We start from the raw sequence: 72,089 nt of genomic DNA on the forward strand, positions 1-72,089 counted from the left end.
AGGATGATAAAATTGCTTTTTACATTGATTTTCAAATAATCCCAATATTCTTTCTGGGACTTTAAAACATTTCTTTATGGCAACAATATGGTACATTAAGGAATCAAATGTTTTATTAAGTCACACTAATTCAATTCAGCAAATATACATTAAAAAATTACTATGTGCAAGGCACTGTGTAAGCAAGACATACTGAGGACACAAAACTGAAAATGAAACAGGCCCTACCCACAAGGAACCTATACCCTGTTGGAGGGAAGCACCATGTAAGACAGACAAATAAAAAACATATACAGAAGAAATACAATGGAATGAGGGGTGCTAATCAGCTCCACTATGTTAAATTGTGGAATTTATTTTTTTCACAGTTTCTTTTTTAATTTTAATGTAGTTTGATTTCATTAAATTTTTCCCAATTATATTTTTAAAGTTTGAACTTTTTTTTTTAATTTTGAGTACCAAATTCCCGCCCATCTGTCCCCCTTATAGGATATTGATTACATATGTGAAATTATGCAAAATATATTTCCATATTGGTCAAATCATAGAATTTAAAAGGAAATATATTTGCACTGATCACAATGAAACCTTTGGTGAGATTACATGACTATCATAATTTAGAGTTTTGGTAGTATTGCTTGGCTAGAATTCCAGCATATTTGGTGACAATAATACTAGCTAGCATTTATGTAGCACTTGAATGTCTGCAAAATGTCTTACAAACATGAATTCATTTTACCCACACAACATCCATGGAAGGATGCTATCATTCCCACTTTACAGATAAGGAAACTGAGGCAGGCAGAGGTTAAGTGACTTGCACCAGGCCACACAACTAAAAAGTATGTGAGGAAAGATTTGAACTCAGGTTTCTTGACTCCAGATCTAGCAGTCCTTCCAGTGAACCACCTCAGTACCTAGGTACAGTCTACAAAAGATTTCATCCCTCATGATTAAATCACAGGCGGTCTAAATGTAAAGGTGACTTCCTTAGAATTGAGAATTGAGGCTCTTCTCTCCCTTGTTGCTTTTCAGCATTTCCCATTCCAAATTACACAAAGAGAAACATCAAATTCCCTGATTACCTGTCAAATCTGAGACAGATGCTGATGGATTTTATGAAGATATTCAATAGCTGTGCTGTTTCTTCTCATCTTTATAATAAAATAAGTCAATGAAATGGCATAAGGAGGAAGTATTGCAGCTACAAATCAATTGCATCTTTATACTTCACTAACATATATACTCATTCTCACTTAACAGAGAAGAAATCAGAAGTACGTGGAGCTTTAACTGGAATGCGCCAGTAGGACAGAAACCTCTGAACACACTTCAAGGGTGTTCGTGCCACTGTTATGAATTGCTAAATGAATCCCTTGCTCTGGGCAATGGCCAGTGCAAACCAAGGCAGATGCAGTCAACAAAATGGACTGCATCTCCCCTGACGGCAGTACTATATTGGAATGACAAAGTACGCATCATAAAACCTTAGACCATCATGTTAGCATATGGGCAACATATTTCAAGTAATTCAAAGCCCAAAGAAAAAAGTGTAATACTGAACACCATCTTCTTTGTTCAAAAATACAAATTAGCAAAAAGAAAATTCTGTGAGGAAATTAATGGATGCCATAAATGCGTCTCAAATGCTAAAATATCCACTTTTTCCACAGCATAGGAGAGAACCACTTCCAGCAGTGAATGCTGCTGGATAGTATTTTAGTGGCTGTTATTTTTATTGCTTTTAAAAATGTGGTTTTAATTGCTGTACAGATCTCCTTAAGCAGAAGTTATGGTAATATATAGGAGAAAGCTGAGAACTCTAAGGATCACAGACATGACACAAAAGGAGGAGGTACCCTTTTTCCATAGTTAAAGCATGGTGAGATGGACAGAGTGATGGGCTTGGAATGAGGAAACCTTGGGTTCAAACACTATCTCAGCACTGACTAGCTCTGTAATACTGAACAAAATCCCTTAACCTCAATATATCCCAGGAATCTCACTAGGAGTTACGGACCAAGTCATAAATGGATGGCCACTATTACTTTGATGAGTGAAAACAAAGAGGGACCTAAGTGGCACTCTGACTCTCCATAGTTAAACACCCTGTTTTCTCATCTTTCTTACCATGGAATCCTTTTTAACCTCCTTATCACATTGGTGAGTTCCTTCTGGAAGCTCCATTTTGGATGTGGGCATGACCTGGTCATGTTTCATTATCCATCCCACCTGTGCTTCTAAGTCTTAGAACTTTGCCACCATCCTCCCTATTGGGTACCTCCCCTCACCACCCCACTCCCACTCTCTAGCTGCCTTTTATGCATCGCCTTTCCCTGTTAGAATAGAAGCTTCTTAAAAGCAGGGACTATCTTTTTTTCCCCTTGTATTGTATCCCCAGCACTTAGCACAGTGTCTGGAACATAGTAAGAGCTTAATAAAGGCTAGTTGCCTGCCTGCAAAGTGCTAATTCAAATTTTGCCTCAAACACGTACTAGGTGTTTGACCATGGGCAAGTCACTTTCTTTCCTATGACTCAACAAAATGAGACCTTATTTTACTTGGCCTTTACTAGGGCCTTGATGGTCTCTAAGGTTCCTTCCAGTTTTAAATCTATGATCTTATAATACTATGATGTTATGACTATAGTTGGCAATTGAAGGACTATGTGAATAGTTATCAAAGACAGATCTTCATATAGGTCATTATTCTGTTTTGGTTTATTTTGGTATAAAGCAGAGCACAAGACTATATGTCAGAAGTTAAGGCTTCTGTTCCCAGCTCTGCCACTAACTGTGAACTTGGCTAAGTCACTTAACTCTATATCTCTCTATCCTCATCTCTAATTAGATTAAATCTCTATAGTGAATTTCAGCTTTAAATCCAATAATAATTTCTATGAAAACTTCTCCGAGTTGCAGTTTCATCATCTATAAAACTGATAAGATACTTGTATCAGCAATCTTTCAGAGTTGTTATACAGAAAATACTTTGTAAAGTTTAAAGCACTTTTCTCCCTTGGTTTCCATGACACTGCTCTATCTTGGTCCTCTTCCTACCTATCTTATTACTCCTCAGGCTCTATTGCTAGATCATCATCTTCCTTCCAACCCACTAAATGTGGGTATTCTCCAAGACCCTTTTCTTCTTACTCTACACTTTTATACTTGGTAATCTCATAAGCCCTCAAGGGTTCAACTATCATCTCTAAATGATGACTCCCAAATCTAAACGTCCAAACCTCACCTCTCTCCTGAACTCTAACCCAACTATCAACTACCTGCTAGATAATTCCCATCTCAAACTAAATATGTCTAAAACATACCACATTGTATTTTCACCAAAATCCAAGATTGTTCCAAACTTCCTTGTCCAACTATTGTCCTTTATAAAACTGACACAGGGAAGTTTGGAGTAAGGTCAAGGTTTGGTGAAAATATAGTACATTATGTTTTAGACTTGTTGAGGTTGAGATGCCACAATCCTTCCAATTACAGTTCAAAATCAGATTACAAATTTGGAATCATTTTACTATTACCATTATGAAGGTAAGTTGAAGTAATGTATGTGAAAATCTTTTAGCAACAAAGATCTAGAACTGAAAAGGACCTCAGAGTCTTTCGGTCTAGTCCAATCTCCTCATTTCACGGACATGGAAGCAAAGGCCCAAGAAGTTAATTTTCCGAAAGTTATATAAGTAGTAAACATCCGAGAAGAGATCTGAATCCAGGCTCTCTCATTCCACCCACTACATCACACTGCCTCCCAAATTTTATACAAATATAAGGTAGTATAGATGTATCAGTGCTTGCAGTATGGCAATGTGGATTTATTTCTCAGGTGGATTGAGCATTTCTTTAAGTGCACATGCATGCACTACATTTATGTCTCCTCAAAAACAGTTATTCCCTCTTAGTAATTCTATTGAGGTTGACTATTGCTGTTTTTGTAGAAACAAAGGGGTACTGACAGAGCAGATGGCCCATATGGGTCTTAAACACTGCCAAAGTGGTCCACAAACTAAAAATTTTGAGAATTATTGGTAAATATGCAGTCAAACACACGGGCCTTCACCTAGTCAAAACTGTTTTGTTGCATGACTGATTTGGCTGGGATACATCTGAGCAGATCCAGGAGACTGGCAACCACAGGAGACCCAATTCAGCCATGTTGCAATCCAATGAGCCATTTATGAAGCCATTTGTAGAAATAAGCTCACAAAATCTACTTTAACAATTTTTCAACCTCTCTAATCCTCCATGTTCCTTTTCTCCAGTTTCAAAGAATGAAGGGGGTTCATTCATTTGCTAAAACTAACCTCTACTTGTGCCTGTGACCCACTGCCTACCATTTCTCCTAAGATTTCAAGGACCATTCACTCTGTGTCTTGGTTTTTTCCCCACTATCTACAAACCTGTTCAAATCTCTCTGTACAGTGTCTCCCCATTTCCCCAAAACATAGCCTTTTTCTTCATGAATGAACATTTTAGAACAGCATCCTTTGGGGTTTTTGCTTTTTGCCCCCATCTTTTCACTATGTAACATTATTTTCCCATCTTCTACTGTTCCATAGTTTAAGAAGCTTTAGCCATGTTTGCTGTAAGAAATAATGAAGGGGACAGTTTCAGAGAAACCTAACGAGTCTCATCTGAAATGGTTCAGTATGAAGTAAGCAAAGTCAGGAAAACAATACATACTCTAACAACAACTATGTGAAAGTGAACAGCTGTGAAAGACTTGAGAACTCTGGTCACTGGAATAACCAACTATGATTCCAGAGGAAGGGAGGGAGGGAGGAAGGGAGAGAGAGGGAGGAAGGAAGGGAGGAAGGAAGAGAAAGCAATCCACCTTCCAACAGAGAAGTGACGAAACGATGTACATTTATTACAAAAGTTTTATTTTTATTTCTTTTTTTACAATAGAGGAGGAGATGGGAGGGAAAAAACCAGGTTTGCTCATTTTTAATGTAGTTAAAAAATAACAACAACAAAAAAAGAAACCTTTTTATTCTCCCCCAGACTCCTAGGTGGTTTATCCATATGTTAGAGATGCTTAATAAATGCTTGTTAAGTGAAATAAGCAGAACCAGGAAAACAAGATATACAATGACCACAAAAAAAGCAAATGTAAAGAACGACGAAACCGTCAAAACTTAATGCTTCCCAATTATAACGACAAAGCTTAGCCAAAAAGGAGACATGAAAAACACCTAAACCATGCTTCCTTGGAGAGACCAGAGACTTTGAGAGTAGAGTTCTGCACATGAAGTGATACGTTGGTTTCTAACATTTTGGCAGGTTTTCCTTAACTTTTTTTTTATTTCTTTCCTTTTTTTTTTCATTCTTTATTACAAGAGATGATCCTGGAGGGGCAGAAAGGGAGAATGATTCACTGGGAAAAGAAGGCAATGTGAACACAAATATCAATATAATTTTTAAAAGAATGCTAACTATTATTGTTAATAGAGCACAAAGCAAGGATTATTTCTTTTTTCTTTTTCTTTTTTTTTTGTTGTGGTAACTGCAACATCTAAAACAATACCTGGTACACAGAAGGAATTTAATAAAATGATTATTGATTGATTGACTTGAATGAACACACAAAATCTCCACTATTCCCGTCACCACATCAAACTAAATCAAGTACATAACATAACAAAATAAATTAATTGGGGGTGGGGACTAATTATTCCCACTACAAATAGACTGAGAGTTCCTTTCAGTAATGAGCCTTACCACATTTAAATCATTAATTACTAGACAAAGAAAACTAGTGGCCAGGAACTCTAAAGCTAAAGAATTAAGAAATAGCTTCCACTTTGAAGCACAATCAGAAATTAACAGAAATTTTCTCTGAAAGTTTAATACAAGATTTATTAAAAAATTAATTTTCACACTTTTTTAGCAGCACATTTCTTTATAAAAGTCAGACAACTCAAATCCTATGTGCTAATCAGAGCAAGAAATACATCTTTAGTTTCTTACTTATGTATTCCTTTATTCTGTCTCCCAAGTTAAACAGAAGAAAATTAAGAAGAATGTTCCAACATGGAAAAAAAGAGGAATAGGGCAGAAAGCTTTGAAAATACTTCAGAAGTTTTTGCTGTGTATTTGTGAATTGCTAATTGATTGCTACTGATAATACATTAAACGTTGATGCTACATTAAAATGATTTGTCCATCACTGGTGACTTTAAAAAAAAAAACACAAAACACTTTTATTGTTCAATAATTTACACTAGGCCCTCACAAGGCCCCAATGAGCTCTGGAACTGCTTCCTGCTTCCCAAGTTCTGGATGCTGTTTAGGTGACTTAGGTATTCAGAACCACAGGCCAAGGCCCCACCAATATATTTCTGTCCTAGACCATACATTTTTGGTTGTTGTTAGACCAGTGATTTCGTTGATATGGAGAACTCTGAGTGAAGAAACCCCTTCCACTAAAGTAGATTGCAGCTTGCTCTGCAATATCATCTTAGAATGGCCTGGAGCACAGAGAGGTTAAATGACTTACACATACAGGCCTCACACAGCCAGTATGTGACAGAAGCAGGACCTGAGCCCAAGTCTCTCTGATGCTGAGGCTGGGTTAACTACTGTACCACATATAGACCCTATGTATGATATGAATTTTCAGTGCTAAGAAGGCATTTAATTAAAATGGAATAGGAAGATAAAAAAACAAAGAGGAATGAATCAGTTGTTTTCTATACCTTATACAAAATAACTGCCATCTCTCACATCTGCAGGAGAAATAAACAAATTTCCCTTTAATTCCTCTCTTTCCACCACACCATGCTGAGAGGACACCTGAGACTTGGGGTACTAGTGGTGAAATTTGAGTCCACTGTTGTCTACTTAAAGAGTTTCTTTCCACTCAATTTCAGTAACACAGGTTAGAGCCCTCTGACATCTCATAGCCAATAGTTATCAATAAAAGCTCTCACCCTTCAGGAATCATATCACCATGGATCCCAGGAGCCCAGGCTTCTCTTCCTGTGTGTCCCATTGTTCCATTGCCCCAATGCCATCTCCTCCTGCCCTCAGCACCCAGGTTTCTCAGTCTTCATTTACCCAGAGTGCTCTCACAACAAAGGACTATCTCCTTCCAAATCCACGCCCTACACACAACTTCTCTTCTCTTCTCCAAAGCCTCAGTCTCCTGCTTTCTCCACTCCCGGGGAAACTGTCTCCTCATTTTAAGCTGGAGCTCTCTGTGGAAACTGTGAGTGGCAAAAGCTGAGCTGGAATTAAAGGCAGAGGAGACTTCTGCTTGGGTTACAATCACAATTAAAAGAGTGGTTCCCAGGGTGTAGGATCTTCTTTAAGGGAGCCACAAATAAGAAAAGTCTCTCCAGCCAAGAAACAATGGTAGTAAACCAAGAATGGGAGCCAGTTTACTGCTTCAGTTATTTGCACCAGCTTATGATTGAACCTATCCTAATGTTAATTCATTTTCTTAAAGATAGAACCAAGAACTAAACTTAATGAAATTACAAGTTTCCACAGAGCAGTATGTTTTGGAAAGCAGAGTTGATGGGGTGGGTAGGTGAGGGAATCAGGTCCCGGAGACTGATGAAAAATAAATTCCAGATATCTGAAAGAAGAAAATTAAATTCTCTCTCTCCCCACCATTTCCCTTGTCATCCCTTCCATTACGAATGAATCTAAACCCAGATAACAAATTTCTGGGAAATTGTTTTAAATGTTGTAGATACAGTCAAAATGGATGTTTCGCATCTCTCTTTTTTTAAAAAATCAAGGATGGCTGTATGCTTTTTAAATGGGGCATTAAATCATTTTAGAGATTTCTTAAGATCTATATTGTAGAGTTATGAGCCTGAGAGTCATTGCTCTCTCCTGGCCACTTCTCTTCACTGAGCTTTCCCAGCTAATGGGGAAATATTGAGAAATATGGGGTAGGAGGGAAGGGAATATTGGAATATTGTTGGAAAATAACAAAAAGTCTTCAAAAGGTACCATAGGTTTGTGTTCACTGATCCCACACTGAGGAATTTGGCTAGAGTGGAGGCCAAAATGTAGAAGGGTGATTGGAGTATGGTGGGGGTAGAGAGGAAGGAAGAATTTGGGAAGGGAAATAGAGAAGTAGAGAGAATGTGAAGAAGAAGACAGGGAAATGAGAGGAGAAAGAATGACATGGGGGAGTAAAGAAGAGAGTGATGTATCACACCTATCAGACTGGATAACATGACAAACAGGAAAATGATAAATGCTGGAGAAGATGTGGGGAAATTGGAACACTAATGCATTTTTGGTGGATTTGTGAATTGATCCAACCATTCTGGAGAGCAATTTGGAAGTATGCCCAAAGAGCTATAAAAATGTGTGGTATTACCCTTTGACCCAGCCATACCACTTCTAGATCTGTATCCCAAAGAGATCATAAAAATGGGAAAAGGACCCACATGTATAAAAATATTTAAAGCAGCTGTTTTCATGGTAGCCAAGAACTGAAAATTGAGGGGATGCTCATCAACTGGGGGATGGCTGAATGAGCTGTAGTATATGAATCTAATGGAATACTATTGTGCTATACAAGAAATGATGAGCAGGTAGATTTCAGAAAAATCTGAAAAGACTTCTATGAACTAATGGTGACATGAGCAGAACAAGAAGATCATTGTACACAGTAACAACCACATTGTTCACTGACTAACTTTGACAGACTTAGCTCTTCCCAGCAATGCAAGAATCTAAGATAACTCCAGAAGACTCATGATGGAAAATGCTGTCCATGTTCAGAAAAAGAACTATGGAATATGAATGTAGATCAAAGCATACTATTTACTCTCTTCTTTTGTTTGTTTTGTTTCTTCTTTCTCACGGTCCCTCCCATTGGTTCTAATTTTTCTTTACAGCATGACTAATGTGAAATTATGTTTAACATGCATGTATATGAAAAGTCTGTATCAGATTGCATGCTGTCTTGGAGGGTGGGTAGGAGAGAGAAAGGGGGAGAAAATTTAGAACTCAAAATCTTATGGAAGTGAATGCTGAAAATTAAAAATAAATTAATTTTTTTAAAAAAGAATACAGTGATAAATATTGGAGGAGTGAGGAATCAGCGTAAAACTTTTTGAGAAGGGAATGGGAGGAATCAGGGAAAGGGCTGTGGAGGAATTACTTGACAACTACATGCATAACACCATACTATTCCCTGGAAATGGATAAAGGACAATAGGGACATAAGGGGAAAAGACACATAGGCAAAAAAGGAAGGAAAATGTGGGAGATACGAGGAAAATTAAGTGAAATAGGAGGATGTGGAAGGAATGAGGAGTAGGGTGAAGGATGAAGGACGTGGAAAAAACCTAAGAATATAGGGAATGAAAAGAAGAAAGACACTGACAAAAAGAGGATACTAAAGAGAATGTGGGGGAATATGAAGGAAGGGACAGAGGATGAATGAAAAAACAAGGTGAATGTGAGAGATATAGGGATGAAGCTTTTGAGGTAGGTTAGAAGGCTACACAATATGTGAGGAAGAGAGAGGTAAGTCCCCATAATCTAAGTGAAAAATGAAGCTGTATTTTATATTTTTATTGACTACCACTCAGATTGGTGTCCACTGAAAGATGGAGCCCAAAGATGGGAATATGGTGAAGCTAAATAATAGCACTTTATTCACACACACACACACACACACACACACACACACACACACACACACGACTATAGGAATATCAATCCAACCCTACATGCCAGTAGGGACCAAGTTCCTCAAGCTAATCAGAAATAGAGACACCTTTTTTTCCATAAGTTCCTCTTATAGAGTCAAGTGATTTTGGAGGGGTCTTACAAACTTGCTGCCCTTGGGTCAAATCCTTCTGCTACCTGTTTTTGTATAATCTTTGAGTTAAGAAAGATTTTTCTATTTTTAAATAAAGTTTTATTATATTTAACTATACAAAAACTATTCTTAGCTCACAGGCCATATAAAAACAGGAGATGAACCTGAATTGAGGCTCAGAATGAGTAAGTAACTTATCTGCTGCCACAAACATAATCAACTGAGGTGAAATTTCAATGAAAATCCTCTGATTAGGTCTAGGGTTAGCATAGGGCAGTAGATCTCCTACCCAGGGGGTATGTAACTCCTGCATAATGGGTACCAAACTGCCCATTCCCTCAGATACAACTTACCCCTTTTACCTTCACTGCTCCCTCCCAAGGTTTGAGTGCTCCATGTTCCTCTTCTAGGTACCTTCTGTAGTAGTAAGCATCCTGGCACACCCAGGATGGCCTACTAGTACAGGTTCTTTCATCTGTTTTGCTAAAGAAAAGACAACTTTTAAAGGTGTCAGCAATCTTACTTTAATTACATTCACTAGTTCAGGAGAAAGGACAACGCCCTGAATGAAATACAAGCAGAGAAATTAGCATAAAGATCAATAGATAGGGCTCCTACTGTCTGAACAAATACAACCACCTATATACACCACTAGATGGGGGAGCACCAATAACTTCTGCGTGGGGGGGCTAGGAGGAGTTCTTAACAAATGGCTACTCAGAGTCCCATCCAGGAAATCAAAAGGTCCTTCTCATAAGTGAACCCCCACAGCAAATACCAACCTCCCAGTATATATACTTTTCAACTAATAGGCTCAGAGCTAGAAGGCATCACAATCCAGGTAACTCATCACAGCTATGAACTACCAGAGTTCAAAGGAGATTGATCCTTCAGATGTTCACAATTAAGCCTGAGCCTGGAAAACTGAATTCCAGAAAGAAAACAACAAAAAATCCCACTTTGCTTACACTTTTACCTTCCCACCAGGACGGGCAAAGCTGTCTCTGATGTCCTACCCAGTCAGAAATGTTCAGAGCACCTATGATGGCACAAAAAATATTTGGGGGAATCAACAGCAAATGGGGCACAGGTCGACCACACTGGCCACTGTAAAACATTTCATGGTAATCTCCATCTAGTAGAATTAAGGCTGGACTTCTCCACTCCCTATCTTGCTCTGCCCTCCATGTCTGTGGTACCCTATGGAACCTCTTCTTTATTGTGGCACAATGGAAAGAGGACTAGATTTGAAGTCATGACATCCTGAATTCTGGCTTTGCCAATTATAAGGCCTAAATATGTTCTTTCTCCTCTCTGGGAATCAGTTTCTTCATTTGTTGAATCAGACTACCTCCAAGTTCCCTTCTGGTTCTACATTTAACATCCCAGGATTCTATGGCACATCTCATCCTGTCACAAACCTACTATCTTCTGGAATTCACTGAAACCTAACTTTATAATGAAAAGAACAACTCTCCAAAGTTTATCTACTTTCTGTCACACCTCCTGACACAAAGTCTTTCTTCTTATTTCTGCTTTCATACCCTCCCTCTACCACTTCTCCTCCTTTAAAGAGAGGGCAACTCCAAGGGGCTGGCCACGTTGTTCAAATGCCAAATGTATGCTTGCCAAAAAGACTATTTTATGGAGAACTCAGACATGCATGAGAACTCAGGGCCAGTGCTCACATGGTGGTCAGAAGAAGGGACACAAGGATACTCTCAAGGTCTCTCTTAGGAACTTTGGAATTGATTGTGTGACATGGGAGACACTGGCACAGGAACACCCAGAATGGTATGCCCTCATCAGTGAAGGTACTGTGCAGCATGAGCAAAGCAGAATTGAAGTAGCTCATAGAAATGGGAGATGTGCAAATTTTGAGAATCCTCCCCAAAAGTTCACATGTGCGTGATCTATGGTAGAACATTTTGAGTTCATATTGGTCTGATCAGCCACAGTCAGGCACACTATAACTTGATTCTAACATAGTGATGTCATTCTCGTCCTCTTCAAGAATGAAGTACAACAACCAACCACCAACATCATCCAGTAATCACTCCTCCTTCTTTAAAGTTCAAGTCATTCTGTAAGAGCCTTGTTGTTATTATCTATGGATCTTCAGGTCACTCTCCTCCCCAATAAACGTGTCTCACAGTATCCTCCACTCCAACCCTTCTCCCCTTCAAAAATCCCTGGTCTCCCAGTTCCTCCCATGACGTCTGACTCTAATTTACTTCTGCCAGACACAAACCTATTCATAGCTAAAGCCACCCTTCCCTCAACCCCTTGCTCAACCAAAATCTTCTCAGATATCAGAATTACTCATACCAACTGCTGACTCTTAAATCCATATCTTTTTTTTTTTTGATGAACAGCTCTACCTTTTCTTTATTTATTCTCTCATTTTTTGTCCACAACTAACAGCCACCTCTACGAGTCATTTCTTTGTGCTCACAAAGCTCCAAGTGTCCCGTTATCAGTTCTCCTTAGCACTGAGAGTCTGGCCTGGGGTGATGCCTACCAGCAAGTCCTCCCTGAGGGAAGCTGTGATCTCAGAGTGACCCATTTAAAACCAGTCAGGTAATGAGCCAGCAGGGATGAGCAAGTATTTCCCTACAGGTATCTATAAAACATGTTTACACATGTCTGTGTTTTGTAGTACATCTCTCTCCTCTTTGGGGTTATGGAATTTTTAAAATATCAAAAATATTTCTAAACACGCATGCTGTGGTATGCTCACCTTTGGTATGTTACTTTCTCCAGTGACATTATACTCTATTAAGAAATGTTAAAAAACAAACACATCTTGAGATTCAAAAAAATGAAAACTTTCTTTGCTCAAATCAATCCACAAGCATTTATGACATGTCACCTCTGTGCTAGGCATTGATGGTGCAAAGACAAAAATGAAAACAGTTCTTGCTACCAAGAAGAGATGAGTGTATGTATGTATGTGTGTATGTATGTGTTCATGTGTGTAGATATAGGTATATATGTGCATGCATTCTTATGTGGGCACACTGTGTACATATATGTGCACATGTGTGTACATACAGGATATACACAAAAATAAGTAAAAGATATATTGTTGATGGGAGTGGGAAGGAAGTCACTAAGAGCTGGAACAATCAGGAAAGGCCTCACGAAAGAGGTGACCCAAGTTGAACCTTGAGGGAAGCTAGAAATTCTAAGAGACAGAAATGGGGCAATGAATGCCAGGCCTGGAGAACACATTGTGCAGAGACACAGAATGGAAACTAAGACAGTATGTGTGAAAAATAGCAAGAAGATCGTTTCAATTGGAACACAGGGCACATAAGAAAGAAGAATATAGAATAAGGTTGCAAAAGTAGATTGAAGTCAAGTTTTAAATGGCTTTAAATGTCAAAGGGAAAAGTTGAAAACCCACCTTAGGCAGTGATTCCAAAGTCTTGGGTCCCTAGAATGCCAAGAAATTATTTTAAGGGATCTATTTACAAATACATTAAAAAGCAAACAGTTAATAAGTATCATTACTTATATTACTATTTTTCAGTGAATATAGGAGAGGCCTTTGTGAATAAAATATAATACATTTAAAAGCATTCCTGAATTTATAGTACCTATTTTTTTCTCAACTGACAAATACTAAGAGTACAGTTACTATCATATGGGAATCCATGTCATTTTTTTAATATTAAAAAGGAGTCCTTATCCAATAAGAGGTTGGGAACTGTTGTTCTAAAATACTCTTACCCACCCAGAAGTATAGTTATCACTGAAAGAATTTTATCTCCAGTAATCTGTTAAAGTTATTCAACATCATAGAAGAAAATGTTTTGTTTATGATCCATTAAAAACCCATTTTCAGTTCATGTGACAGCCTGAAATCCAGATTGAGATTATCTTCCCATAAGATCCAAAGCTGGATCAAGCATTTGATTTGTCAATAAATATGTCCCTATATTATAAGCCTCCAGTGCCCTAAATACAATGTTGAAAACCAAATTTTTATCAGTTCATTCTGTCTTATTTAATAACTCCTGAACAAATATTTAGCTACCTATATTTATAGTAAAATACTAACAATTTGGATTCCATAAACAAAAGCTGCATAGTTGAAAAAAAGGAAAAATTCATATTTTGCCTCCCCATTTAAAAATAATATTGAAAAATAACATTTCTAAAATTGAAAACCGAATTTGTGAGGAAGAATGAAGTGTTTAAAATAGCAAACTTCAGGATTTCAAATTTTTTTAAGTCAGCCACTATTATTAATAGCTTCACACCGGCCCAGCATTGGAAACAAGTTAAATTAGAGCTAAAATAAAAGCTGGTATTTATAAATGGCTAGCATGTGCACAGCACAGTTCTTTGTAGCACAGAGAACACAAAAGAAGTAGAACATGTAGTCCCTCCTTTCAAGGGATTTATTGTCTAGTTGGAGATCCTGACGTGTAAAACATCTAAATAACAATAAGAAACAATTTGTGACAATTCATTAAAACAAGCATTACAGATGATGAACATCATGGAAATTCAAAGAAGGAAGAGAATACTATGAACTCTGCTCCTGGAGAAGTTGCAATGAGCTAGTCCTTAAAGAATGAATAAGATCTACGTACATCCTAAATGCTAGAGACAATGAAAGGATGGAAACTTCATACAAAAGACAGAGAAGAATAAAACTTAACTACGGATTAAGAATGAACATGGCATCTTTCCTTGAGGCGAATGTTCTCTCTAGAACAGAGAATCTGTGTTGGACAGTAGTGAGAAATAACATCAGAATGGGAAGTTTGTGGTAGTTGAGGGAGGGGAAGGATATTTGGGGGAGGGCAAAGGGAACATGAATGTCAGGTTAAGGAATGTGAACTCTATTATGCAAACAGGGATAGTGTGGACACTGAAAGAAATTGACAATAATTTTGAAAAACGGGACTTGATGTTAATAGAATGTTAGTGATGAGAGAGGAGGAATAAAAGATGATTCCAAGTTTCAAAATCTAAACAATGATGCCACTGAGAGAAAAGGGGGAGTTAGACAGGGAGGGTATTAAGATGGGGGGACATGACTGAGAAAGAAGAAAGAAGCACTGAAGTACAGTGCAAAGAGTACTGGATTTAGAATTTAAGATTTAAACCTTTGCTTAAACCCCAGCTCTGTTACTTGCTGCCTGTGGGACCTCATGCAAATTGTTTCACCCCATATACCTCACTTTCATCATTTGTAAAATTAAGAGACTGGGAAAAACACTTGGTTTGCAATCAGTTAGCCTGTGTTTAGATCTCAACACTCCCTCTTCACTGCTTATGGAACCATAAGCAAGTGACTTAACTTGACCAAGTAAATCAGGCTCTCAGTTTCCTCATCTATAGAAATTAGGAGGGGGTTGACTACGTGACCTTTAAGGGCCCTTCTGGCTCTAAATCTATACCTATAGAGACTAGATAATCTCCGAAGTCTCTTCCACTACAATATTCTATGAAATGATGAATTCCATTTGGGAAGTGTTGATATCCATGAGATTTTTGCCATCGTTTTATAAGGTGAAATTTGCAAGTTCAGCACCCAGACATTTTTTATTTCCTCCTTGATGGTTTGTCTAAATTAGGATAAACTACCACCAATTGACTTCCTTTTCCAAGACCAGTTCAACCACCTCCATAATTTAATCTTCTGTGTTTTGCATTCTGTCACACTTTTTCAGGATTTCTCATATTTTTCTGGGTTGTCTGCAAGTGTGGTGATCCAAGATAGTCACAGTACTTTAATAAAGTTCTGACTAATGCAAAGTATAGCAAAAGAATTTCTTCCCAGCACTCATGTCACAGTTTTAATATCTCAGTAACCAGCTTGCTGATTCACTTCCAGATTGTGGTTAACTATAGTTAGTTTGGCTATACTAAGAAATAAAGGTGTCAAGTGAAAGAGAAATTACCCACTTCATAATCAAATCAAGATGTGGATAGTCATGTACTGAACTTTTTCTATGCCCTAAACTGAACCACTTGGAATTGTTTTCTGAGTACCATTCTAATTCAACCCTTGAAATAAAGGATTAATGAAAAGTCCAGAATTTAACCTCCTCAGATGAGTTGTTCTCAAAAGAAGCAAGGCCTTTTTTATTTTGATTTTTAATCATTTATGAATACTTTGAATGTGAATCATATCATGCTAAAAGAATCTGTAGACAAGTGGCATTCAGCCCATTCTATTGGCACTACAACCTAGTGAATGGTTTCAGAAATATTTTTTTTAATTTCAGGGTACAATAAAGTTCAGTTTTCTTGTTCAAAGAAATAGCCTTCATTTCGTGGATAAGCAAAAGGCAATACGGTAGGCTATAAAATACACAATCTGAAACAGATGTCAAAAAATAAGAAAGCAAATTCTTACCAAAATGAATCTGGGAAGGCATTACTGTAAATTCTCTCTCTACCCATCAAAATCACAATCACAGGATCATAGTGTTAGAGCTGGAAGGAACTTATGGGACCATCCAGGACAGTCCCTTCATTTTACAAATTAGAAAACTGAAGCCCCAAGAAATTAAGTGGCTTGCCCAATGTTACACAGATGATAAGTAGCAAAGCCATAATTCAAATCCAAGTGCCCTAATTCTAAAATGTTTTCTCCACTGCTCCGTAGAAGATTCAACCTATACACTGGGGATGTTCCTCTGTTTCATCTTCAGGGTAGCAATGTAGCAGTGAAGCTGTTCATCTATTTTCTCCTTTCTTTGACATATGACTAGCCTATCTCCTTCCAAGCAATACATATTTACCATCAATGATTCATTTTACTTGTGCCTGTTCATATACAAGTTATAGCTAAGGTCCTATAGCTTGCTTCTGAACACTACATCTCTTTCCATCATCCACTGAGTCACCTGAATTTATTTATTTAAGATAGTAGTATTCTAAGATCTGAATCCATACAGCACTAGTGGGAGAATACAGTGCTAAAGAAAAGAGCTTTTGTAGCATAGAGCAGGTCAGATATTATTGAAAGTATTGTATTGGTTCTTAATTGCAATCTACTAGAATGCAATGATGCTTAAAGGCAGATATAGTTTAGTTTTTGTCTCTTGATCTGCAGGGCTTAAAACATTGCTTTGCATAAAATAGGCTCTTAATAAATGTTTATTGAATTTTTTTGAATTCAGTCCAAATCCCTTTTTCCTACTCAAATCTGGGCCAGGTCATTGCAGAGCCTGTCAAAGACAAATATAATGACAGATTAACTCAAAAGGCAATCAGTCCACTTGAATACTGAAATCTGAGCAATATATTTTTCCTGTACTTTATTTTTCTAGTGTGGAAGATTAAAATAATTTCTTTTCAAAAATTATGGATTTCAGTGAGGAAAATCTGTGGCGTTGTAGGGATTGATATAATCATCACAATGTCATGTGCAAATGGGAACATTTGGAAAATTTTGCCAACAATAGGAATCTTTTGGTTTGGATTCTGTGCAGGACATCTTCCATGACCAGTAGGTACCTTAGGTGAGCATATTTCTCACTATTTTATGCCTGTGCCAACAATCAGCAAGTTGTTAAATAAAGTTAAGTCCATAGTCAAATATATCATAAAACCAAGTATTACTGTTTTATCTTGTTTAAGTGAAGCCTTTAAAATTGAATTTTATTCTATTTAAAAAGAAAATTTTGGAGGAGGAATAGCACGAGGCAAAGGTCCAGATCTGATTTCATTGATGTGGGGAACTTCCCAACTCCATCAATGCAGATCAACTCATCTGTGACATAAAATTTTAAAAACTGGGGGTACGGGGGAGTGTGTTCCTGGAAAGCTATTGTTTGACCCCAAGAAATGTGCAATCAACCCATCAGAAGGTGAGAAAATAAGTCATATCCCACCATCCCTATGATAACCAATCATAGGACTTGTCTCCAACACAACCACAACTTCACCAATTAAGGCCTCATACAACACCAACTCCAGCAACTCTACAAACTCCCAACTATCTTCCTTCTAGGCCAGGATTAAATCTAGCCTCAACAATTATGTAGATGATATTGGGAAAATCATATTTCACTAGCAACATGCTAGCAAGAAAAAGAAATTACTAATGGAAATGTGTGCTTAAAAATGTTTGGAGACCACTAACCTGGAGCACTGAAAAGTTAAATAATTTGTCTACCATCATGCTGCCAGTATGTGTCAGTAGCAGACTGGGAACCCAGGATTTCCTGATTCCTATCGACCGTACCACTTTCCTCTCAGAATCAAACAAATTAAATTAAACAAACTAATTAAAATCAGTAAACAATAAGAAAATTAGAAATAACCACCTAAGTTGAGGGGACCAAATAGAAAAGGATATGCTGATAAATTTTAACAACCAGTTCTATGAAGAAAAGAAAAAGCAGAACACACTTGTAAGTTTAATCTGCCTTATTAAGATTTTCTCCATCATTTTCTTATTTCTAGACTATCAACAAAACAATGAATCAAAGCTTGATTTGTAATTTTTGCAAATTTCTGAGGTGTAAATGCTCACACTGAAAAATTTAATAATGGGTTCTTTCTTGGTAGCCACTTTGAGCTGAGCCTAACATATTCTTGAAAAATATCTAATCCATTACAGCATATCAAAATTTTATTCCAAATGTTCAAATTCTAAGATATTCATCTCCCAACACTGACTTTTAAACACATGCCTCTCTATGAATCCTATTGATCTATATCTAAAAAACTTAAAAGATCTATATGAAATTAATTTTGTCTTTAAAATGAGTTTCATGGTAAGCAAAGCTTACCATAACATTTTAATGAAAAATGAAAAAGAATGAATCTTTCTAAGCTATGAGATTTAAGGAAAGTTCAGCTGTGGCCAGATATATAATTCACTCTGCTGTGATATTTGCATTTTCTACCTAGGATGTTTTTAATATAAATTTCACACTTTTCATCTCTGCAGTTACTAGGTTTTAATCATAATGAACACCTGTTCTGTATGTCTTTTAAAGGAGAATTAATATTCCCCCCAAGAACTTCAGATGCTAAATTGATAATAGTGTCCCTAGGGTTTTCAAGTGGTTAGTTTAAATTCTAGGTCCTTAAGCAGAAATTTCAGGAAAAAACCTCTTTATTTCTTCCTTAATCTTTATGAAAGAGACTTTCCTAGTGGTAGAATATCAAATATATATGTGCTATTTAGACAGATGTTACTGGGTTTCAGTTCCCTGGTATTCTTTGGCCTTGGATGATTTCATGAGAGTTGAAACAACAGGAAAAAAACCTCACAACTTATAATCATTGTCATGAAATAAAAATCTCAAAGTGTCCTTAATAAGTCTATTCCTGAGCCTAGGTAAAAAATTCTTTTATGATAGAAAATCTTTTGTCATATCCAGCATGAGTAAGAATGAATGTCAAAATCAACTGATAAATCAGGCTAATATTATCACGACAATAATATCTTAATACTCTCATGGGGCAGCTAGGTGGCAAATAGATGAGCATGGAATTAGGAAGATCTGAATTCAAATTTGGCCTTAGATATTTACTAGATTGTAAGCCTGCATAAGTCACTTAACCCTTATTTGCCACTGATCCTCATCTGTAAAATGGAGACACACTAGAGAAGGAAGTGGCAAACCACTCAAGTAGCTTTGCCAAGAAAACTCCATGGACAAAGTCCATCAAGTCAGTCATGTAGAGTCAGACACAACAGAACAACCACCTCCCAAGAAGCCTGTAAGTATCAAATGAGATAATAATTATAAAGTACTTAGCACAATGCCTGGCACGTAAGTGCAATGTTAGTTATTATCATTTACATTACACCAAAGGTGTAAGGTGACCATGATACTCCCCTAATCAAAAACTTTCAATGGTTCCCTATTTCCTTTAGAATGAAATAAAACTCCTTAGGTTGATATTTAGGGCCTTCAACAATCTAACTGTGCCCATTGTTCCCAGTCCTATTTTATACTATTCCCCTTCACAAGCATACATTCAGTCAATCTGCATTCTGCTTCCTCTCCACATTTGTGCAGATGGTCCCTCATGACATGACCTCCATATCTCTTACTATTGGAATTCTTTTCCTAAAAAGTTCCTCTCAAGGGCCACCTACTCCATAAAACCTTTCCTGATCCCTTCAACTAAAAGTTACTTCATCCTCCTCAAATGTCTTCATTCTATCACACTCTATTCTACATGAGAATTATTTTATACATGTTCTATCCCATCTCAGCCAATTGGACTGTGAACTCAATGAGAGAAAAGACTTGAGTTTTTTTTCTTTGTATCCTCAGTGCCTAGTATAAGAGCTTGTGTACTATAGGTGTTTGATAAATGTTTATTGAATTTAATTCATTCATCTCACTTGTATATATACACATATAGACATGTATGTATCTATATATGCGTGTGTACATATACACACACATATATATGTATACACACACACACACACACACACACACACATATATACATAGAGAGAGAAAGGGTATGTGTGTTCTCCATTTCAAACACCCATTTATTGACTGGTACTCTGTGCAGGGCACTATGTTAGGTATTAAAATAATCCTTGGCCCCAAGGAACTTATCTTGAAGATGAACAAAACAGTCTGCTAAGGGCTATCAAGAACTCAACTGCAAAAGTTGAAATATATTAAAAGGTTATGGCATCATAACATCATAATTAAATATCAAACAATTGATTTTTTCTGTTATAGAGCATGAGATTTCCCACTATGACCTTAATCTGCTTCATCCAATCCAATCTCCTTTACTGCCTTACACTGGTAATGAAACTGGTCAAGTTGGTCTTTATTTGTTTTTGTCCACGTTTTTATTGAGACGAGAAGGAACAACTGTAGATAAGAGATCTTGTTCTACGAATGAGAGCAGAGGCAGGTCCCTTCATGTGGTCCATTTTATGGAAGCAGGGAGTGGAGGAGTTGTCCAGGGGCTCCATTCAAGGATAATAAAATGGGAAGGAATTTTAGTCCCCAGCACCCGACCGCAGGTAGCTGATGACAGACTGAATGAAGTCAGTCGTGGTGCTGTAGCCGCCCATGTCCTGGGTCCGAACTTTGCCCACTTTTATCACCTTCTTCACAGCCTCAGAAATCATTTTGGAGTGGTATTCCAGGCTGAGGTGCTTCAACATATTGCTGGAAGACAGCAACATGGCAGTGGGGTTGGCAATGTTCTTGCCCACAGCCTGGGCAAACGGGTGCCTTGCCCCTGTTTCAAAGACAGAGCATTCATCACTGTAGCTCTCACCGGGAACCACGCCCGCACCCCCCACCAGACCCGCTGCCAGGTTGTCAACGATGTTCCCATAGAGATTGGGCATCACGAGCACATCGAACTGGTATGGATTCTGCACCAGCTGCATACAGCAGTTGTCTATGATCATGGTCTGGAACTTGATCTTGGGGTACAGCTCGGCCACCTCCTCGCAGCAGCGCAGGAAGAGCCCATCGCCCAGCTTCATGATGTTGGCCTTGTGCACGGCCGTGACCATGCTTCGACCCTTCAGGGTGGCATAGTCGAAGGCGAACTTGGCGATGCGCTTGGACTTGGCCCGAGTGATGATCCGCAGGCACTCGATCACGCCCGGGACGCTCTCGTGCTCCAGGGAGCTGTACTCGCCCTCGGTCTGCTCTCGGATGATCACCAAGTCCAGGTTGTTGTGCCGGGTCTTGAAGCCCGGCAGGCTCTGCACGTGCACCACGTTGGCGAACAGGTCCAGCTTCAGCCTGAGCCGCATGCTGTAGGAGGTCAGGTCGCCCCCGTACTCGGCGTTCAGCGGCGGGTGGATTTTCCCGCTGATGGCCACCTTGTTCTTCTTGATGGAGGTCAGCACCTGCTGCAGCTTCTCCTCCGAGGCCAGGTTCTGCACCTCGCTCAGGTGGTACTCCTGAAACGTCACGGGGACCCGGGCCGCCTTAAACACCTCCTTGACAGCCAGCATGAGCTCCGGCCCCACGCCATCGCCGGGCACCATGGTGACCGGGTAGGCGCCGTCCACCTTCCTGAAGTCCATCTGGGGCAGCGGGGTGGGGCAGGTGGCCGATGCGGTGATCAAGCCCCTCCGGGCCCCAAGGCTCCGGGCCCCAAGGCCGCGGACCGCGGCCAGCGCCCGGCTCAGCGCTCGGACTCGGCTTAAGGTTTCCATCTTCTCCGACGCCGGGGCTGGGGGAGGAGGAGAAAGGCATCACACTGGAAGTGACGTCAAAAAGCACCCCGTTGCCCTTAAGATCGCCGGGTAACGCGTACCTGGGGCTCCTGTCGCGGGGCAGTCGGCTCTCCCCAACATTTGTTATTCCGCCGACAGCAGATCACAGAGTCACAGACGCAGGGCCGGAAGGCGCCTTAGACACTCTAAACTCAACGTGTCCAAAACTGAGCTCAGCATCTTCGCCGCCTTCCTGGGTTTCCTGTCCTGGAGCCCAGCGCCCTCCCTGGCACCGCGCTGGGGCATCAGCCCTGCGTGGCTTCGCACCCTTTCTTACCCACTGCATTTCCACCCTCAGGTACTTGAAAATACCAAGACAAGGAGGGATTTCACCTCCTGGTACACATATGTACCCATGATTTCTCACCATCATAGAAGCCCAGTCTATATTCAAATCTCTTTCAAGTTCAATAATTGTCTTCTATGTTGAATGCCAAAGATACAACTATTTAGGACTTGATGCAAAAATAGAGCATTTAGATTAACTATAAAGCAGCCCTTGCTTTAAAAAAGCCCTAAGCCAGGCCATGACTACAGAATGTTCAACCCTGACTGGGGCTGAGTTCTAGCAGGGGCCTCACCATCCAGCATCACTTGTTTATTCAGGAAAAAAGGCTCCCCAGTGCAAGAGAGGTTATTATCACTGGCCTGTGATTTAGCAATAGTGCCCGAGTTTTAGCCAGAACTAGGAAATAATAGTCCACTGTACTGAACTGCAAGACCTACGATCAATCAGATATCAAAAATAGGTCGTCTCAGATTAGAAAAGATGGTTAAACACAGAGTATTCCAGTAATTAATCCCATCACTCAATACAGGTGTCCACAGAGCAAATGAGACCACTTCTAACAGAATTCAGAGTCATAAACTGATTATCATTTTTCTCTCCCTCTCTGTCTCTATCTCTCCCTCTATGTATCTCTATCTTCTCTGCCTGTGTTTTTATGTATGCATAGGTAGATATAAATATATAGACGTGTGTATGTGTGTTTTGAGGCCACTAAGTGGCCCAGTGGATAGAGCACTGGGCTGGGAATCAGGAAGACACATCTTCATGAGTTCAAATTCAGCCTCAGACACTACCTTTATGACCCTGTTTAACCCTGTTTGCCTCAGTTCCTTATCTGTGTGTGTGTTTGTCCTTGCCGAAGAAGACCATGGCATCAGAGAAATAATGACATGACTTGCACTTGACTTTGTTTTGAGTGAGTGAGGGCTGTGCAGGTCACCAGCCTCACTTCTCCTCCAGGGTCATCTGAACCCAGTGACCAGATATTCATCAGGATGACTGGTGATGACCCAGGATGAGACAATTGGGGTTAAGTGACTTGCCCAAGGTCACACAGCTAGTGAGTGTCAAGTGTCTCAGGTGAGATTTGAACTCAGGTCATCCTGACTTCTGCACTGGTGCTCTATCCACTGCACCACCTAGCTGCCCCTCCTCCTGAGGAGGAGGAGTAAAATGAGCTGGAGAAGTAAATGGCAAACTGCTGGAGTATCTTTGCCAAGAAAACCCTAAAATAAGGTCACAGACTCAGAAACAGCTAAATAATAACAAAAATATTCTTTGTCTTAAAAACAATGATAACTTGGCCTCTTTTCTAGCAGAAGATTAGGCAAGCTTGAGCTCTCCCTTTTTTTAATCCATGGGTACATAGGAATTTTAGCTGAGTAAGTGTTGTTACAGGAATCCCCCTTTGACTTTTCTATACAGCTGACTTAGAGGTAAGGAGATGGCTTGATAATCTTGGCATTGTGCTTGACTATTTGTGGAATGCCTTCTCTCTAGGGTAGTACAAAAGCATTTCCTTCAGCTGTGCAGGCTATGCAATTAATTATCCCATGACAGTCTATCAACAACAAATGCATGCTTCCAAGCCCATGAGACTCAATTATTATAATTTCCCTTTTAGCAAAGCTTCTAATAGTGTCTTTTTCTTCTGTGTGGCTCATGGAGAATACAGTGAACTGTTGCAAATAATCTGCTTATACTTTGATGGAATCATGATTTCATTACTTTGTGTGCTCCCTCCATGTCTTCCATCCCATGTGATTCCTGTCCCTACCCTCCCATAAATGCTTCAGAGAGGATCTACCCAAAACACTATAGACATCCTTGTAGTTCTCTTAATATCTTGAACACATGACTGACCCATCACCCTTTCCAGTTATACATATTTTCAATGATACCTTTTATAACACCTCTGCAATCAAGTCATAACTGACAACAGATTTCTGTCTACTTATGTCGATCATACATCTAGATTTTTTGCCCAAAAAGGAACATTCATTTATTATCATTCACAGAATCATAAGATCATAGGGTCACAGATTTAGATCTAGATTCTAGAAGGAACCTCATCTTCTCTAACTTTTTAATTTTACAGTTGAGGAAACTGAGGATCAAAGAGGCCAAATGCTTTTTCAAGCTCACCTGGGTACTAAGTGGAAAAGCAAGAACTCACGATCAGGTGCCATTACTTTGAGTTCAATGGAAAAGTTGAGTTCTCTTTCCACCACATCACACGACTAGAACAAGTCCAGAAAAAACAAAAGGATGCATGGCATACAACTCTAAATGGATTGATTACTGGCATTATAATATGGAGTGTCCTGAATCAAAAAGAACTCAAAAGGTAAAGGGAGTAAGAACCCCAAAATAACTCGGACTCTGCCCCTGGAATCCAGGGCTCCGATAGGTGAGCTTTCAGTATAAGACCACACACCTCTTTCTGGCCATTTACAAACTATGGTGCCACAAGGTGCTAATATCCTCTCTGCTCCTTCTCTTGTTCCCCTTTATATACTCTTTTCCTTCGTTAGAATGTAAGTTCCCTGAGGCCAGAGATTATCTTGCTGGCTTGCATTTGTATTCAATAAATGCTTTTTCACTCATTCATCAGATGGTAGATATAAAAGTCCTGGATCAAGTGGGACATATAGTGTAGAACTGGATCAAATGACATCTTGAAAAGCAATACTAGGTGTAAGCAGGGATTTGGAATTCCACATGTTCCCATGACCTCTGGAGCAGTATACTCAATCTACATTAAACTGCTACTTCATCTTTCTTATCTTGTGCTTCAGTCTGAGCATTTGCTTCTTCGTCTACTTGGATTTCATGTAAAGTAGGAGGTTGATGGGTTAGTGCTAATGTTGTGGGTTGGGCCTGAGTCAAACCAATTCCCTAATAATTTAGGTTCAATATTAGAATGAAATGAGACATTCATAGCTGATTCAACTTTAACAAAAGGAGATGTACTTAGCCATGGCAAGAGAAAGATATTCAAAAAGGATATTCAACGAGGACACTATGGTGATTCAGCTTAGAATATAGCTTCCCCGGAAGGAAGTTGGTTGTGCTGTAAGGCCACAGACAGAAACCTTGGAAAGGGAACAGCTACGCACTACATTCATGGCCTTTTGTACTCGAGACCAAGAAGCCACCTCAACTATCTAAGCTGGTCCTCTTAGCCAAGCAAGTTTTGCAGAAAATTCAATACTTCTTTTTAAAAACATTTATTTGATTTTACATGCACTAATAATCCATTCCTCTCATTGATACCAACTGAATAAAAAATAAGTATATAAAACTTTTATCATAAACATGTACAGTCCCACAAAACAAATTCTTAAATTATCTATGCCTAAAAATATATGTTTCTGTCTATATTTTAATTCATCACCTCTCTGGCAAGTGAGTGACATATGGTTTAACATTTCTTAAAGAAACGAATTAGCCTAACCCACATAGGAGAAGGGGCTCAGGAAAAGTTAGTTCAGTCTACACAGCATTATCATGAGAAATATTGTTCCTATCATGACTGAGAACATGAGCTGTCACTATGCATCTTTCTGTTGCCTTTTGGGTCACTGGTTATTTTGATTCTTCAAAGATCATGGCTCTATATTTTTCAGACACATCATCATGGGAGAATATTAATATTATAATATTAAAGAGGTAGATTTTGGAAGCAAATTTGGGGATTATGGAAAAGTGAGATTTCCAAGTGAAGTCTAGCCTTATCTCCTACTTCTTAACATTGGACTTAGTTCAAAGTCCATCTGCATCTCTTATACAAGACATAAATAATGAGGAATCAGCTTGAGAGAATGTCTATCCAACTGCATGTCACAGTCTGTAATTCTCATCTACTTTACTTTTCCAGTGGAAATAATAAGATCAACTTCACATTGGTATGGATTTCGCTGAAGAGGCTTTGAAGTGTTCTGGGGTTCGGTGAAATTAGCATAATGTCAATAATTTGTCTTTTGTTTGAACTCTACATAGGACATCTTTCAAGATACTATTAAATATCTAAGAAAAATATATTTGTCCCTGTTTTACTCCTGTCTATATCGAAACCAAACAGATCACTGAAAAAAGTGATCTTCAGAAGCACATTTTTCATAGTTTTGCATAAGTTGAAAGTTTTTAAAGACAATATGTTTGCAGATAAATTTCAAGGCTGCATTTAGTTCTCTAAAATAAAATACTTTTGTAAAACAAGTCAATAAAAAAATAGAAAAAGCAGGATTTTATATTCTTTACACTTCTCAGTTGTGTGACTGAATAGGTGATATGCTATAGAATCAACTTCAAAAATCTGCCTGCTTGTTCCTTTCTCATTTTTTTTATTAAGATATCCTTGAAGCATGCAATGGCTATTCCTATAAAGATTTTATAAGGAAAAGAAAGCAGACATGAAGTTAGCAACTGCAAATGTCTTCTGAGTTTCCTTTTCTAGATAAGAGCATTGTTCATGTTCCTTTCCGTTCTCTTGGAACTTTTCCCTCTGTAGTGTATTTTAAAAATCAGTCCCTGGCTGCCTTTTATGTTTTGTTAAGCCAGCTTTGATTTTTTTTTTAACGTACTCTGATTTCATCTTGGAGTATAATGGTAGTAGGATGTATCTATGGTGGTTCTATTATTGCCGCCATTGAGAACCATCACTATAAAAACACAAGCATATGCGTTACGTTTCATGCGCTCGTTGTCTTCCTATTATCTACAAATGCTCTTGGGGGAGCTCTGCCTTAATCTCTATAGACTAAAGTCTCTATAGACTTTTCTTCTCAATTGCTTTTTACTGTTTCATAAGGAGATAACACTGATAACTTTCTGCAAACTTCCTCTCTTTTTGCAAACAGCCTTGTACGGTGTTTCTCTTGATCGCCATGTTCTCCTTCTGGCAAAAAAAAAAATTGCTAGTAAAGACAGTTTGGAGGTCTCTCAGTCTCCTTGTAGGGTTAATTAGTTCATGTCAGAAAAGAAACGATGATAAGGTGAACGTCTATACTTCTGTTTTTCTTCCAGTTGGGAAGTTAATAACATGCTTAAACAAATTAGGCTGGAACTACTGCAGACACACAATATCTTCTCTTTACTCTGTTTAATTTTTATATTTACCTAGATGGTTGTTCTAAATAAGCCAATGATCTGACCTCACATAGAAAGCTCACGTAACATCCCTTATGTCCCAAATGTCATCACTCCGAAGACTCTGAAGTCATGACAGACAGTTCTGATTATAGGGGTTTGATCCCAAGATGTCAGTTTCTTCAGCACATTTCTCACCACCTAGAGTGTACCAAGAACATCTTTAAGTACTTTCACAGTATAGTTTGTGTCTAGTATCAGGAGTGGGAACAAGCAGCCTTAAGGCTGAAGGTCCTCCCCACCCCCTGTCCCCCTGCTAGATTTTCCAAATGTAAGTCACAAGGTTTCCAGTTTCCACACAGGCAGTGTACAATTAGGGACACTGGATAAGAACATTAATGAGGCACAAGGACTCATGAGAGCCACAAATAAATGTAGAAATATAAAACCCTTAGCCCATCGGTTAAAAGGTAGACATTTTGTGGGCTATGGAACAAACATCCCCAATTTACCTTGAACTCACACTGGCTGAGCAACTCACAGCAGGAGTTGGCAATGTCCAGCTCTCTTTCATCACCATGACATGACATTTTTACTTCAGCTACAAGGCAATCCTCTTCTTTGTCCAAAAAACACACTGTCCATTCTCAGGAACTTTAATAGCTGACTTTTTCTCTTTGGAAGAAAAGAGAAAAATAGAGATGATCAGAAACTGAATGTCCAGGAGCATCCCTGTCATGTTCATAATAAGTCTCTCCGTTTGTGCTCCTAGAAAAAAGGAGGAAGGGTAAAGAAATAAATATTCTTCCCTTCATCTTGCTATACTCCAGAAAAAAGGCAAAGAGGAAATCCTGGAGAGCAAGAGATCTCATACATACCTAATAACTAAAGTGCTTCCTTTTAATGGGAGAACGGTGGTTCCTGAGTCTCAGTCACCAGCACCTCCTATTCCAAATATCCTCTTAAGAAAGTACCTCCTGCAATCTAATCACATCTAGTAGATGTCAGGTAGTTAAGAATTCCTCTGATAACCTTCCTTTTATACTAAAATGAAGGCCAACTATATGACTAATTATTACTGATTAGATAAGATAAAGTCAATTTCCCTTTTTTAAAATAATAGTCTTCTGAGCTTATGTCCAGAAACTCTGTATCTCTTTTTGATAAGAATATTCATGATGAAGTTTCTCAAGTTTTTGTCTTATTTCGTCACCCCAAACTATGTTCACCAATATGTTCACCATACTTCCTTGTGCTCACTTTCACAATGAAGCTACTTAATCATGTATATGATTTATTTCATCACAATTTTTTTTTCCTACTTCACTATCCATAACAGATTGGGTTTTTTTGGAACTAAGTTTTTGGCACTCTTAATGGTTGAGTTTAGATAGTTCCTTTGCAAGCACCAATGCTATCTAGTTAAAAGAGGTCTCTTCCATCAAGAACTTTCAACTTAGAAAGGACTCTGGATTGTGACAAGAATGCCACTAAAAGGACTTTGCAAAATGATTGCATATCTATAGAAAATTCAAGGTACTGAGAAAGATATTCAGGTAGGAGGACAATGTGACTGTTGCACCTAGTCTGCCTTATGGAACCTTCCTAAATCCAACGATGGACAGTCAGTATTTGGTGACTAAGTTTTATTTTTTCACCTTTGAGAAGGAAGTGATATCCATAGGCAATGCCCTAGGTTATTTCCTGCAGCAATGAGAACATTGTTCTGGAATTAATATTTTCCATAAAAAGTTGGACAGTCTTCCTCTGATAAAAAAGAATTTGTTTGGACATTAATGACTGCTCCTTAATAAGCTTTGAAATTCCATTTAAGAGATTTATCCCTTGATATGTGTGAATTTCTTGCCTTTTCTTCGGTTACCTCATTGACAACATATTACAAATAATTAATTGATTTTTACTCAATTCATATACTTGAGTTTTATTTGACCTTGTTCTTTAAGAGACAAAGGAGAGTCGGAAAATGAGAGAAAAGGAGATTGGAAAAAGAGAAAGTACTTCATGTAAGACCAAAGCTTCTGTTCTACATGACAGTTTTGTTGCAGTTCTGAATCACAGTTTTTACTGGCATATAAGCTGTCATTAAAAGGCAAGAAGATTAAATGTTCCATGAAATGCTGTTTTCAGGTATTTTTGAGTACATAATGATAACACCTTTAGCAATTTTTTTTCACCTCTTCCAGGATGAACATGAAACCTGGGTGAAGTTTTCACCATGGGTGAAGATTAATTAGCTGAGTTACAAGGTGAAGTTAATAGTACCAAAGTCACAGATTCACCACCATTGGGGTAATTTACTTGGATTGTTGAACCTCTAACAGGGTTCTTTGAAATCATCTGGAGAGTGGGAAAGGAAGTGAAAAATTTTTTAAAAAGAAAAAGAAAAAGGTAGAGCCTGAAAACTAAAGACCAGTGAATTTGCCTCCTAAGTCTATAGAGGCAGTTTATGAATACTTTAGAAGGAAAAGTAGTGAGAGAGCCAAGACTGGCCAACCTTCATTCCCCTCTGTATTTTGCTCCTAACTTTCTGGAGATCAAAACTCCAGTACCTCAGCTGAAAACTTTCCTCCACATATGGGTTCTCCTCATCATAGAACATCCAAACATCCCTGCATCTCTCTCACATTGGAATATCCCTCTGCCAAATTGCTTATTCCTCCCCCTTACCCCGGGGAAGCTCCACTTTGTGGAGGGACCTAGGCCAACCAAGTTTTTTTCCCTCCAGCCTCTGCTCTTGCCTTACTAGACTTTAAAATCATGACCCATATAGGAACCTTTATCCCCTTTCCTACCCCTACTCTTCCCCTCTTTTTAGCTCCTTTTCGTGTGTTTTCTTCCTCCCATTAGAATACAAGCTCCTTGCAGACACATTTTTCTTTTTGCTTGCATTCTCAACATTTAGCACAGTGCTTGGCACATAGTAAGTGCTTAATAAAAGATTCTTGCTGCGCCTTACCTTGATCACTGAAAATCAGTATGGCTTCATCAAGAACAAGTTATGCCAGAAAAATTTCTTATCTTTTTTGGACAGGTAAAATCCAAGAGGAGATTGATAAGGCAGTATACTTGGATGTCAGAGAAGCATTTCACACAATTTTTCATGCATATTATCCCTGTGGAAAATATGGGAAGGTGATGGCAAGGTGATAATATAGTTAGGCGGATATGCAGTTGATTGAATAGCCAGGTCCAAAGAGTGATCCATGTCAACTTAGAGAGTCCTCTCTAGTGAATGCTCAGGTATCTGTTCAATGTTTTTATTAGTGACTTGGACAAAGGAATGGATGACATACCTATCATATTTGCTGATTAGATGAAGTTTGGAGAGAAGCTAATGTGTTGGTGCAGATTGAAAAATATTTTCATAAGCTAAAATAAAGGACTGACTGAAATAAAATGGAATAAATAGGGATTAACAGGGATAAATGTACATTTCCATATGTGGGTTCCAAATATCAACTTTACAAATTCAAGATGGGGTAAATATGACTAGAAGATTATTTTGCAAAAATAACTAGGTATTTTAATGTATCCTAAAGTCACTACAAGTAAACTGTAATAGGCATTTTACTTTACCCATCATAAAAGTCACTACAGCTAGAACTCTAAACCTGGAATCAAAAAGTGCTAAGTTCAAATCCAGTCTCAGATATTTAGTAGGTATATAATTCTAGGCAAGTCTCTTAAGCTTTGTTTGTAACTGTTTTTATCATTTGTAAAATAGGGATAATAAAAACATCTACCCCAGAGGGTTGTTATGACGATCAAATGAGATATTTGTAAAATTCTAGCCATTAACTCGCTACCCTTTCCTATTCAGTACCATGTCTAGTTGTAGGAATCACATTTTAGGAAAAATGCAGCCAAGCTGAATAATGTCTAGAAGTCAACCTGAATGAAAGAGGCCTGCTGAGTATGGCATCTGATATACAACTAAAGGTTCTGACTATGTTTAACCTGAAGAAGTGGCGCAGATGAGACATAATAGCTGTTTTTAAGGATCTTACACATCATGTAGGAAAAAGATTAGATTTGTCCTTGGGTCCAGAGGTCAGAAGCAAGAGTGATGAGTGGGTGTTATAGAGAGGCAGGTTCAGTCTTGATGTAAAAGAAAATTCTCACACAATTAGAGATATCCTAAACTGGAACGACTGGCTTTAGAAACTAGAGGATAGAGGAAATCTCCTGCTATTCAGGGCCTTCTAGCCAGTAACAATAACAACAAAAATAATAGCTAGCATTTTATATAGTGTTTTAAGGTTTATAGAGCTCTATATATGTTACTCTTTGAATGTCATGGGTATTACCATGACAGCTTGTGAGGTGGATGCTATTACTACTTCCATTTTATAGAGGAAAAAAAAATGAGGCTGAGAGTGATTGAGTGCCTGGCCCAGTTACAAGGTAAGTTATTCTAACACAGGATTTGAACTCAAGTCTTCGTAATTTCAAGCCTAGCAGGCTTAATCACTATAGCCCTAGCATCCCAAGATAAACATCTCAACTCAATAACAATAAACATTTATTCAGAACCCACTTTGTACCTGGCCATGTTCTAGATGCCAGAATCACTCACTGGGAGTTGGGACAGGTTGAACCAGATGGCCTTTGTGATCCATTCAAGTTATTAGAGTCTATGAATCATTAATTCTTCGATTCAGCTGGAATTTCTATGCATATTCTGTTTATACTTAGACTGTAATGTCAGTAGAAAAATAATCCAGTTGTTCAGGTAATGTGTTAACTTTGTCCACTGGACGAAGAATGACAATAGTTAAAATGGCAGAGTAAAATCAGTGACTTGCTTGAGCTCTCCCACAAACTCCTCCAAATACCTGTAAAAAATGGCTCTAAATAAATTCTAGAGCTGCAGAACCCACAAAATGATGGAGTGAAACAAGTCTCCAGCCCAAGATAGAGTGGAAACTCAACAAAAAAGGTCTATGTAACCAGGCTGGGAGCAGAGCACAGTCCAGCATGGGCTGCACTGGCAAGGGCCAGGGCAGCCCTCAGGGGACTGAATCACTGGCAGCTGTGGCAGTTTCCAGACTTTTTGGGCAACAAATGCCAAAGATAACACAGAAGGTCAGTGGGAAAATTCTGTCAGACCTGGGTGAGAGAGGGAAAGCTAAAGTAGTGGCAGCTATAGCAGTGGCAACAGCAGCAAAAGAAGATACGGCTACTTCCAGAGTTCCCAGCCCACAGATGGTGTGGGGGTTGAGCAGCTGATCAGAGGACAGCTGCAGGGATAGCTTTGTTGGTGCTAAGGTAGGATTCTCTTGCTTTGCCCATGCTTGGATCTGGATCGCAGTCCTGGGTAGTGGTCCTGGGGCAAGGAGTAGCACTGGCATGGCACTAGCATAGTGTTGCTTGTGGCAGCAGTGAAGAGGGAATCCTCCTCACAGTTCCAAAACAAAAAAGAATGCTTTTGGTCACTCACAGAACAGAGCACAGGCCAGAAGAGGACTAACCACTTCTCCTTTGAGCATATCACCTTGGAAGAACTAAAAATTTACAAGCCCCAAACAGATTTCTGAAAAAAGCTGCACAAAACCCCTGAAATTTGGGACAGTACATCGTTCCTCCCCTACTGGAAGCAGAGTCCTACCTTAACAAAGAGTGAGAAAATCAAATATTTAGTTAGGAAAATGAGCAAATAATAGGAAAAAAAATCAGACTATATAATTTTACTTTGGTGCAAAGAAGGTCAAAACATAACAACCAGAAGACAACAAAGCCAAAGCTCCTATATCTAAAGCCACCAACAGAAATATGAATTGGTCACAGGCCATGGAAGAGCTCAAAAAGGATTTTGAAAATCAAGTAGGAAGTAGAGCAAAAATTGGGAAGAGAAATGAGAGTGATGCAAGAAAATCATGAAAAACAAGTCAACAGCTTGCTAAAAGAGACCCAAAAAATACTGAAGAAAAGAACACCTTTAAAAATAGACTAACCCAAATGGCAAAAGAAGTATAAAAAGCCAACAAGGAGAAGAATGCCTTACAAAGCAAAATTGGCCAAATGGAAAACGGGGTCCAAAAGCTCACTGAAGACAATCATTCCTTCAAAATTAGAATGGAGCAAATAGAAGCTAATGACTTCATGAGAAAACAAGAATCATAAAACAGAATCACAAGAATGAAAAAACAGAAGACAATATAAAATATCTCATTGGAAAAACCACTGATCTGGAAAACAGATCCAGGAGAGATCATTTAAAAATTATTGCAATACCTGAAAGCCATGATCAAAAAAAGAGCTTAGGCATCATCTTTCAAGAAATTATCAAGGAAAACTGCTCTGCTATTCTAGAACCAGGGGCTAAAGTAGAAATTGAAAGAATTCACTGATTGCCTCTGGAAAGAGATACCAAAAGGAAAACTCCTAGGAATATTGTAGCCAAATTCCAGAGTTCCCATGTCAAAGAGAAAATATTGCCAGAAGCCAGAAGCCAGAAGGAAACAATTCAAGGACTGTGGAAACACAATCAGGATAACAAAGATCTAGCAGCTTCTACATTAAGGGATCAAAGGGCTTGGAATATGATATTCCTGAGGAATCAGGACCACCTCCTGAGGAGGTCAGAGAAGCTAGGAGTAAAACCAAGAATCACCTGCCCAGCAAAATTGAGTATAATTCTTCATGAGGAAAAAAAAGGATATTCAATGGAATAGAGAACTTTCGAGCATTTTTGATGAAAATAACAGAGTTCAATAGAAAATTTGACTTTCAAATACAAGAATCAAGAGAAGCATGAAAACGTAAACAGGAATGAAAAATTATAAGGGACTTATTAAAGTTGAACTGTTTACATTCCTACATGGAAAGATGATATTTGTAATTCGTGAGACCTTTCTCAGTATAAGTGTAGTTGGAAGAGATAGATAGATAGATAGATAGACAGACAGAGAGAGAGAGGGCACAGGGTGAGTTGAATATGAAGAGAGGATATCTAAAAAACAAAATTAAAAATAAAATTAAGGGGTGAGAGAGGAATATATTGGGAGGAGAAAGGGAGAGATAGAATGGGGTAAATTATCTCACATAAAAGAGGCTAGAAAAAGGTTTCACAATGGAGGGGAATGGGAGGAGGTGAGAAGAAATGAGTCATCGACTCTCATCGACTTTGATTTAAGGGGGGAATAACATACACACTCAATTGGGTATCCTACTCCATAGGAAAGTAGGGAGGAAGGGGATAAGAGGAAGGGGGAATGATAGAAGGGAGGACAGATTGGGGGAAGGGGTAGTCAGAAACACACTCTTTACAAAAGGGACAGGGTCAGAGAAGAAAACAGAATAATGGGAGAGCAGGATAAGATGGAGGGAAATATAGCCTTTCACAACATGACTATTTTGGAGGTGCTTAACTATACCTGTATAATAACCTATACTGAAATGCTGGGCTTCTCAATGAGGGTAGGGAGGGAGGGAAGAAGGGAGAGGATCTGGAACTCAAAGTTTTAAAAACAAATGTTAAAAATTGTTTTTACATGCAACTGGGAAAAAAGATGTACAGGCAATGGGTTATAGAAATCTATCTTGCCCTACAAGAAAATGAGGGGGAGGAGGAAAGGAGATGGTATGGGTGATAGACGGGAGGGCAGATTGGGAGAAGGGGTAATCAGAATCCAAGCCATCTTGGGGTGGGGTGAAGGGAAGAGATGGGGAGAAAATTTGGAACTCAAAATTTTGTGGAAATGAATGTTGATTAAAATAAATTAATACAAATGGAAAAAAGTGACAATAGTTAAATTATGTTTCATAGCTTGTCTAAGAATTGTGTGACTTTTTAGCACCCAATTCTTCCTTTCTTCTCCATGCTATGACAATCACTACCTATCAGTCTTAAATTTGCTCATAGATGTAATATTTTGTGGATAGAAAAGGTTATAGGAAAAAAAATAGAGTCAAAAGTGTAGTTGAAAGATTCAACTTAACCATCAAGCCAAAACTTCTTGTGTTCTGGGTCCATTTATATTCTGAACAATATAATACCAAGTCAAACCAATGTCTATAGACCTTAGTTCAGGTCCCAAATGCCACTTATTAGGTATGTAGTTAAGCAAATCATTTTGCCTCTCTGAGCCTCAGTTTATTTATCTCCAAAACGAGGATTTTTGAACTATCTAGCTTACATGATTGTTAGAATGATCAATAAGGCCATGGGTGTAAAAAACACATTATAACAGGAAAACCCCATGTAAAGATTAGCTAATATTCTCATGGCAGTGATGATGATCTCCAGACCAAATCTCTCCATCCAGATTCCAGTCAAATATCTAAGTAACTCCTTGCAAATGAGGATTTCTTTTTCATTCATTTGTATTTGTAACCCCAGTTCTTAACATGGTATGTGATAGCAAGTGCTTAATAAATACTTGTTGTTAAAATTCTAGAATACCCCCACCCCTCAAGGTACTTCCACTAACACTTAAAAGACAACATGAGAAAAAGAAAACAAATCCAACCACAAACTTGCTCCTCTTCCTGACTTCCTATTAAGCATTCAAAATAGTCACTGCGGAGTCATCTCTAGATTTTCCTCTTCCTTCCCCTTGCCATTTCTACGTACCCAACTTGTCTCACATCCAATCCCTTTTCTCTTTTCTTACTGCCATGACTCTCATTCACTCAAATGGGTGATTTTGTACCCTCCTTCCTGTTGTCATATCTCTAATCTCTCCTCCAGCAAATCCATTCTATTAACTGCAAAATGTCATTCCCGTAATTTGAAATCTCATGTTCCCACCCCCAATGTCTAGCCCCTTTATACCCTTCTTTTCTTCTGACATTTTTGATTCAACTAAACTGGATTATTCACTGTTTTCTAAATATAGAATATTAGTTCAAAGCCAGAAGGGATCCTTAAGAGGTTATCCAATATAATCCTCCTCGTTTTGTAAATAAGAAAACTCAGGCTGAGAGGAGTTAAATGACTTGGCAAGGTCACACAAGTACTATGTGGTAGAATTAGAATTCAAACCAAGGTCCTCCCTTGAAATTCAAGTCTTTCCCACAACAATGTATCTTGTTGTCCCACACTTTTCCACGGTTCATCTGCAACTACAGTTCCCTCCGCCTAGAATCCCTTCACCCTAATACCTGAATGTCAAAATTCTACTCATCTATTACAGTATAGCAAATTCTATCTCTTTCATGAAGTCTTTGATTTTCCTTCCTTCCATGGGATGGTATGTCTCTCCTCTAAAATCTAGTAATACTTTATTTGTACCTTTTTAGAGTTCTTATCACAATCTATCTTATAGTTACTTCTCTATGAAATTATTTTTTTTTCCTCTCTACTGGATTGTAAATTAGGGACCATTGTGTCTTATTTATCTTTGTATCTCCCATCATGCCTAGCACAACACTTTATATATAGTAAGTATTCAATATCTGTTGAAAAACATTCATTCTGTTGCCAAACATTAGAAGGTCACAGATTTTTACTAAGGGGCAGAGTAGGGAGAAGCTAGGAAACATGGCTTCTCATTTCAGAAAATTCAGGAATCTATGTAAGTTTATAAGGTAAATGACACTATGGAAGAGTCTTCTCAGAGAAAGTGTAACCCATTACTGCACTGAAACTGTTTAGGATCAAAGTAACCCTGCACTAAGTATAAGGACAAGATTCTAGAATTTTTTAAATATACACCATTATATTGGTTGATTTCTTAATTTGGTAGTTTTCAAAACACAATATTTATACCAACCAAAAATTCTTCAAACACATAACTAGTCCATCAAGTGTAGTGTAAACACTCTTTGAAAGAGGTCTTATGGAAACACAATTAAAGTCACCTTGGCTGATTTCCAATGGAATAAACTTAGAGGGAAAATAAAATTTTCTACAAATTTTCACTAAAGTAGACAGCAGAAAGCCATGAAAAATGACAGGTATTTCAAAAATAGCAATTGATTTCTTTAATGGTTCCAAAACACAATGGGGAAACTGGAAAAGACTTGCTAAAGAAATCAGGTATAGAGATACAACACTGAATGACTTGAGCCTACTAAGCTGCTTAGTAAACGTCTGTAGAATGAAGAAACAAAAATGTAAATACCAAGCTGAGAGGTTGTCCTGCTGCTGTGGGAAAAATATCCCAATCTCCAGCCCCCAAGTAAGTGAGGCCATTGTAAGAAGTACTAAAACTGTCCTTGAGATTTGACTGGTTTAGGAGATTCCAGGCTTGGGCTGTTAACACTCTTCCTAGTCCCTGATACCACACAACCACTAGGCACTCCAGCCTCTCTCAGGCTGAGATGGCAGACCACCACAGTCACATAGGCAAGGGAATTTTCTTCAGTTGCTTCAGCTCACTACAGTTATCCCTTCCACATCACTGGGGTGGGAGGTATGGCACCCCTGTGATCTGGAAAATCCAAATAAGATTTTTTAGTCCTCCCTTCATACCACAGAAAAAGTCTTAATGTTTTTTCTTTTTTTGGCAGATTTACTGTCTTATTCTAAAATTTGGGTTAAGTATTTGATCATAGGCTTCATATTATCTACAGGCCTTTGTGTGTTGTCTCTCACTTTGACAAAACTGCCAAAAAATTCCCATTTGATATCTTATGTCAACCCGTGATATATTGAAGTTGTGATGGTGAAAATTGCAACTTGGAAGGGGTAATTGCATGTATTCTTTGCTTATCCTTGGTGAATCCTTCCTCTGCTATGATACAGTAAAACTCCTTTTGTTAGCTGTCAAATGAGCTACAAGTGTCTACTTTCCTTCCCATAGTGAACCTAAACTGCCAGGGTTATCCCTTCCACATCATGGTCCGAGTCAGGTCTTTCCTAGATGACACTAAGGTCTTTAGTACAATTATTTCAGGGCTTGTAGCATAACGCTATCATTTGATTTCATGACACCTTTCTTTCCCTCAATAAAGACGATATAGCATTTATTTGTTCATGTAATCTTTCAGTTCCCTTGCCACTACCTGGTGAGGGTTGCCATAGAGATGTCAGATTCTAGAAATGGCTAAACAGACTGGTCCACAATTTGCCAATTTGGTAGCTTTTGGGGGGTAAGAACAGATTTGTAGGAAAGAAAAGGGGAAGAGAGTTCATCTTTCCTATCACCCAGTGGAAGGGTGACAGAGAGTTTTAAGGATGTGGATCTAATCTGTGGGATGTCTGCTTCCTAGTCCCACTTCCTGCTGCCATTTCTAGATAATAGTAGTAAGAGCAGGTAGGAGAGAGACTAGTAAGAGTTGACCAGCATGTTGTCAAGGTTTGAACTGCTGAGGCAGACTGAGCGCTGCTGCTTCTTGACATCCTCTATGAGTATTAGTTCAAAGTCTCCTAATTTCTAGCTGAACTGTGGAATATGCTTATCATTTCATCATTATGATATATCTCTCCTGCTTATGGGAAATCCAGATGAAATCCATGCCTACCCCACCTTCACTTCTGCATGAATTTCATTTGGAATAAGCAAGAGAGATGTATCATAATCATATCCCTTAGATTAATGATATAAATAAGAGAACCTATAAACATAAACCACAATTTGTCTATACCCTTAGATCTAGCATGTTTGAAAGATGGATAATTAAGCATTGTAGCTCATCACTAGAATCAGGTATATAGATTAGATTCAGATTTTTATTGTATGAGGCATTAGTTTTTAATATTAAGAGTTTATGAGAGTTTAATTTCTCTGGGATACAGCCTGGCCTCAATCTGCCCTACCCTAGAAGGGGGTGGGGGTGTCAAGGAGGATGAATTGACCCTTTCCCAAGATGTTCTGCTTGGTCATAAGCACACTGGTGTAGGGTGTCACAGACACGGGACTTTCAGATATGGGACTCCTCAAACAATGTTCTCTAACCCTGTATTTTCCCCTTACCATGGACATCTCTTTTCCTCCCACCATGCACTTCTGAAACCCTCTTTTGAAAGCAGCATAATAATAGCAAATGTAAGTCTAACAATTTTACCAACTATATAAAAAACTCTTCTATCCACTCTAATGCATTCTAGACTGCTGAGAAGTCTTGGATCTCTTTTTATTGGCAACTGCTAGCCTTGCTAATAAATTCATCATGCTCAGAACTTTGCGTCTCACATTCATTTGTTAACACATATTTAAGCCCTTGAGGAACACCAGAAACCTGAAAAGATATGCCTTATGTGGGGTGACATTGAGGAATCTTGGCTTTACCTATTTACACTGACGTTCACACTAATACCACGCCCCCCGGTACCTCGATGAAATGAACCCTTCTTGCATGTAGGAGTCCCCTACCTGAATGCTTTATTTACATGTGGGTTTATTTACATTCAAATCAGGATCACAAAGTATTTGCATGTACTATTTCTTTAGCAATGGATATGAAAAGAAATTTCTGGCACAGTCTTGTTCCTCAACCTTAGTGCTCAGGCTTAATGTGGGGAGGGCAGGTGATAACACAAGAAAAAAAATAGCAACTATAGAAAATAAAAAAAAGCCTTTGAAGTTGTCTAGTTTAGGATGGTAATGACACTGAGAACAGAGAGCTGAAGAAAGCTTAAAGATCAAAGGATCATAGATTCAGAGCTGGGAAGGATCTCAGTGGTCATTTAAACTCATCTCATCACTTTACAAAAGAGCAAACAGATGAGAGAAACTAACTTGGCCTAGGACCACATGCATACAAGGCACGGAGTTGGGATTTGAATTCAGGTCATCTGCCTCCAAATGCAGATTTGGACACTAATCCTATTTAGAGAGTCTCAGACTCTAACTAAAAGTTCCACTACATTCCAAGGGATGTCCATTTTTATATTTGTTGTTGTCGTTTTCACTCGTGTCTGATTCTCTTGCCCCCATTTGGGAATTTTCTTGGCAGACGCAGTGGAAAGCAGCTAGGTGGTACAGTAAATAGAGCACTGACACCAAAGTCATAAGGACCTGAATTCAAATCCAGCCTCAGACACTTATTAGCTAGCTGTGTGACACGGGACAAATGAGACAAATCGCTTAACTGTTTGTCTCAATTTCTTCACCTGTAAAATGAGCTGGAGAAAGAAATGGCAAGCCACTCTAGTATCTTTGGCAAGATAACCCCCACTGGGGTCAAGAAGAGTCAGACATGACTAAAACAACTCAAAAACAATACTGGAGTTGTTTAGCATTTCCTTCTTCAGTTCATTTTATAGAAAAGGAAACTGAGGCAAACAGGATTAAGTGACTTGCTTAGGATCACACAGTTGGTGCGTGAGACTACTAAGCAACTTAGACAACTAAGCAATATAATTTTTCTATAGGTTATAATTGTTTCTGCATCTTCAGTAGTATATAACTCCTGGACAGGCCTGTTCTAAACCCTCTCTTCATGCAGCAGCCATCTTTGCAACATTCCTAAGTATCCAGTCTTTGCTTAAATACTCCAGTGACTGTGGACTTAATATTTTACAAGGCAGTTTATTCCATCTATTGGACCACTGTCAAAAAGGTGTCCTTGTATTGAACCAAAATATGCCACCTTGCAAACTTCCACCAACTGTCCCTAGCTCTTTCCTTTGAAAGCACACAGAATAAGACTAATATCTCTTCCACAAGACAGCCCTTCAAATATTTTAAGGCAGCGATTATATCACTCTGCACCAAGTTTATTTTCCAGTTTAAACATCCCCAGTTACTTCCAACAGATTTTCATGAGACAGTTTCTAATTCCCTCGTCTCAGTGTACTCCAGTTTAAGTCAATATGTACATTCTTCCAATGTAGACCTCAGAAATAAGCACGATACTCCAGATGTGTTCTGTCTGGCTCAGTGTATGGTGGGACTATTACATCCTTCGTTCTGGACAATATATTTCTATTATTGCAGCCTAAGATCGAATTAGCTTTTTTATTGGAGCCACATCGTCCTGTTGACTCATACTGAGCTTACAGCCAACTAAAATTCTGCAGTCTCCCCCATGCTGAATATGTGTGGTTGATATTTTGAAATCATTTATACCAACTATTTTTTAAATAAATTGTATTTATACCTTTTGTTTTTATTCATCATTTCTATATGGCATCCAATTCCAACCCATCAATATTAAATCCTCCCTTATAACAAAGAAAAATAGCAAAAACCAACCAGTGACAGTATTTATAATACTTTGCACCCAAAGTCCTTCACCCCTCTTCCAAAAGGAGAAGGTATTCTGAACGATTATTAGATCCATGAGAGAAGATGAAAAGACATTCACTGTCATTGCTGACACAAAGCTGAAGCAGACAGAGAAGATGATGAAAATTTCATTTCTAAGAAAGTTGTTTTCAACCTTATCTTATGAAAAGGATTCTAGAGAAGTTACTTTCTGGCCTGAGAAACACTGAATGGAGTAATGCTGAGTTTCCAGTCATTTTATTGATATTTTCAGGATTTGAAGTGATTTTGCCAGTGACGTTCACCATAGTCAAAATATGCATATCTGAATAGCACGTGTATATCTACTACATATGTATATATCTGTGTTCATTATGCTCTCATTTGTTGATATATTTAGATATTATAATATTTATTTTAAAACAGATAAGAGTAATTGCTAAAAGGAAGCATAACAGTTGGGGTTCAGGAATCACAGTAGTAGGAATGCAGACAGCACAGGGACTACCCCTAGAGTCCAAAGACAAAGTTCTAGCAGCTGCCTCTCTGAAGAATTGTTAATATGGGTATGAGTTTGGGTATGAGCCCAGAGAGAAAGCGCCTGGGAGGAAAGGGAGAGACTGGCAGGTCATCCTTACCAACAGTATTCAGAACAGCAACAAGAAACCAAAGTTCAGTAGCAACAGTGAATGATGAAACACATAACAAAATATGTCACAGGGGCACACAAAGCACACATCATAGCTAGCTAGATAGACACATAGACATATAGACAGACAGACAAATAGATAGATAGATGGACAGATAGATACACATTAATGAATTGCATTTGGCTATGTATGTGACCATCTCTCCTGATTTTAATGGTGTATTAAATAACTCTTGTCACTGCCTAATGGTCAATAAACATTTATTACAGGTCTACAATGTGCTAGCCACCTTGCTAAGCAACTGGAGATACAAAGACAGCCCCTGCCCCCAAGGAACTTACCATCTAAGAAGGGGAGATTACAGACAAAAAGAAGCTAAAAGGGAGGAGGTTGGGTAGGGAGAATGTACACAACAGGGGCATAATGATGGAGAAGTCCCAAAGCAGTGTAGCTACTGGGTAATAGTTTCAATACTTGTACCATGACCTCCTCGGTTTCTAGGTGGTTAACTATAAATATCTTTTGGTCTATTTCTGTCTCTGTGGATGGCTCAGGCTGGTTAGCACAGGCTCTCATAGGTTCGCTCTACTCTTTAGGACTATTTACATTTGGAGCCTATTAGGGTAAAACAAAGTTGTGGTGATAGTTGTTCAGTCATGTCTGACTCTTCCTGACTCCATTTGGGGTTTTCTTGACAGGGATATTAGAGTGGCTTGCCATTTCCTTCTCCAGCTCATTTTACGATGAGGAAGCTAAGGTAAACAGGGTCAAGGTCACACAGCTACTAAGTGTTTGAGGCCAGCATTGAACTCAAGTTCTTCTGAACCAATGCTCTATCCCCTGCACCATCTACTGCCTAAAACAAAGTTGCCTCCAGGTATAGTCCATCATCTAAACTAGGAATATACTTGGTGGAGTTTCCTGGTGGAAAGGGTATTAACAACACATAGTTCCATCCTCAGAATCCCTACTGCTCTGAATTCTTCATACTGATCACTTCTTCTTACATAGTATTCCATGATAGTCATATACCAGTTTGTTCAACCATTATTCAATTGGTATACCAATCAAATTTAATCTTGTTTGTTCAGTCTATCAAAAGTTTTTATGAAATCCGTTCTTTTCTCCAACACGTTAACTGTTCTTCATTGCATGTTATCTGAAATTTGGATATGCATGCCTTCTATGTATTTATTCGTATTTTGGATAGAAAGCTAAACAGATTAAGACCTAGGACTGACTGATCATTGTGGCACGCCACTAGAAATCTTCTTCCAGGTTGATGATGATCCATTATTTAATACTCTCTGGGCAAGGTTTTTCAACCAGCTATATGTAGTTCCACCTAGCTATATTATCACCCAGATTACATTTTCCTATCTGATCCACAAGTCTATCACATGAGATTCTTTCAAATACCCACAGATAGCCTATATCTAAAGCATTTCCTTGGATCTTTCTAGTAACCTTGTCAAAATAGGATGTCTTTATTAGGAAAACCCCATCAGCCTTGGTCCTCCAACTCATCACCACCCTCTCTGTTCCTCTAATTGGAGGCTGGAGCCATGAACTCCAAAACCTCCATTTAAGGAGACAGCTCGGTTCAGCTCACAACATTTAATTCCTCACCTGGCTGTACTATACGACTTTGATACTTTTTGGACTTTTCAACCATGCCTTTCTCCTCTCCCAGGGGTGGGAAACCTGAGGCCTTAAGGCCACACATGCCCTCTATGTCCTCAAGAGCAGCGCTTTCACTGAATCCAAACTTCACAGAACAAATCCCCTTAATAAAAGGATTTGTTCTGTAAAACTTGGATTCAGTTAAAAGGCTGCCCCCAAGGACCTAGAAGGCCACAGGTCATCCATCCCTGTACCCCATTTTCAGCTTCCTTTTGTGTATCATTTACCCCCCCCCCCCATTAGATAGTAAGCTCATTGAGGGTAGGAACTTTTTTTTTTATTTGTACATCTGCCTGCCCCCCTCCTTTAGATATATACCAAAATATGATATCTCATCAGGGTAAATACCCTCTCCAATGATTTGAAAGGACAGGCAATCCAACTTCTCACAAAATGTAGTTGGATTACCCTCTCTATTTAAAAAACAAGTAAGGAGGATTCCTGTATTAAATGGGAGAATTTGGAAGGCCTGCAACGACCTCTCAATTCCACAATCTTACGATTCTAAGTGTCCAATATATGAAACAGCCAAAGGTGTTAAAGGAATTCAGAGGAGAGAACCATCAATGAAGAATGAAGTAAGACAAGGGTTACATGGAAGAAGTGAAATTTGATCTGGACTTAGTATAAAAATAGAGAACTGAAATGAAATAAAATTGATTTTTGAGATGCATATGTTTTAGTGCATAGAATGTCAAGCTTGGGGTCAGGAAGAATGGGTTCAAAATTTACTTGTAACACTTTGTTTATGATCCTGGAGAAGTATTTAACCTCTATATAATTCAATAAAACTCCCTAGAAATTTTATCACTGATAAGAGAAGAACCCCAATAAGACAATCATAGATCCTTCCTATAAAATTAATTTTATGTTAATGGTTAAAAAAAAAATAAACCCATAACCTTCTCAACCATCTAGGCACAGACTGAAGTTTTTCAAAACAAAGCTGGTAATTCTTGTTGTAATCTATCAATCACTGATTCAGGGTGATGAAGAAAAAAATACTGATACTAAGCTCAAGTCTTTGGAGAAAGATGTACAAACTGGTATAGTTCCCTATGACCTCTACTATGACTCTCTGCCCCAGGAAGATTTCAGGTAACATTTATAAGAATACTGTAGAAGGAAAAGTTACCTTAAAATACTGAGTTAAGATTCCAAAATTAAGCAACCAAATAATGATCCCATTCCTTTTGGAACACTCCAGATTTCAGAAGCTAAACAAAATAACTGCCTCCATTTCACTGATATCTTAATCTTCTATCAGAGGAGATAAAGTATGACCTAGGCCAATCTCTCCAGGTGTGTGGGGAGGCAAAAACCACTGGTTACTACCTTTTTTCTGTATTCTTTCCAGGGGCTTTTCCAAAGAGTTTGGAAAAAACTTTTGAGAAAAATATAATTTCCCGATATCTTCTACAGAAACTTTTAAAAAAGTTTTCAATATTCTTCCACAAACATATCAGTATACTAAAAATTATAGAACACTGTAAATGAAAGGACTCTTTAGATTCATCTAGTCTGGCTCCTAAAACAAAGAGGCAGATCTGAAATGCTCTGGTTTGGTTGGCTTGTTTTTTCTTCAACATTTCAAGGGTGACATCAGACCCTGTAAAAACCCTAGGAATATAAATTGAAACCACTCCAACAATAATAATAATCTCCAAGTACTAGACGACTGGTAGAACTACAGGAAAACATCATAGAGATTCAGGATTTGGAGACCAAGTTTACCCCCCCTCACTAGACAGAGGAGGAAACTGAGCCTCGTCAGTTTCTTGGCGATCCAATCAGATTCCAGGGATTCAATCTCCAAGCTCTTACACTGCACCTTTCCATTAATGAACTCACTCTCTACCCCACCCCAGTGCCTCTTCTGTCGTCCTTTTATATCCCCAGTGATGAGCACGGTGCGGGGCACGCAGCAGGCCTTTAATAAATGCTTATTGAACTTCATTTGGTGACCTCCTTTCACCTCCAGGATGAAACGTCCAGATCCTCTGCTGGGCATTTGGACTCTCTCACAACCTGCACCCCTTTCACCGGACTTCCTAAACCTTCCTCAGGTCCAGAGGCCCCTCAGCCTCTCCACCAGATCTCCGCCCCAGGCACTGCTCCCTCACTCCCAGGCTTCCTTCAAGTCCCGCCTAAGATCTCCCATCTCGCAGGAAGCCCTTCCCCGTCCTTTACTCCAGCACCTTCCCTCCGCTGAGGACTTCCGTTTACTCTGTACAAGGCTTGTTGGGACGTAGCTGTTTGCACGTTGTCTCTCTCCCCCATTAGGCCATGGGCTCCTGGAGGGCAGAGACTCTCTTTTTAAACCTCTCAAGTTTAGCCCTGTGCCTGGCACACAGAAAGCGTATAAGAAACGCCTGCTGACTTGACTTTAACTCAACTCAAATTATTCTAACCACCATCTACTATCATCCAATTATCAATTATTCTAATTTTCCCTAACAGCAAACTGACCCAGCTTGCCCCCAAAATGGCTGTCAGCCGGCTCCCGAGAATAAAATAAGTCTTTGTAAATGGCTCCCCATCCACGTGCTCCTTCAGGGTAAGGGAAGGAAAGGGCGGGACAGGGAGGAAAGGTCTTGAGCATCACGGGAGCGGTAGGCCAATTGAATTGTGGGGAATGTAGTCTCACGAGGCGGCCTTCCTCTTCAGCCTCGCTCCTGTAATGGCCGCTTCCTGTCCCGTAACTTAAGAGGCCGGACCCGGAGGATCCGTAGCTGCTGCCGCTGCTGCAGTTGCGCTGGGTACTCCTGAAGAAGGTGGCTCCGTGCCCCGCAGGAGCCCTGAAGTAGCCTGGAATGCCGAAGTACTCGGCCGACATTCTTTTGGGGGCTTGACTGGCGTCTGCATTCCTCCGGTTCCTGGGCTGGGCGAGGCGGGGTCTAGGGAAGAGGAAGGGGAGAAGGCGAGGGAGAAGCCGGGTGGAGGTTTGCCTTTTCTCCCTCTTCCTGCTGGTCTCCGCCCCCTGCGGTGCCCCTCTCCTCGCCGGAGCCCCCGCCCGAGCTGCCGCTCCGATCCCAAGAGACCAGGCGAGTGCCCTCGGTCCCTTCACCGTCCGCTTGCGTTTCCTGCGCCCGCCGGCCTGGAGAGAGGCCGCCGCGCCCGCCGGCTCCGGGGTGAGTCCCAGGGCCCTGGGCCATGGGCGTTTTCTCGTGAAAGCGCAGCTTTTCTTTAGCCTTCCAGCCCCGGGCCTCCTCTCCGGCGGGGGTCTGGCTCCCTGCCCTCCGGGCCCCGGGCCTCCTCTCCGGCGGGGGTCTGGCTCCCTGCGCCCCGGCCCACGAGGGTCGGGACAGTCGTCTGGCGGTGGTAGATGAGGGGGGCCGCGAGGCTGCACGGCCGTCACCGCTCGGGCCTGCCCTCACCCACCCCCACGGGCGTGGTGATGATCCCGGTAAAGCCTGTGCCCGGTGAGTGCCCGCCCCCGCCGCCAGCAGCGCTTCGGGTGTCCGGTTGTGCCGGACCCTCGCTAACCCGAGGACGAGGACGCTGGGGTGGACGGCCTGCTCGTTCTACGGGTGAGGAAGCTGAAGCAGACAGGGTCCAGGGGCTTGCCCGGGGCCACACAGTGAGTGTCTTAGGCTGAATTTGAACTCAGGCCCTCCTGAACCCAGGACCAGCCCCGCCCACCAGATGCACCTCTTAGTTGTCGAGGAGCAGTGCTAGTACTTGTGAATGGCGGAGACGCTAGTCAAGCCCAGATCTTGGACACCAGACTTTTACCCAGCCATTCAGGGCCGTGACTGCCCCCTAAGTTCCGTTCCCTTCCTGCTCCAGAGCTGTGAGGCACAGTGCCTGACACATTGCTTAGTAAATGCTGATTGATTGATTGATCCTTTGGGTCCAAACCCAGCATTCTTCCCTCTCTTGTCACTTAGGCAACTTGGTATTACAGTGAGAGTCAGAAGGACCCGATTTCAGATCCAACCTTGAATACTTACTAGCTGTGCTGTGTGACCCTGGGCAAATGACTTAACTTCTCGTGGCCTCAGTTTCCTCAACTGTAAAATGAGGATAATAATAGCACCTACCTCCCCGGGTGTTGGGAGGATCAAATGAGGATAATAATTTAAAGAGCTTAGCACAATTCCTGGCAAATAGTAAGCACTTTAAGGAATTACTGTTCCCTTGGTAATCCCCTTAACTTCTCTTGGGCTGTTGTTACCTCTTACTTTAGAACAGTGCGTCTTCTTCCCTAGTAGCCTTATAATTTTTGAGGAAATGCCTACGTGTCTCTTTGCCTTAATAGATCCTTTTCTTCCCCTTGTTTGTTTTGTAGGTACTAGCCTTGCTTATTTTCCCTCGGTCGTCAAGATCCAGGCAGCATGGCCTCCATTGGAGATCTCTCCAAAGTGTTCCTGGTCCTCCTGTCACTGCTCTGTGTGCTGCCTGTTGCTGAAGCAGTGGAAGCTGGAGATGGCATAGCACTTCTGTTGGGCATGTTTCTCAGCCTTACAGGCATCTGTGCCTGTTTGGGGATATATGCCAGAAAGAGAAATGGACAGATGTGACTTTGTGGGGGATGGGGTTTCCCAAGTCAAACATGGGCCTGAAAACCTCTCTGTGTTTGAGATTTCAAACTGAGAAATCAGTTTCTTAAACATCAAGGTCCAGATAGTAAGCAAATGGTTGTGTTCTATTCCCTGGAAGATGTTGCCTTAAAATGTAAAAGCTGCTTTATGTAAAAATGGAAGGAGGGATCATTTTATTCACGCTCAGTATACTGGTTCACCAGAGTGAACTTTGGCCAATAACTTGTAAGGGCTGTAGGAAGGGGTGGAGGGTGCTGTGAATGAAATAAAACAACTATCATTTAAGCTAAATGATGTTCCATGGCTTCTGGAATAAGGAAGATATAGGAAAAAGGAACTACCTGTTTGAAATCGTTCAATGTCAGATATTTTCTGTACCCTAATATTAAGAAAAATGCTACTCAAAGAGGAGTTGAGGAGTCCTTGTTCTGTATTTATATCAAAAAATTGGTCTAGTTTGTAGCCCCACATAAATACTACAATTAAACATAAAGTTCACCTAGTAGGCATTTGGAAGTTTAGAAAATTCTTCATAAGGAATTTAGAAGCATGAATATTACTACATATTTGCTTTTTAAATAAAGGAAAGGTTTAATGTTTTAAAAAAAGTTTTATATTGGTTACTAAGCACCTCTGTGAAACACATTAAAATAAACATGACTGCTGTGCTAATGAAATGAATGCTTATGTTTTATTTCATTTATTTGGGAATGTTTGTTATTTTTAAGGAATGTGAACCATGAGTTAAGTTTTAATCCCATTTTAGCCATGAGAAGAGAATCCTTATCTTGACTTCCCTAATCAAGACAAGCTTCCTGCAGGAGACAGAATCAGAAGGAAATTTAAACCAAGAAGTGGTGAATGCATAACAGGAACTGACTAGAGATATTATAAGAGATGCTATGAGGGAAAGTCCACAGCATCTGTGAAGAGAAGGTGCACCTAGAAAGAACTGAGGAGCTCTGGGCAGGATAAGAGCGATTGAGCAAATAGTCTGCACCAGGAATAACCAATGAGTAGACAAAGACTTCAGAGACATGTCAGTATCCAAGCTGTGTCACTGTGATGTTGGGACACTCACTTTATACCAGATGGATGATTAAATTCTCTACACTGTATTGTCCAAATATAGAAGGACAAAGGTCTGCCAGTAAAGGATATGGGGAGGAAGGTATGTAGATTTTAGAAATGTTGTAGAGAAAGTGAATTTATCTGTATTTCACTAATTCTCTTTTTCACCAGTAGATGGTCTTTTTGGGAGAGGGGAAGAGGGTATACAACTTTAAAAGTACAAAAAGAAGTGCATTTGAAGCCTGGGAATCTGGGTTCAGATCTTAGTTCTGTCATTTGCTTCCTGTTTCAGACAAGTCATCTAGCCTCACCACCCAGGCTTGTTTTCTTCATTTAGAAAAAAACGAGGTTTGGATTAGATCTCTAAGGTCCCTTCAAGTCTAAATCTAATCTTATTAATCCAATTGGTAATTAGGCACAGTAGAATTACTGGTACTAAATTTAAAATACATAAAACCAAGTAAAGAAAAAGCGTGGCAGGCTATTGAACAGTTTTCTGCTGTTGTAGTCCAATGCAACCACAACAGCATGCCAGATGTTGTCTCTTCCCTGAAAACCTAAATGTATCCATTAAGCTTTTAAAATCTGGAAAAACACCTTCAACACCGCAGAAGATTAGAGTCATTTAATCCCTGACTGATGCTATTAAAATGATACTCAAAATGAGACAATGGGTTGAAAGGGTATATTTTGAGCAAAAATGTGTTTTTGTGCTTTTAACATGCTTAAGAAAAGTGGGGACATTACAGTCTTGCTTTTTCTTCCTAGAGACAGGAGTATTAAGGTGTAGCCTAGGTCAGGGATGGAGCCTTGAGGCCACATGTGACTTTCTAGGTTCTCAAGTATATCCTTCTGACGGAGTCCAAGTTTTACAGAATAAATCAAGGATTTATTCTGTAAAACTTGGACTCAGAGGGCTGCACTTGAAGACTTAAAAGGTCGCCTATGGCCTCCAGGTCACAGGTTCCCTACCCATGGCCGTAATGATATTGAGGGAAATGGTGAGAGCTGCTCCTTTAAAGGGCTTTTGACATAGGATCATTCCTCCCATATCTTAGTGTGGTTCCTAGTGCTGTAAATGGAGGAAGAAGGATGAATACATATGATTTCTTCCAAGGCTATGGTCCTGTGCTTTATTTAAAGGTGGTACAGTGTGTAGAGTGTCTGGGCCTAGAGTCAGGAAGACCTGAGTTCAAATTCAGCTTCAGACTTCCCAACCATGTGACCAAAGGCAAGTCATTTAACCTCTGTTTACCTCAGTTTCCTCTTCTGTAAAATGAAGATAATGATAGCACCTACCCCTGAGGTTGGTTGTGAGAATCAAATGAGATGATAACTGTAAATCACTTAGCCCTGGGCCTGGCACAGAGTAAGTGCTATATAAATGTAACTGATGGCTACAACAATGAGAAGTAGGAGGACAAAGATGACAACGATGATGACAAACTTAAACTCAAAGCAGAATTAGAACCAGAGGAGACAAATGGAAATGCTCCTCCTAGAACTATTTATTAGAAATGGCAGAAAATAATGTAGTGTGACAATAAAGAGAATAAGTTAAAGAATATGGACTTATGTCACATGCTTTTAATCTCACATCCAAAAGAGCCAGAGGTAAATTCCCAGAGGGGGAGATGATCTGGGAAGGTGATAAAACTGCCCTGCCCTTCAGAATCCCTGTCCAGAAGGAAGAGATAATTTAGAAGCATGGTAAGGGGGAAACTCCACATAGCTGTAAGTATAAGCAAAGTGAGATTTTTAATTTTCTTTTTTTCCTGGAGTTCACTTTCCTAGGCTCAGGCTTAATTGTGAACATCTGAAGGATGTTTTACCTTCAGACCTTGATGGTTCACTGTTATATATTCTGAGAGGTTGGCATTTTGCTTTGGGGGCTCACTCATGAAAAGGACTTTTTGATCCACCACACAGAACTCTAAGTAGCCTTTTGTTAAAAGGCCCCCACCTACTCAGATGTTGGTGCTCTCTCCATCTGCTGGTGTATGTAGGTGGTTGTATTACTTTGTTCAGACAGTTGAAGCCCTGTCAAATCTCTGCTATTTTTCCTGCTTGTATTTTCTATACTGACTTCTTTCTACTTATCTATAATTAAAGTAAGATTGTTGACCCCTTTGAAACTGTTTTTCCTTTAAAATCAGATCAAAAACCTGTGCTAGCAGCCTATGTGCTAGTGTGGTTGCTAAAACAATAGGGTAGCCCCATCGTCATTTGGTCCTTGCTTTGGACCCTTATCCGCTAACGCCTAAGTTCCCTGAGTTGCCCTGACCTATGATTCCTAGTTTTTTATGCTCATTCCCTTAAAGTGATACAATGGATAGAGCACTGGTCTTAGAGTCAAGAACACCTGATTTCAAATGATTCTAAGCTAGTCATTTCACCTATCTACCTCAGTTTACTCATCTTTTAAGTGGCAATAAATAATAGCATCTGCCTCCCAGGGTTGTCATGAGGATAAAATGAAATGTTTGTAAAGCATTTTCCATATCTTAAAGCACTATGTAAGTCCTATTATTATTATTATTAAAAGTTGACCCAAATTGACTATAAGTTTCTTAAAACAGATTGTCTGGCTATCTCTGGGATACTCTCATCAACCAGCGCTCACAGGTTGGGTCTCCCAAGGGATGACTACCCCAAGTACTCTGTGATTCCAAACTCCTAAAACTCCTCATCTTCCTCTGGAGGCTATTGTAACAACCTCCTGATTGGTCTCCCTCCCCCAACCTCGTCCTTCACACAGCTGTCATAGTGATTTTCCTAAAGTGCAGTCTAGCCTTGTCTCTCCCCTATTTAATAAAATCCAGTGTCTCCCTGTTTCCTTAAACCAGAATTTATACATTACTTTTCCTTCCTCCATTCTATACGGTTCGGCCAAATTGACCTGACTATTCTTTGCCCACCATGGTCTCCCCTGTCTGAACTGTCAGTTCTTGTTTTCACTTCTGCTTTTATATCCACTGCCCTTGAACAGAACTTATCAAAGAGCAGGGACTTCATAAAATGCTGCTGAACAACTGATTAGGTTGTGAGGGACACGCTTCTTCTCATCATACTTTTTCAGATTTCTCCTGTAGCACCTATCACAGTTTTCTTTCCACAAAGAGTTGTTGTTCAGTCATGTCTGGCTCTCTGTGACCTTTTTTAGGGTTTTCTTTGTAAAAGTAATGGAATGGTTTATCATTTTCTTCTCCAGCTCATTTTACAGATGAGGAAACTAAGGCAAATATTAACTGACTTGCCCAGGATTGCATAGCTAGTAAGTGTCTGAGGCCAAATTTGAACCCATGAAGAGGATTTTTCCTGATGCCAGGTCCAGCGATATATCCACTGTGCCACTTAGCTGCCTTCCACAAAGAGACTGATGCTTTAATAAACATACCAGATCTTATACATCCAAATCGAACCTAACCCTTTATCAGGCCTCCCCTTTGGAAGACATATCTTACACATATATGTGTATGTATGTATATTCCAGAATGTTCCTTTGCAAAAAGCATCTCTAGAACTCTTCTTTTAAAATTGTCTTCAAAAACTTCAGTACATTCTTGCACACATGATAGGGAGTTCATTATTGGTTGTCTAGCCTTGAGCCTTCTGTTCAGGGGTAGACATATGAAATATCAGATAAAAAAATCATTTGCTTCATTCCCTTCTATTCACCTTTCAAATTCTGAAGAACACAGCTCAGCCCCTCTCCTTTACCACCACTACCACCCAGAACACATATTTTATTCTTTCCTTATCCTTTGACCTATATCTTGCTACTGGATCCAGACGACTTCAGAGGAGAGAGTAAGGCTGGTGATTTTGCACAACCCCCCCTCCCTTAGATCCAATTCACTTGCAAGTCACTTCATCACTTTCCTGATGTCATGGTCCTCTTCAAGAATGCAAGACAAACTGGGAAGCACCCATCACAACCTAGATAGCACAAATGAATGAACAGATGAATGAAAAAACATATTTATGAAGTGACTACCACATGCCAAACTCTGTAATAAGTATCAGAGATTCAAGAGCAAGTAGTATGGGAGAATTGGAAGTTGGATATAAGGGATGTCCTGGAGTTTTGTTCTGTCTTTGAGGATGTCAGTGATCAACAACTTGACAATCAGCTTTAGTCCAAATTGTTATGTGAGAATTAGTTTGGCATGGGAAATCTCATAGCTTCCTAAACCCCAATGGATGCTCAACCCATCTAGCCCACGCTGGAACTACTGACAAGTTCGAACAAGTTATTCCTGTAGCATCTCAGCTTGTAACACAAAAAGAAAGAATTCTTTGAACATCACCCTTTCTACTCTCCCCTGAAGAGCCAAACATCTGGCCCTGTGCACTTGTGGAGTGTTTTCTTAGGAGGAGGGTAGCCTCACTGAGGACAGCAGTGTATTTAAATTTTAAATAAAACTCTCAGCATGTCCACAGAACAAACTCCATAAAACCTGCCCTTCTTTTCAACTCTGACATTTGTCAGCTTCTGTGAGGCTCCCGTGGACAAGGTTCAAGGTCTGGTTATTTTCTTGGTTGTTTTCTGTATTTTTGCCTTAGGCTTTGCAAACAATAAAATAAGATGGCTTCTGCGAAGAAATGGGGAAGTGTGGCTTTTCTCAAGCTTTCTCAAACTTACCTGTTATGCTTAAAACTGCAAAAAAGGGGGCAAGGGAAAGAAAGGAGAAAGAGAAGGAAGATGATAAGGGAGAGAACCAGATCAGTCTCAGTATTTCAAAGCTACTTAATCACAGGCTTTAATAAAGTCACAAAACAAAACTTAAAGGCCATTGCTCAGGTCCCTTGAGGACAGAACAGGCATTTTGTTTTGCTCATTTTGGAAAATGATAGATCTCTTTAAAATTCTGGAGGAATAACGATGTTGCCATCAACTCTCCTCCTCATCCTTAAAGGTGTGAACTATATAAAAACTATTTATACATGTTTCTCTATTAAAAAGAAAGAAAGAAAAGAAGAAGGGAAAAGGGGAAAAAAGTAAAAGTCTCTCTCTTGATTTACTAATCCCAGGCATGGATGGCATCATTTTTTAGGGTGACTAGGACCCAGCTGATAGTGTGTTTGCTGAGAGCATATTTCCTAGGTGACTATTGCAATTCCTGAATTGTTGGAGAGTCACCTTGTAATTGATTCTATTAATAACCTTGTGATATCGAGCCTTCTCTTTATTTTTAGTAAACTCAGTTTTAAAATCTAATTGGTGATTAGATAATGCAGATCATCTATGGAAATGTGAAAGGCAGATACCAGGAGGATGTATGATACATATAGGAGAATGACATGTGGTTGTCATTTCTCTTTAAACTGGATTTTTAGGGTTATAGTAGTTGGATATTTTTTTTTTCCACTTCTCCTAACTACTGGTACATATGGGTGATTAGAATGTGGAAAACATTAGGTAATACTTCATCTTTCTAAATGAAATTATGGGATTTTTATATACAAGAGGGTTAATTAAGTTTTAAGTGATGATCATGTAGCACTTTGTTAAACATTTGGGATTATAAATATATTTCTTGGTATTTATCAAGGTAATTATACTCAGGAAAAAAATGTACATAAATTATTTAACAAAAGAGATTAAAACTAGGCATGCTCATCAAGAGCAAAAACTGTACTGTTCAGGAGACATGGGATCATGCTAAATTGAAGTTTGTCAGAGCAGCCCTTTCATCCTGCCACAGAAATTAATAAGGTAAAGATGTGATATCTACGCAAAACTCAGTAGTTCTATGGTGAAAGACTACTGTTATACTTATTTAGTCAATAGCTTTTCCAGACAGCACCTCGTTTAAGGCGAAAAAACTTACTGGTTACATGACTTTGAGTAAATCATTCATCCTGCCTGGGCCTCAATTTCCCTCCTCCAACCCTCAACAAATAATCTATAAGTTATTTCAGGGATCGCTTTCCAGCTTTTAAAATGCTGTGCTTCTAGGAGAAGCAGCTTCCCTAATCAGGTGAAATGTCCATTTTCCAGTTTCCTAAAATAACAAAGGCTAATGTGTTACAAATATTATAATTATACATTTTCAGCAAGCAGCAATGAGGAGCTGATTTCATCTGAGCCCTCTGCAACTACAGTCTCATCATTTGGTTCATTTTTGGATTTCAATTCAGTGAAGCGGGGGCAGCTCATTTTCTCTGCTGAACGAGGGTGATTACGGATTGTCTAGAGATAGAAGAATAAGACCAAACCGTAACCCTACTACTTCCACCCAACAGAAAACAGCCCACACACTAATTGATATAGGAAGGGCAGCAAGCGGAGATAGCAGCTGTATTCAGTTTGGCATGTGAACCTAAGAGAAGGCCTTATTGATCATACCTAATATTTATGGAGTCCTTAAAGATGTTAAAAGTGCTTTTTATATGTATGTGTCTCTCAATAGATAGATCTATATCTATTTAATCTAGATCTGTAGAGATAAATCTGTATATCTCCATAGACTTATCCTTATAGATCCATATGGCAGCTAGGTGGCTCAGTGGGTAAAGCACTGGGCCTGGAATCAGGAAGGCCTGAGTTCAAATCTGGCCTCAGACACTTACTAGTTATATGCCCTGGTCAAGTCATTTAACCCATTTACCTTAGTCCATTGAAGAAATGGAGGAAATGACAAATCACTCCAGTATCTTTACCAAGAAAATTCCATAGATAATATGGTCCATGGGGTCAGCAAAGGTTAGACATGACTGAAAAACAATAACAGCTTTCTCTCTCTCCATACATATATGTGTATACATGAATATATGTAGATATACATGTATGTATTTGTGTGTGTACACGCATATACATATATACACATGTGTGTACATAAATATGTCCATATAGGTATGTATGCATGTAGACATATTATTTAATCTTCGCAACAATCCAGTGAAGTAGTTGCTATTAATACTCTCTTTTTACAGATGAGATAGTTGAGGCTGATAGGGTCTAGGGACTTGTCCATGGTAATGTAAGCTAGTATGTGTCTAAAGCAGATTTCAAACTCAGGTCTTCCTGACTCTAAGTCCAATGCTCTGACACCAGCTCTTATCATGGAGAAATGTTTTAAGGCTTTGCCTTACACTCTGCTGTGCCCAGCTGCCACTATGAATTAAACAATGGCCACATAAAGACCCCACCACCATTTTAATTTTGTTGGTTGAACCCTGGTTGGTTGGATACCTCCCAATGAAGTGGAACCAAGTAAGAAGACTTGTCCTGATTCTTGCCTCAGAGAAGTCAGTCTTGCATTTGGGGGGTATGGCCCAGAGGATTGTCCTGAGACATGATTCCTAAAGGGACACTGGGTCCCTGTGGCTGGAAAAGTTCTAACATTTACACTGCTGTGGTGGCTGAATGACTAGCTGAGCTGATGGGTTCAAAGACTCAGGAGGCCTAAGAACTGTTGATGAATTCTACCATTTGGTTAGAAAACATTTACCCATAGGGCACTGATCATAAATTGGTTTTGCAATGTGGTTTTTGTGATTTAATATGTATATGCATGTTTTATTCATCTATATGAATGATCTCCACTACAAAATTGTTTTGATGGTGTGCACATTATAGTTCTGCAAGTTCCAGCCCAGTTGCTTAGGAACATCTATACCTCATCTTCCCTTCTTAGACTCTCTCCCTTCCCTCCAAGTTCAGTTCAAACACCACCACCTACAGGAGGCCTTTCATTATTCCCCCTAGCTGCTATTAATCCTCCACAAACTTACCTTGTATTTATTCTGTGTAAAAGAAATATACAGAATAAATGTAGAAATAGGATATCTATAAGACCTTGTGTGCAGAGACTGTTTTATGCTGTTGGTGGGTTTTGCTTTTTTTTCACATCCCCAGTAGCTAACCTAATGTAGCAGAGGCTTAATACACGCCTGTTGATTGACCAATCGATTGTCTTGGCTATTTGCAGCACAAACATGGAATCAACTAACGTTTTCATACTTTCAAAGGGATGCTCCTGAGGCTAATGCCAAGACTACTGTCGAGGCTGACTTAGGGTATGTCTTATGCAGACCAGTCTATGACTATAGATTTCTGAAGTGCATTTGCCCACTTACATTCATTCTCCATGTTGCTTATGATGTATCTTTCTCACATGTTTTCAGAGGGCAGTTGCCAGCATAAGAAAATTCTCAGATGATGCTATCACAGCTGATAGTAAAAGCTCACATTTTATTTAGTGTGACAGCTTTAGCCACTGTGGAATACTCACTGTGATACCTCAGTCCTAAAGTCTGCCTGCATCTTCAACATGAAGGGAATCAGATTGGACTCAGCATGTCTCTATTTGTGTTAGGAACTCAACTAGCAACCACACTCTGATCCTAGATGATCTGTTGCTGTGTGCCCTTTGACCCAGGCCTTAGGCCCATTCCTTTCTTTACAGGTAGATCCCCTTTAATGGCAGTGCATAATTTCCACATACCAAACATGAATAGAAAGTCTACAGAAGGCATAATGGAGAAAGTACTAGACCTGGAGCTAGGAAGACAAATCCATCCTGAGTCACTTACCAGCCGTGTGACCCTGGGCAAATCATTTGATCTCTGTCTGCTCCAGTTTACTCATCTGTAAAATGGTGATAATAATAGAACCTAATTTCCCAGGGTTGTTGTGAGGATAAAATGAGATAATATTTATAAAGCACTTCACAATCCTTAAAGCACTATACTGGCCATTATGATTATTTTATTATTATTACAGGATCATAGATCTAGAAGGATCCTTAGAAGTCCTTTGATTTAAAATCCAGCATTCTTTCCATAATGGGACTGATATTTAACACTAGAACTTGCATATCAAACTGAATGTTGGCCCCTTCAAAGCCAAACCTTTTGGAGATCCGACCTAGACCTATGGTTTCATGGAAACCTCAGGATTCCCAGGTAAGGAAACTCCTTCTACTAATGCAGATCAACACTTAATTCTGTAACTTAAGAGAGTTGCCTAAAACACTAAGGGATTGTTACTTGCCCTGGATCACAAAGCCCATATGTGTCCTAGGTACAGCTTGAACCAAGGTCCTCTTGGCTTCATGGTTAACTCTCTGTCTTCTGTGCTACACTCCCTCTGATACTAGTTTGGTGTGTATATATAACATATACATTCATATGGAATATATATGTGTATGTACATGTCTGTGTGTGTCTATATTCCAGATATTGCCTTGACTTAAAAGCATTTCCAGAATTCTTCTTTTAAAATTACCTTCAGAAACTATAACACATTCTTTCAGGGTTCCTCAGTCTTTATTCATTGAAAGTAGGTTTGAAATTTTGGAGACAGAAAAGATTAAATTGGAGCTAAATCTGGTTAAAAAAGTAAAGGGGGTGGGAAGCAAGATGATGAGGCAGACCAATTTAATATATGGTTATAAAAAAGGTATGAGACTTCTCCACTGGTGTGCTGCTAATGTTTAACAAACAGCTTTCTGAAAAATAATCATGACACACTTCTAAGTTTAATCTGCATCATTGAATTTTTTCAATCACTTTCTTAAGTCTAGACAATCAAAAACACAATAAATCACACTCTGATTTGTAGCACTTGTTGGTTTCCAAGATGTAAATGTTGTTACTGTTGTTTAGTCATGTGCAACACTTCATGGCCCCATTTGGGCTTTTCTTGGCAAAAATACTGGAGTGGTTTGCCATCTCCTTCTCCAGCTCAGTTTACGGATAAGAAACAGAGACAGAGTTAAGTGATCACCTAGTTAGTAAGTGTCTAAAGCCAGATTTGAACTCAGGAAGATGAGTCTTCTTGGTTCCAAACCCAGTGTTTTACCCAATAGCTGCCCCTACCAAGGTATAAATACACACCCTGAAAGTTTAACAGTCTGTTTGTCCCATCCATGAGTGTTTGACTCTTTAACCAGTTGTATGTGTGTGTGTGTGTGTGTGTGTGTGTGTGTCTATCTGTCTGTCTGTCTGTATATATCTCACTGGAAGCATTAGACAGATAAACTTCCAGGTGTCTTTTTGTACCAATGATCCTCTTGGCAGGGAGGTGGTTTCACCATGTACGATTATTGCCATTACATATACCAGAAGTCCTGAAAGTCTGGGACACAATAGAACCCGTCTCCTACTTATGATAGGAAAAGGGTCTGTATGAGGAAAGAGGATCCAACTTAGTAAAAGAACAAAGATTGATTCAATTCTACTCAAGCAACTATTTTTTTAAATGCCCACCATGTGTCAGACCTGATTCTGAGAATATAGAGAATAAATATGAAACAGTATGTGTCCTCCACAAGTTACATTCTACTGGAATCACCACGTATCTGCATGTGCTAATAAGGCTCCAAGTTCACAATGGGATATCATGCAAGGGAGAATAAGGAAAAACAGTATTATAGGTTCCAGGGGAAACACAGAAAGCTAGGAATATACTATAATTAGTGATTCTTGAAACTAGCTTTACATTTAAAAAAACAATTAAAATATATAGCATACTCTAATTTATCCATCTATTTTTATTATTGATAGCAGTAATAACCATAATCAATAAAAGTGGAATCTAGGATCACAGATTTGGAACCTGAAGCAATGAGGAGGGTGGTTCATCTGGTCATCTGGTCCATACTGCTCTTTTTACAGACAAGAGAAAAGGTTGACTTGCCCAAGGTCACACAGTAGTGCAAGGATTTGGACACCAGTCCTCTGACTTTAAAGCTAATGCTCTTTCCTTTGTACCACAGCTGACTCTCTAGAATTAATGTAATGCAATATCATAAGTATGTCTGAGAGAGGGAATATGGAACCGTAGAATGAATCGGGAATCAGATCTGGCCTTCTTTAGTACCTCCACCTAAATTACTAGGTGAACCTCACCTAACCTCTTTATGCATTCATTTCCACTTTGTAAAATAAAGAGGTTGGATCCGATGATTTCTAAGGCTTTTTCTAGCTCTGACATTCTAGGGTTCTAGAATTCAAATGAATAGAAACCTCCTACCTTAGATGTCCTTTCACATCTAACTGATTATGATTCCTTCTAGGGAAAGAGTAGGGGGAAAGTGTGAAAAAGAGACAGGCATGGTAGCTTAAGAGTAAGGCCCGACTCACCAATAGACTGTTAACAGAGCTGTGAAAGGCAGAACACTGGAGACAGCTGCCCTTCTCTGGGATGGAAGAAATGGAGAAGGGGAGGGGAGAAAAGGATGCTGAAAGGAGACTTAGAAAGACATCAAAATAAATCACTTATTTCATAATTTTGCCAAGGTTTTTGCTTTAAATTTATATTAAAGGATTTACAGGAAAATTATCCAATGTAAACTAGCAGAATCTATATATTTTGACAATATGATTAAAGTTAGGTAGGAAGAAAATCATTTTAAAATTAGGTAGAATACCACCCAAAGGAAATGACAACAGTAAAAATGTAGGCATTTCATGAGTTCCCATTTCCTAAAATGACTGCCACCATTTTTTTTCAGTATGATAAGAGAGTAAAATGTCTGTAATACTGCTTTTCAGAGAGGAGCTTCTAGTGAACTGGATATAATCTTTATACATCAAGAAGAAGAATCTTTAATAATAACTGACATTTATATAATACATTAAGGTTTGCAAAGCACTTTATAAACACTTCATTTCATCTTCACAACAACCTTGAGCAGTAAGTACTATTATTTTTTGCTTTTTTTTTTTTTGGAGGGGGGGAAGGCAGACAATTGGGGTTAAGTGACTTGCCTGAGGTCACACAGCTAATGTCAAGTGTCTGAAACCGGATTTGAACTCAGGTCCTCCTGATTACAGGGCTGGTACTCTATTAACTGTGCTATGTAGGTGCCTCAATATTATTATTACCAACCCTCTTATAGATGAGTAAACTGAGGCAGACAGAGAGTCACACGGCTAATGTCTCAGGTTGGATTAGGAACTCAGGTCTTCCTAACTCCAGGTCCAGTACTTCTATCCACTGTGCCACCTAGTAGCCTAATTTGTCCCTAATAAATTATGCCTAATAAAGAAGCCAGGGTCCTTCAGTGACCTACCACATCCGTTAATAACCCCTCCAAAAAAGGGATGGGAGGAAATTGGACTATTTTATGTAAAGAACTGTCCTGTTATTCAAAGGAACTATAATTTTGGATAAAACCAAATTGTATTTAAAGATTTGGTTACACCTGCACCACTACAGATTTCTGCTGTATAATTTTAATGGGGCCCCAATTTCTCATCAACTATTTATTCCCCTTATGGATGCCTTCATACTATTTTCTCTGTCTTACACTTTTCTCAAACCCCAAATTCTCTTGCCCATCTATGCCCATCAGGAAGCTTTGCTGTCTACTTCACTGAGATCAAGACTGGAATATTCCCATTCGTCTGCCTTCCTCTCCATCTCATGTTCATCTCTCCAGTCATCTTCTCAATTCTCTCTGAGGATGGCATTTTACTCTTCTCCAAGTCTAACCCCTCCCCCTATGATCTCAATCTCATTCTCTTCCCACCATCTTGATCATTTCTGCTTCCCCTTTCTTTAGGATCATTCTGTCCTCTTTTCCTTCTAATTTCATACAAGCATATGTTGCCCTTGAAAAATCCTTCACATGACGCTATGTACTTAAACCATTATCCTATTTCTCTTCTTTCCCTTGCCATGTGAATCAATCTGCTCTCTCTTTCCTTATGACTCATTTATTACTTAGTCTTCTGAGATTTGTTTTCCTTTCTCATCACTCTATTGAAACTTCTCTCTCCATTAAAACTAATGGAAGGAAGAAACAAACATTTGTTAAGTGCCTACTGTGTGCTAAGCACAAAAAAATGACAGAAGACAGACTAGTCTAATGTAGGAGATAACTGTTCAAACAAGCTACATGGAGGACAAATTAGAGATAATAACAGAGGGAAGTACCATATTTCCCATTATTTCTTAGACTTGAACATTCTACTACCACTTCAAATTCAACCTTTCTCAAAATAAAAGCAAAATTCTTTAAAGAAATTCCTTCACTATACTAGTTGGTGTTTTTATTTATTTACTTTTAACATTCTTTTTGTTTTTTCATTCATTTATATTTTAAATTTTGAGTTCTAAATTTCTCCTCCCTCCTGCTGATCCTCCACACATTTAAAGAAAGAGAAAGAGAGAAAGAAAAAGAGAGAGAGAGAGAGAAAGAAAGAGAGAGAGAAAGGAAGGAAGGAAGGAAGAAAGAAAGAAAGAAAGAAAGAAAGAAAGAAAGAAAGAAAGAAAGAAAGAAAGAAAGAAAGAAAGAAAGAAAGAAAGAAAGAAAGAAAGAAAGAAAGAAAGGAAGGAAGGAAGGAAGGAAGGAAGGAAGGAAGGAAGGAAGGAAGGAAGGAAGGAAGGAAGGAAAAAGGAAGAAAGAAAAAAGAAAGAAAGAAAAAAGAAAGAAAGAGAGAGAGAAATAAAGAAAGAAAGAAAGAAGAAAGAAAGAAAAAGAAAGAAAGGAAGAAAGAGAAAGGAAGAAAGAAAAAGAAAGAAAGAAAGAGAGAAAGAAAGAAAGAAAGAAAGAAAGAAAGAAAGAAAGAAAGAAAGAAAGAGAGAAAGGAAGGAAGGAAGAAAGAAAGGAAGAAAGAAAGAATGAAAGAAAGAAAGAAAGAAAGAAAGAAAGAAAGAAAGGAAGAAAGGAAGAAAGAAAAAGAATTATGCTTCAGTTTGCTCTTGGAGTTCATCAGTTCTCTCTCTGAAGGTGGATAACATTTTTCATCATGACTTCTTTGGAATTGTCTTAGATCACTGTATTGAACAGAGTAGCTGTGTCTTTCACAGTTGATCATCATTACAACAATTGTTATTACTGTACACAATGATCTCCCGGTTCTTTTCACTTCACTTTACATTAGTTCATATCAATCTTACCATGTGTTTTCTGAAGCCATCCCCATTATCATTTCCCACAGTATAATAGTACTCCATCACAATCACATGCTGCAACTTGTTCAGCCATTCCCCAGTTCGTTAGCATTCCTTTGATTTACAATTTTGCCACCACAAAAAAAAAAAAAAACATGCTATAAATATTTTTGTACATACAGGTCCTTTTCCTTTTTTCATTGATCTCTTTAGTGAATTGCTGGGTCAAAGCATAGTCACAGTTTTATAGCTTTTGAGCATAGCTCTAAATTGTTCTCCAGAGTGGTTGGATCAGTTCGCTACTCTATCAACAGTATTAAGTGTTTTTTCCCCATCCACTCCAGCATTTGTTATTTTTGATAGGTGTTCAGTGGTACCTCAGAGGTGTTTTAATTTGCCTTTCTTTAATCAATAGTCATTCAGGGCACTTTTTCATAGGACCATAGATAGCTTTTATTTCTTCTTCTGAAAACTGCCTGTTCATATCCTTTGACCATTTATCAACTGGGGAATAGCTATTATTTTTTATAAATTTTACTGAGTTCCCTATATATTTGAGAAATGAGTCCTTTATCTGAGAAATTTGTCCTTAAATTTTTTATATTTTACTTTATCTTTTAACAAAATATAGTTTCCCTGTTTATCCCTTTTAATTAGTTGTTTTGCTTTTGCTTTATCTGAGATCATGATTGCTATACCTGTCTTTTTTATTTTGGCTGAAGCATAATAGATTCTGCTCCAACAGCAGAATCTAAAGCAGCCATTTATTTTAACTCAGTGTATGTGTGTCTTTCTGTTTCAAGTATATCTCTTTTAAACAACATATTGAATCCTGGTTTCTAATCCATTTTGCTATCCACTTCTGTTTTATGGGTGATTGTATTTCATCCATAATCATAGTTATGATGACAGTATATTCCATCCTATTTTCTTCTGTTTATTTTTTTTATCCTGTCCCTCCTCCTGTTTTTCTTCTGACCACTGCCTCCCTTAATCCATCCTCCCTTTTATCATCCCCCCTAAACCCCCTCTCCACTCCGTATATCTTATCCCCTTCCCCTCTTATTTCCCTATTGGGTAGGATAGATTTCTATATCTATATATACATATAAAGAGTGTTTCTCTTTGAACCAATTCCAGTGAGAGTGAGATTCAAGTATTACTTGCCACTCTTCCTCCTCCTCAATGGTCTTCTTTGTGCACCTCTTATTTTTTTTGTTTGTATTTTTTATTATTTTATTTGTTTTCAGTTTTCTACAATCAATTTCATATATCTTAGATTTTTCTCCCCTCCCTTCCCTCTCCCTCCCCAAGAGAGTGTGCAATCTTATATAGGTTCTACACATATATTCTTATTAAATACATTTTCACTTTAGTCGTGTTGCATAGAATTAAAATGAATGGGAGAAACCATAAAAAACAAAATAAAACATAACACAAGAGAAAATGGTCTGCTTCATTCTGTGATCCAATTCCACAGTTCTTTCTCTGGATGTGGAAGGCATTTTTGCCTCGAGTCCATTGGGAAGTTTTTAAGTCCTTGATGCACCTCTTTTATGTGAGAAAAATTTCCCCATTCTACTTCTCCCTTCCCCCTTCTCCCAGTGCATTTCTCTTTCTCATCTTTTTTTTTTTAACTCTTTTTTTGGGGAGAGGGGGAGTGGGATTGTTCAACATAATCAACTCAGACCCTTGCCCTCTGTCTTGGTAAACTCCTTCTAACTATTCTATTAATAATAAAGTTCTTATGAGTTGCATGTAGCATCTTCCTACATAGGCATATAAATAACAACTTTATTGAGTCCCATATAATTGCTCTTTCATGTTTACTTTTTTTTTTCTTCTCTTGAGTCTTCTGTCTGAATGTCAGATTTTCTATTCAGTTCTGGTCTTTTCATCAGAAATGCTTGAAAGTCTTCTATTTCATTAAATAACCATTTTTTTCCTCTGAAGGATTATACTCAGTTTTGCTGGGTATGCTATTCTTGATTGTAATTCCAAGCCCTCTGCTCCTTTAAGGTGGAAGCTGCTAAATCTTATGTGATGCTGACTGTGGCTCCATGATGTTTGAATTATTTCTTTCTGGCTGCTTGAAGTATTTTCTCCTTGATTTTGGAGCTCTGGAGTTTGGCTATAATATTTCTCGGAGTTTTCATTTTGGGATCTCTTTCAGGAGATGACTGGTAGAGTCTTTCAATTTCTATTTTACTCTCTGGATTTAAGATATTGATACATTTTCCTATATAATTTCTTAAAATGTGATGTTTTGGCTCTTTTTTTGATCCTGGCTTTTAGGTAGCCCAATTATTCTTAAATTAGTTTTCCTTGATCTATTTTTCAGTTCAGTTGTTTTCCTAAAATATTTCACTTTTTTCTATTTTTTTCATTCCTTTGATTTTGTTTTATTGGGGGTTTTTTTGATGTCTTATGGAGTCATTAGCTTCTGTTTGCCCAATTCCAATTATTAAGGAATTATTTTCTTCAGAGAGATTTTGTATCTTTTTTCTATTTGACCAATTCTGCTTTTTAAGAAATTCTTTTCTCCAGTGAATTTTTATACCTCCTTTTTCATTTGGGCTATTATGCTTTTAAAGGAGTCCTTTTGTTTGGTGAATTTTTATGCTTCCTTTACCATTAGGCCAATCCTGTTTTTTAAGGTGTCTTTTTCTTCAAAATGCTTTGTGCCTCTTTTTCCAAGCTATTAATTCTCTTCATAATTTTCTTGCATCACTCTCATTTCTTTTCCCAGTTTTCCTCTACCACACTTATCTCTTTAACTCTTCCAGAAATTCTTGCTGGCCTTGGTTCTAATTAGCATTTTTCTTTGAGAATTTGCTTGTAGCTACTTTCACATTGTTGTCTTCTAAATTTATATGTGGTCTTCCCTGCCACTGTAGTAGGTTTTTATAGTCAAGTTCTTTTTTTCTTGTTATTTGCTCATTTTCCCAGTTTATGTTTTGACTTTGTACTTTATGTTAAAATTGGGCTCTACTTACCCAAGTTTAGAGAGGCACTTTCTCAAGTTTCAAGCTTTTGTATGCTGCTGTTTTCAGAGACAGTTTGGGGAGTCTGCAAGGTTATGGTGTTTTCAAGGTGGTATGATTTGGAGAGAGGTGTAGTTATTGCTCTTCTGGTCCATAATTTAGTCTTTACCCAAGAACAGCCCCTTTTCCCCTACAGCTGCAAGTATTAATGCTCATTTCTGCCCTGGAACTGTGATCCAGAACTGTGTATGGGCAATAGAGTTGCCAGTCAGTGAGCCTATAAATTATCAATGGACTTCTCCCTTTTCTCTAGTGGATACCACTTCTCTACAGGGTCCTAAAGTCCTAAAGTGCCAGCCTATGGTTTGTACTCCCCTCAGAAGAAAATTGAACATGAGGCTACTCAACAGACAACACCTCACCATTCTGGTGAGTCTCTCTCTAAACTCAAAACCTTCTAAAGTCTTAGCTCCCAGAAGGAATAGAGGGCTAAATGTGTGACTCTGTTCCCCCCACACACCACTTTCCACTTGAAAAATTCACTGAGTAATTTACCATAATATCAGAGTGCTCAATTCACATCCCTTGCTCTTTCATATTGTGACTTTAGCCCCTCACTTCTATTCTTCCTAGAAAGACATATAAATGTCTTTCTCCAAAAGGCAGACTGCTCAGAAAATTCTCCTTTATGCAATAAATGACTACTTCACTAAACTCTTCAAGTGAAAAATTATGCACAAGAGGTTATCTCCCTGGGGCAATCTCTGCCCCAGAAATCATCCCTGTTCCAACAGGCTAGGGATAATAAATGACAGTGTCTAGGTATTCCCCTCTCAGGCAATATGGGCAAGCACATGTGTACCACATGGTACTCCAAAGATGCCATTACTAACTTTGGAGCAGGTGAACACCTCCCACTTCTAGTAGCTTATACTCTCAGGACCTCTCCAAAAGAAAGATTTAAGTGGAAAAGACAGTCTATCACTTCCCTTTATAGGCATGTGCAAAAGGATGTATCCTCTCACAAGGGTAAGTCTTCACAAAGTCTGGGCCAACCAACTAATCTTGAATACAACCACTATAACTGAAACCTATCCTCAAGGAGATGTCAAAGGGTGGATCCAAACTAACCCATTCATTTTGGAACAGTTGTGTCCTACTCTTCATGACCCCATTTGGGTTTTTTTTTTTTTTTTTGGTAAAGATACTGGAGTGGTTTGCTATTTTCCTTCTCCAGATAATTTTACAGATGAGGAAAATGAGGCAAACATGGTGTAAAGTTAATGTAGGTTTATGGTAGGTGAAGGGAAGAGTTAAAGATCTTCCCCACCCATTAACAGGCCTCAGACACCTTTTCTTAATTTCTAATGAGACAAAGGATCCTGAGGGTCATGTCTTCTAACCCTGAAAAGAATATATATACTCTGAGGTAAGGTTTTGTTTTGAGGCTTATTTTTTAGAAGAAGGTTCATGTACCACATGAGACTCTGGGCAACTGTTTTAAGAAGGCCCCCAGCTTTGAAAACCTAGATGCTGGTTCTTCTCTTTCTAGTAATTGTCTATGGTCAGACAGTTGGAAGCCCTGTCATTCTTTCTGTTTGTAATTTCTCCTTGCAATTTCTGTTTGTATTTTCTCTGAAGTCAGGGTGCTGACTTTTTCCCCTGAACTAAGTGAATGATATATGTGCTTGATTTAGGTAAACTGTTGACCCCTCAAAAGATGCTTTCTTTTTAGAAAAGTATATCTAAGAATCTGTATAACAGGCCCTCCTATGGATTTCAGGGTCCTTGCTGTTACATATGGATAAATGACTTGCCCAGGGTCTCACAGCTAAAAAGCTCCTGAGTACAGATTTGAACTCAGGAACTTGCATTTTCCTGACTTTAGGTCTATTACTCTATTCACTGAACCACCTCTCTTCCCAGAGGCTATTTAGTCCTCTCAAAAAGGTGGCAATAGACAAATGTACCTCTATAGGGAAACTCTTTCAAAAGTCCTAAGTAAAGGTTCCCCTTCCTGTAAGCTCATCAAGTTAAACTCACCAGGGAACTCCAGCTTAGCACTATACCAGGTATGTGATAGACACTTAATAAATGTTTATTGATTGACTAACTCAAGGAAATATCTTTGATCACCTCTCTACAGAACTAGTTTCTTTCAACATTTCACCCAAACACTGTATCCTACATGAATACTTTCATGATTCCTCCAACTAATACTGCCTCCCCACAAAAACTGCCATGGTCTTTATTTTGCATTTTTCATCAATATTTACATAGATGTACATGTTATCTCCATGTCTACAATGCAAGTTCCTTGAGGACAGGAACAGTTTCAATTATGTCTTCCTATCGTATCACACAGCACAGTGCCTGTCACATAGAAGGAAGTGGATACCTGCTGATTAACAGATAATAATAACTGACATTGACATAACCTTTCAAAGTTTGCAAGTGCTTTATTGATGTGACTTCATCTGAGCCTTAACCTTGAGACAATCCTGTGAAGCAGGTATTGTTAATCCCATTATACAGAGGAGACAACTGAATCTTAGAGGTCAAATGACTTGTCCACAGCTAGTAAGCGTCAGCAGCAACTCTTAAAACCAGGGCTTCCTCATTCGAAATCCAGTACCTTATCCAATATGCCAGGCTGCTTCTCAGAAGTAACATGATCGGCTTGGTGTAGGTAATCATCAAAGCTTAGGGATCCCTTGAAATCCTTTGTTCCATTTCAGTGGTTTGCAACCTTCAAAGTATTGTGTGGAGATTCGAGGTAGGGATACGGCTGGGGAGTATGGGGTAAGGGGACTCTCAATTTGCTTCTATTTTAATAGCAGTGATGAAATACATAAAACAACCAGTAGTGGGGATATTTGTGCAACAGAGTTGAAAGTATCTGGTCATGGTCCTGATGATGAAGGGAGTAGAAGAGTAGTGAGAGTCATTGCTAGAGCGCCACTTTGGGGCTTAGGGGAGTTGGATTGTCCTGGGAAAGAAAGAGATAGTATGTCCACAGGGAGGGTACAGACCTCTCCAAAGGGAAAAATAGGAGCATTAGATCCCCTGCTTATGTTTGCTAGATTCAAACTGAGCCATGTGTTGTCTGATTATTGTCCTATGTAAGAACTGAATATGTGAGTGCAGGCGGGACTTGATGTTTCCAGGAGATGATCCTTCCGCCTCTCTATTCAGTAGTATTAGTATTGAATTCGTCAAGTGTGTCTTTGTCAGGGTAAATACTAAATGGTAACTGTTTCTCTTTTAGCCATGAACCCTGAGAGTCTTCCCCTCCCACTTTGATTTTTTTTTTTTTTATTAAAGGGGCCATCCCTTGAGTAACACCCTTGAATGGGTGTATCTTGCTCAAAGTGAGAATGTGATAAGACCTTAGCCTAAAATGGCCAGGGTCTCATATAGCATCCTGGGTCATCTCCAATCTTCTTGATGAATATCAGGCCACTGGACCCAGATGAGTCTGGAGAAGAAAGTGAGGCTAGTGACCATGCACAGCCCTCTCGCACTCAAATCACAGCAAACTGCAAGTCATGTCTCATCTTGATATCATGGTCCTCCTTGAAAATGGAGAACAAACACAGTGATGAATCATCAAAAGCACAACCCTCTACACCAAAGAAGAAAATTCAGATTGGGAAGAACAGTATATTTAATAAAAAAGGCAAGGATTCCAATTATTGTGAGTAATTTTTTTGTATGTGGCTTGTGTATTAAGTAATAAGTAATAAAAATAAATAATCATTAATTAATGACATTCTGGAATTAATTTTTTCTCATACATGTTTTGATTACAATTAATACCATTTTGGATAAATGTGGACTTTGGTAATAGGGAAGATGAGATTTTTTTTTCATAAAATAGGCTGTTTTCTTAATTAGTTTAAGGTTCTTGTTTTAAAAATAATTTGGTGTTTTTGGTTTGTTTTAATGCAACTTTGTAGAAACCAAGATTCTTGGTGCCCTCTACTCTTCCCTTGGCACTTTGTAAGGGGACTATGTAGGATAGAGGGAAATACGGACTTTTCTCCTTTGTTTCACTGGTTGTTCTGGTGGAAGAAGTCTGCATCTACTAGCTGACCTACTGGTAAGGAACCTCTCAGTTGTGGTTGTTGTTGCTGTGTTTGTCCTTCATTTTTGAAGAGGACCATGACATCAGGAAAATGATGACATGACTTGCAGTTGACTTTGTTCTGAGTGAGGGAGGGCTATGCAGGTCACCAGCCTCACTTTCTTCTCCAGAGCCATCTGAGTCCCCAGTGACCAGATATTCATCAAGAAGACTGGAGATGGCCCAGGAAGCAATGGGAGACCCTTGTCCTTTTAGGCTAAGACCTTTTCAGGTACTCACTTAAAGTAAGGTAATGCCCACTCAGGGAATAGACCTCACCTCTTTAAGAAGTAAATTAAGGATTGGCCCCTTTAATTAAAACAAAACAAAACAAAAAAATCAAGCTCAGAGGGGAAGACCCTCTGGGTTTCTGTTCCAAAGAGAAATGGTTACCATAGGCCATTTAGCCGGTAGACACACTCTGGCCTAGGTGCTTACTTTATGACTTGGTAGAATTTGCCAGAACTTGTGCTCTATGAGCATCACCTTTAAAAACTGAGAGTCGACTCCATACTGTGATGAAGCCTTAGAGTAGTACTTTGTGGAGTTCATTGCAGCAAGGGAGGAGGTTAAAAGATAGACAGCCTGGCTGCTGGCGCTACATTATTTTCTGGTTTTAGTTTTGGATTTTCTGTTCTAGACCAGGGATTTCATCAGGAGAGGGAATTCTGGGTGGGGAAACTCCCTTGACTAATGCAGAGCATCAACCTTTCTGTAACTTAAAGTTTTAAAGAACTGGGGCAGCTAAGAGGTATAGTGGATAGAACACTGGGTTTGGAAGACTCTTCTTTCCTGAGCTCAAATTTGACTGCAGACACATACTAGTTGTGTGACCCTGGGCAAATCATATAACCCAGAAATTGGCAGAACACTCCAGTATCCTAGACAGCCCCAAATGGGGTCACAAAGAGTCGCCGTGACTAAGCAATGACAATAACTGTTATCTGTGATATCTTAAGAGAAGCAGTAGAAGGCCTCTGGAGGATTGGGTGAGTAGATCTGCTATGGGTTTTTTTCCAAAAGAGAGAGGAAAAGAATTGCACAGGATGAGACAGACAGTATAGGCTACAATCTGTGATGATGGAAGTAATATACACATTAGTCACTTGGAAGTATTGAGGTAGCAAAGTAGTAGAAGGAGTAGTATTAAAGTAGTAAAACAAATTTACTCTGTCTTAATCATTTAGTGGGATGCTTGCATGTAATTAATAGCATGACACTTTATTCATATGTACACATGTATGCACACATAAATGTAGAGACATTACAAGCTATAGCTTCAAAAATATGGAGCCAAAAATTACCTTACACTCTCCCAGGAGACAATTATGTATGTTGGGGAGGGTCGACCAAAGGAGTACTACAATTACAGGGTGTCTCAAAAGTCTTAGTGAGGTTTTAAGCTTTAATACCATATACAAACATACATGCACATGCATGTACACACACATGCACAAATAGATGTAGACATATGCAAACATATGTATTTATATGTGCAAATATTTGTGTAGGTATATATATATGTTGTACAGTGCTACAAGGACTGGGTATCCCAAAATCTTAATGCATTTTTAAGCTCTAGTAGCTTTTATATAAATTTTATATAATTATTATATTATACCTATACACATATGTATAATGTCACAGATATGTGCATGTATATATAAG

General features: G+C 39.0%; 1 protein-coding gene and 1 pseudogene across 5 annotated transcripts; one reads left to right on the forward strand and one right to left on the reverse strand.

Moving 5' to 3' along the window:
• Window positions 1-20,600: 20,600 nt before the first annotated feature.
• LOC140533355 (isocitrate dehydrogenase [NAD] subunit beta, mitochondrial pseudogene) lies at window positions 20,601-22,001 on the reverse strand (annotated as a pseudogene). The gene has a single exon (XR_011976886.1). The product of XR_011976886.1 is annotated as an isocitrate dehydrogenase [NAD] subunit beta, mitochondrial pseudogene (transcript).
• Window positions 22,002-46,838: 24,837 nt separating this feature from the next.
• Window positions 46,839-49,065, forward strand: SMIM30 (small integral membrane protein 30). Of its 4 annotated transcripts, none has more exons than XM_072652994.1 (2): window positions 46,839-46,975; window positions 48,136-49,065. In XM_072652994.1, the coding sequence occupies exon 2, from the start codon at window positions 48,182-48,184 to the stop codon at window positions 48,365-48,367; it is 186 nt and encodes a 61-aa protein (XP_072509095.1). In that variant the 5' UTR covers window positions 46,839-46,975; window positions 48,136-48,181; the 3' UTR covers window positions 48,368-49,065. The 4 variants fall into 4 exon arrangements, with proteins under 4 accessions (XP_072509095.1, XP_072509098.1, XP_072509096.1 ...); XM_072652997.1 differs by lacking the exon at window positions 46,839-46,975 and adding an exon at window positions 47,160-47,266; XM_072652995.1 differs by lacking the exon at window positions 46,839-46,975 and adding an exon at window positions 47,283-47,374.
• Window positions 49,066-72,089: the final 23,024 nt, after the last annotated feature.

The sequence above is a fragment of the Notamacropus eugenii genome, chromosome 3, assembly GCF_028372415.1.
Source record: "Notamacropus eugenii isolate mMacEug1 chromosome 3, mMacEug1.pri_v2, whole genome shotgun sequence".
In the NCBI taxonomy this organism is placed as follows: domain Eukaryota; kingdom Metazoa; phylum Chordata; class Mammalia; order Diprotodontia; family Macropodidae; genus Notamacropus; species Notamacropus eugenii.

What these genes read in the sequence shown, in the direction of transcription:
- SMIM30 (XM_072652994.1), top strand. Translation starts at nt 48,182, where the DNA reads ATGGCCTCCATTGGAGATCTCTCCAAAGTGTTCCTGGTCCTCCTGTCA.